Genomic DNA, 72089 nt, shown 5'->3' on the forward strand with positions numbered 1-72089 from the left:
TTTCTATTCATCATTTACAATTCAGTGAGTTTAATCCACAATTCGTCTTCTTTACATAAATCCTTAATAATTTTTTCGTTTTATTACGTAATAAAATCATACGCCCTAGTAACCTGATTACCACTTCTATCATTTATGACAACTTAATTAGTCATAACCCTGCTGCGACATCTACCTTTCAAACAATCTGATTATAAGTAATAAATAACCCATTTATTTAAATTCTAGGTAATATTATTACTTTCATCTGTTTTGCTTGGTATGTATAAGTCGGATTTATGAATAGTTTTAAAATTTTCGATTGTTTCATTGCTTCTTAGTAGACTCCAAGTAATCATATTATAACCTTTTCATATATGCATAATGTGTATCTTCCGAGACCATAACTATATGATTGTATTAAACTGTATGAGTCATGTTAGAATACAAATCATTCGACATTTAAACTACTGTCGTTCGTTATTGAAATTATGATAGATTTTATAAAGATGGTTAATCACTAAATTGGATTTTTTCGATAAGGCTACATTTAACTAATGCATCTGGGAAAGCAAATCTTTTTGATAACTGAACGTTAGTACCAAAGTGATTTAGTTCAAAAAGTGAATTAAATAGGATTCTGTAACACAATTTAGAACTAAGATTGCAATTACTGCAAATGAAGCAATGTGATTACGAAAGTTAGAATCATTCATTGATTTAAATACTTCCGATAATTAAAGTAGCCCATTGTGTCATTAAACAAGAATAAAGAGAATTCATCGAAAATTTCCTCTCCGATAGAATCATTTAATTAAGCTGCACACTCGTATACGTAGTTAGTCGATAAATGTATAAGTCTATAAGAGAATAAAAAGAAGTTACATCGTCAAATGATTCTAGATTTCAAATATGAAAGGTTAGGTAATTGTTGAGAAGTTAAAGAAGAATGGGGGATAAGAATCCTTAACGGGTTAGGAATATAAGAGATAATTGTCCACCTAATAACTGAATAATGACCATAAAGATTGCTAAAGGATAATACTAAAAACAGATTACGGTTTGAAAAATTACAAAATGAAAAACCGAAACACTGAAGAACAGCATTAGGGCCATGGAAGAATGTGAAGTTGCATGTGTTGCTTCTGTGTGTTGAAGTGGTGAATTATCGACAACCCAGCAATACACAAGCTTTTGATTGAACTTGCCTTTGATTTCATTTTCTTTTCATCCTCTTATTCTTCTCTAACCTCTCGACAATTACCTAACCTTTCATATTTGAAATCTAGAATCATTTAATGATGTAATTTCTTTTTATTCTCTTATAGACTTATACATTTATCGAATAACTACAAATACGAATGTACAGCTTGAGTAAATGATTTAGTTGAAAAGAAAATTTTTCTTTGATGAATTTCTTTTATTTTTACTAAATACATCTACTGAAACAACTTTAAAAAGGCATTTAATAAGTTTAAACAGGTATTATAGTGATTAACATAATGACTAATTTAATAAACATAATTGTCTCATGTTTTACTTTATCGAAGTTACCAATTTTGATTTATACCCTGAAGAAATTCAGACATGTCTACTGGGAGAAACTTTGGAATTATTTAAATTTCAATCAGATATTAACTCAAATATAATTTTCATTTGTAACAAATGGATCGATCAACCCAACACATTATTTTCCATTATAAACAGTTTATGATAGATAAAGATTACTTACCTTTTCCATAACACAGTATTTTGACTAATCACTTTCGAAAAGCTCTCGAACTATTATAAAATTTCCTTCCTCATTCCGTCTAACAATTAAACACCAATTTAATTATTACATAATACATGACATCTTTCAAATTTATAAACACCTATCCCTTTTATTGCTTTCGTTTTACGTAACGTGACGTTTGAAATTACTGTGAAATTATTTAGAACAATATTGATGTTACGTTCTCCCGACTTTTTAAATATCAGCAATGGTTACAATAGAAACCATTAATATTTAGCGTTAATGCTTTCCAATAGTATTAACTGTATAAAGCACTTGTTTGTCTATTTAGAATTTAATTAAACATTTAGTATCTGTGAGAATTCGTCACACTATCCAGCTATACTGACTGACTTTAGTGGAGTGGTGTTTGAATATTTGACTTCGTTGATTAAAAGTTGAATATTTAAACGACTAAGCTGACTTTCTATTAAGTGAACGAAGAAAGAAACTAATAAACGTTTACTATCTAAATTATCTAAAAATTCTTGTCATTCGTATCTTGGAGACTTAATTTGATCTTAAACTACATAAACTAATCACCAATATTTTTAGGTATACATTGTCTTACATAGCTTTGAGAAATAACATTAGAATTCGATCAACTTATTTGTAACCAAAAAAGACAAAACTAAATGAAGATTTGATTAATAAGGGCCTTCTCTATAACTGATCTGTATATATTTCTAAATGGATTTAAAATCTAAGATTATCTCCCAAGATTAATTTATTAAATATCAAACAATTATTACTTCGTTATTTCATGATGTTGCACAGATAGTTCAGTTTGAAGTTACAAACCACGGACTGACTGGTTAGACAACCATTGAAGACAAGGAAGCATTGAGTAGCTATTTTGTTTAAATAGAATAAGAATCCCAATGAGTCTCTAACAAGAATTAGTTGGTGATGTAAAACACTAAGTTGGATGCATGTTTGTTGTTAACTCAGTATGTAATGAAGAAATAATTTAATATAAACAAACTGTGTAAAATAAAACCATTGGAAACTCTACAATATTGTTTTTATTTTGTAAGATAAAATACTGTCATGAATAGGTTAGACAACTTAATTTCAAGACAGGAAGTATTACAAAAAATGTACAATCGGTTACTTTTTATATTAAGTCATAATATAGTTAGTGTATGTCTGACTTGTCAGGAAAACTATAATGCACTCAGTCTTGTTTTGTTCTTCCAACTTTATTCCCAAAAAAAAATATACAGCACAACATAATCATAATGCGCATTCAACTGGACAATATCACTAAATAAAAGTTTTATTTTCTTTTTTAATGGAAGCTACGTAACAGAGCAAATTTCATTTTTAAAAAAGACAATAAATAGATAATGCAGATGTTTCACAGAAAAACAAAATAGAACACATAAATAATGTAGAAAAATAAATAATGCACTGAATACTACTACTTCTACTAGATGTTGCTTTAAAAGTACGGCTGGTATAATCAATAAAACGTAGTTGCTTAGATACACAAAAGTTGGTTAACAAGTAATGTTGGTTTTTAGTATAAAAAAATACAGAAGTCAAAATACAAGTTATGAAAGGCATGGTGAAATGAAAAAAATAATAAATGAAGGCATGGCAAATAACATTCTCTTTGATTAACACACACAGGCGCTGACACAAACAAATGAAGTAAATCGTTCAACTTAACACATACAAGCACCGATTATGAAAGAATTGGTTTAAACAGCAAAAACAATAAAGCTGTTGAATATAAAAAGAAAAAATATACTTATTTTTATTCGAATTTGTAAATCTAATTGAAGTGTAGAATTAATGATGGATGACAGTGATAAAGTTGTGTACATAAAAGAGAACAAGATGTGTAAATTGTAAAATTGCAAAAAAATATTATAATTTGATAACAACGTCATCATTATTACATTTCATCGTAATTACATAGTTTGAGAAAAGAATTATTATTCCAAGCTAGTCAAAGAGATATCACTGATATTCAACTGAGATAATTTAAGAACTATTCCAACATCATTATATATCTGTCGAAATTATATCGATTTTAATTAAGGTTAGATTCAAGTGATTTCGACACAGATTCGCCTGATGAGTGACTATCTACACCGGCAGTTAAATCATGACCAACATTAACGGTGTTTGAATCAGGACCATATGCAATTGTATAACCAAATAGCCTGCTAAACCTGTGTATATCACAGAAAAAAAAACACATAGAGAGAGTAAGTAAACAAATGACAAGACAGTATGTTATATCAGTTTACAACTCTGTTAATAATATAATAATATAATATATGCTGTGCTTATGAGGCATGGCAACTTGGACCGATGCATATATGTGCCTGGTCCTCCGTTGTAGCTGACTGACTGTTTTAAAAGAAAAAGAAATTCCAACTATGACCACACTATTAGTTCTTGACTATATTATATATATATATATATATATATATATATATATATATATATTATCAGTATAGGGTCGGGAAGGTTGTTCAGTACCATTGAAATCATAAGCCGATCAATGGTGGTCTAACATTAATACTTTCATGATACACATAATGATGTCAGCATTTACCTTATATATGAGGAAAGTGAACTTCCATGGTTCCCTTTCCGTTACATTCAAAGCGTGTAATCATTATTATCATTAAAGTAATACTAAAGCCCTGATGACAATGAGTAGTCTCGGTACATGAACTTATATTAAGCAATCCAAAGCAAAAAATGAGTATTTACCTTTCTTTTTATATTATCAAGATCCACGGGAACTAATGATCACTGTAAAATGTGAACCCTATGCTAATTACGAGCAGTATGTGAATAATAAAAGTTTTCGATTGAATAAATCGGTCAGTTTTCACAACGACTTCACTCATTATTAATATGTGTCTAAATATGTGCGTATTATTTTAGAGCTTTTATATACAAAAGCTATTTGACAATAGAATGGTCCTAATGTAGAAAATTAGTAGGTGTTAAAGTTATCCCATTCCTTTGAAATATTCTGTTATATAACATACTAAAGATTTACATGTCAAGTAAGCGTTAAAAGTAGTAGAAATCGAATCAATGTTCCAGAAAATTAATAACTGTTGGAAAAATAGTCCAACCTTAAGCGATCAAGTGAATCTTTAGTGGACTTATATCTGACTCCAGGTAGATCGTTTGCTGCTTGTTATCGAAATATTCATATAGCTAATCCTTGTACATGATCATCGACTTAAATCATGTTCGTGAATAGCTGGATTAAATAAACCAAATACGAGAATGGATTCTTGAATGAGTATATTTTGTACACTCACTGATTTGAACAGACAATCAGAAACAGAGCGAAGCGAGATGACGCACAGTGGAGAAGGCGAGTGAGCTAACTTGATCTAATCAAGAGTGAATCGATATTTATAGTCACACAAACATAAGTTACAAGAAATGTGATGAGAAAGAAATGCATACACATACGCTCACATAAAAAAAAATTAAAGGTTGATAAGCGAATAATTAACAAGGTCAAAATGTGACTCAAGAAGAATGAATAAACTGGTCTATCCGAAAGCTAGAATAAGTTATATGGGTTTGCATAGCACTACAAATGTACACTTTGGAAAATCCACTACATAATTCTTATCACAATTCTTATAATAATACATCATATGACCACATGAACATTTATGCGGTATATTATTATGATCAATGAAAACATAAAACCTAATTTCATACTAAGAGTTAACAGTTAAGTAGTTTTTAAACTGCTAAGAAAGCATTTGCAGGTACTTTCAAGTGACGAGTCCCACATAGGACGAAACGCACGTTCTGGATTCCACTGCTAGCCACTATCCATTTCTACTTGAAATACTTTGCAAAACGTCACATACAAAAGTATTAACATGGAAATTCTAGTGGGAAATTTCATCCTTGTAATCTAGCCAACGTATACTATTAATAAAATATAATGATGACTAAGTACATGACAAGTGAGTGAAAATGTTTTAATCAAGAAGTATAGTGATATATTATCTTGAAGGTCTTAAAAGCCGTGCTAAGTTAGTAGGTGACATAATCCCAGTGTCAGACATAAAAATAAATCCAGAATTTCGATAACGTATATAAAAGTAGCCCAGTCTATGTTGGTTGATGTGAAATATGGCTTATCCATGTGAGGGACATTTGTAGGTGATAAGTATTTTTATCACACATTCTTTCAGAACACGTGCTTACGTGTACTGTAACCACTGAAGGAGAAATCCTGGAGTTTAGCGCAAAGTATGTGATAGAGATGACAAATCGGTAGACGAGGCAGCCGACCCCCACTAAACGATGCTTGAGACATCCCCACTTACCACTCACACAGCCTCGCACCCCATGAGGAGAATTAGTTCCCTCAAGATCACAAGTACACCTTGATGATTAGTGCTAATTAGTACAGAACATACCTCAATAGTTTCCTGTTGATTACCTCCAACCATCTAACATAAAAAAATATAGTGCATGACGTCTTGAGTTCTGTGGTGATTATCAGTTGCTATGTATCATCAGATCAAACAAAGCATTTGAAATAAAAACAAAACACCAGAACAAACTCATTTTTAACAAAAGATACAACGATCAACTGTTTTAAACAATCACTAACTGTAATTAATCCCAAATTAATATTTGCCTTCTACATTGTAGAAAGACATCAAAAGAGTGAATAACACATGGAAAGGAATGTCCAGAACAGAGTTCGATGGGCCGTCTATCAGTCAGTCAGTCAGTCAGTCAGTAACAAAGTAGAACTTCGTACGTACGTACATCAGTTCGAGTTGCCACACCACCTCAGCACAGAGATGCAGTTGTCGATTCAAATCCCGTAGTGGTAGAGGTAGCAAGAGTATAAGCAGTAATCGGGAAGATTAGGGTTTGGAGATGTTATTTAAAGATGGATCAGGGCCGTCTATCCTGATCCATCAGGGGTAACAGGCGTAGTTAAGTAAGTAAGTTGTACAATATTTATTTACAAACAAATAACTGAAAATGATGATTGAAATTAAATCAATAAACAACTTCAAAACAGTTATATAGGAATCGATTCTATTGAAAATTCCAAAGTAATTTTCACAATATACATGTGATAGGATTATTGTTTTCATGTTCACTTAAGTAATATTAATGGCATTTTGTCACAAGAATAATAATAATAATAATAATAATAACCAAACAAATCATGAGAATCAATGGGGAATCGTACGCATAAACATTTCTCATATCACGTTTTGGACCATCATTATTTTTTCATGTACATATGACTATGAGTAGTGGTAATAATAGTAATAATAATAATAATAATAATAATAATATCACCATTATTATTATTATTATTATTAATGGTCAACATTTTATCGTTTCCTGAAAATATTTTTAGTTCCAAATACAAAGACAATTATTGAAGTAGTTATTAAAACGAAAAAAATCGGCTTATTCATAAACATGATTTTTTGTGAAAGAAAGAAAATACTATGAGAAACTAATAACCAATCAGTTTGCATGGAATTTACTTCAAATGATCTGGTGTTGAAGCATTTATCAATTCGCTATCAGACTGTAAAACCATAAAAATTATTCAGATAAATAACAGATTTTTAATCTCCGGTAGATTGTACAAAATGAAAATCTTATCTAACATAATATTAATAACTAGTAAGTATTAGGGGATAACTTGTCATTTATTATGTTTACGATAAAATATCATAAGGTTAGTTTCCAGCTACTCGAAAGCTTTCGTGAACAAACTGAATGTAATTAAGAGTGAGTAATGATGAATAGATTTAGTTTATATTCCGATATTTGTGATTAGGTTATTAGAACAACTGACGTAGGTTAACTACAACAAACAACAATAAGCTATTGAATGAATAATCTTTACCACTTGACGAAGAGTGATAAACACTAGCAAATCGAAGTGTATTTTTTAACTGACAATTACATTAATAATGTTACCTACTAAAAATTGTTCAGTCCAAGTTATTAAATCTAACTGTTTAGAAGATCACAGAACTACTGTTCACATCTACCTAAAACTGATTAAATTTGTGAGACCATTATTTATAGACGACCATTGAATGAATCTTAAGTGACCTTGAAAAGATTCAGCCAGTCAGAAAACAGTCTGTATGGAGTAAGAACATATCATAAAAAACCAAACAATTGGAGTGGATACACTTCTTTAGCATGGTTTAAAAACTTTTCAAGATTAGAAAGAGGCTTTGCAGTTTTGAAGTAGTAATGCATACGATACAGGAACTCATCCATGTGACTTCATAATAATCGACCTCTGGAGCCATGATAAGGTCGCGAAAATTCTTCTAGCCTTGATCATATTGCTTCTATATTATTGTTGTGTAGTGCCATGGAGGGGTCTATATAATTTCGCTTGTGAACGACGATACGATGCACGTACCCGATTCCAGATTGGAATTGATATGCTTGCCAATCATCCGTGTATATAGCGGTACCCAGTTGCACATACTTTCGTATAGTCGGTAATATTGTTGTAGCCTGTCGGTTTCTCACGCGCTGGAAGTGTCGCTTTTGAGATGACCTATCATATATTCGAAGGACCTGCTAAGTATACTTAAGGTAAAGCTACTTACCTAGTATTCTTTAACATTTCTTCCTCTAATGAATTTGCGTTTTCTAACGACTGTTTCATCGATTTCTACGATTCTCCCAATTCCTCCAAAAGAATGGTTGAAGCTTGTCATTTTCATCGCACATGTATCTCGACAGTACTCATACCACTGAACTGTCGAAGCTTCAGTAAAATCTACAAAGTTTGCAGCCAGTGTTACTTTACTGGTGCTTTAATTATCCAGTTTATAACAATTATCATAACCTGTATTAGCGCCAATTGGGATCGAGTAAAAAAATTTCCCGTCCTAGTAGACTTTCTCCTTCAACATACATTACATCAAAATACAACATCGTCGCAATAGTCTGTATAATGTCCAGCAGTCATTTGAGCACCGCGATCACAAATGAAAGAACTTTTCGGTAATCCCATCTGTTGTAGCCGCTCAACTTTGACATCCTCTTTGGAATGTACGTTAATTGACCGTACGTGAGCATTGGGTATTGAAATAGGCGTCCTGATCTTGAAATCACTCATGCACTTCTGATTGTCTCGTCCATAAATTATAGTCTTGCCACTGAATTTAAAGTTTTGTAAATTAGTCATTATTAAGATGTCCTACGACACCAATAAACGAGAGACCTTATTGATCTCGAGCATATATAAACGATTTGAAAATCCAGTTATTACACCAATTTCTTACCACACAATGTGTATAGTAACTTACATGTTTCTTAATCCAACAGATTTCCTCCGTCCATTACTTGAGGAATTCATATACTGAACTGATAAATTGTAAGAACCTTGTGACCAAGAGTGGTTAGAATCATTTAACTGATATGGACTAAGACATTGAGCTTCTGACGGCAAAACAGAAGCTAAAGGAACAGCCTGATCAAAAGTTGAGAATAATCCAGTTAAACCCGACTGGACAGTTGAAAAGAATGACCTTGGTACCCAACGCTCAAAACCATCACCCGTCGAAACTTGTAGACGAGATTTCTGATCTACTCGTAATCTATCCATTAAGCGCATTGCATCTTGTAGTTCCAAGAATTTCTCTTTATAACTGTTACGTTCTGCGATAACACGAGCCATTTCTCGTTTAGTGAAGAAAGCTTCACCGAATTTCGGTACCTAATTGTTTGCCCATGAAAAGGTATCAAAAGTATACAAAAACAAGAATAAAAACACTTTAAATAAATTCTAAAAAACACTGACCATAACAACTGACTTTCAGATTGTATTGAAAATTTAAAGCCATTTGGTTGTTGAATATTGAAGTCGTCAATAACTATAATTACTAATGCTTTGGAGCAAGAAGTTTAAACGTTTAGCTCTAAAAGACAAAATAATACTAACGATAGATAATCTGCATTGTTGTAACTACAAGCACTGATATTCATTTAATGCTTACTTTATAGCTCCTAAAGGTGTATGGTAATATGTTGACAAGATATATATATATATATATATATATATATATATATCCAAAATATTTTTTTTAAAGCTTTTGAACTGTACGACATTCAAGTCAATATTGGGCGCAAACTACAACGCAATAATGAATTTCTGCAGTCATATTAGCAACAATCAAATAAATGTGATTCTAGGATGATAAGAATTCTTACTAAATAAGAACATACTTTATTAAGGGTACTCTGTAAATCGTATCCATCTTCAGTTTTATTCATATCATTCAATGGTGAAACATCATTCAAATTATCTACAGATTTATTACGATACTTTGATGATGTGTGACATGTACTTTCTGCATTTAATGTCCAACAGGATTTCGACTGTTGTATTGAAGTAAGAAGTAATCTAGATGAACGTTGATCAGCCTCGTTGACGTCTTCATAAATTTTAAGACGAGCAGTTAAGCTAGATATTTGATCACGACATTCATAAACTAAACGTGATAAACGACTAGCTTCAGATTTAATTTCATCTCTATTGGTACGCATAGCATGTATTTCTTGAATTAACATAGATTTCTCACTAATTTTAATAAACAAACAAAAAAGAAATAGACTATTTTAGCTCGGGATATCAATAAAAAAAATACCGAATAAATGTTTATAAGCATGAACATCTCAGACATATTGCATGAGTTATCTTAATCACTATTAACCAGTGGAAACAAAGATGAAACAGTCGAATTGAAAGTTCAGATATTAGTAAAGGCAACTTAATCGTAGATTGAAAAACGTCTACGCAATGACTGTGAACAGTGATAGGCGACGAAAGCAAGAAACAGAAAGAGTGGCAGTTATAAGTAATAACAGATAACTTTTCCGACTTATCAAAGAAAAAGGTATTCAAATATCTGGTGGTCGTAAGACCATATCTGAAAAAGGATAAGACCATAACCCGCTTTCAGCCCACACAGTTGAAATGATGAGCGTAACACTTAGAGGAATGGTTAACCCGCCTTCAACTATCCATCAGTTGTCTACTGTCATCAAACAAGCTGGATGGGTTACAACCATAAACATGCTAACTCTCAGTGAAGTTAAAAAGGCTACAGGTAATCTAAAGTGAGGGAGAGCAGAGAAACCTGGTAGATTAACCAAGATTATTAAGGATGGTGGCTAAAATTTAAGACTGACTGGGATATTAGCTACAGTTTGGGAATAGTATGTAACCCCATCAGACTGGTCATAATTAGTTTATGAGAAGGAACTAAAATCCTCTAGTTGCAACAGAGAAATCAGTTTGACTAATATAGTTTCTGAAATATTAGCTTCAACAATCTTCCAACGCTTAACTAAGTTTAATGGACAACAAACTTCAGAAAATCAAGCTGGTTTTCAGCCTTAATGTGGAAGTATCGACCAAATATTCGCTCCTAATCAGATAGAGAACCATGAACAGATCTTGACCCTGGGGCACCACTTCATTCCAATAATCGACAGGAATTATGGTAGAATCTGTCACCGAAACGAGCACAAGATAAGTGTGAAGACTCTACACGCAGGCAACCAATGGCCAGGCCGCCCAATTTCCCCATATTCACTTAACTTTGTCACGGATACTTTATTAAAATAACGCTTCATTCGTTTAAACTTTAGAACTGATCTCACGTCAGGAGATTCAACTATCGACTTAGAATACAGAGATTACATAGCCCTGCTCCTTGAAGGCGCTGAAAACATGCTGTCTTCTGAACGCCTTGAGCAATAATTAAAACACCTCCAAATAAAAGAGGTTGCTTCATGACTGGTTCACAAAATCGCCAAGATTTATCACAGGGAGTGTAGTTGGGCGTGCCAATTGTTTCACTTATCTTGGAATTCTCATTAAATCTGATGTGTTGTTATCTGAAGAAATCTCTACACAGGTTCAGAAGCCTTGCCTGACTTTAACGAGTTACGTCACTTGTGGAGTAGGTGAGATGTCCATCTCCCAACCAAAGAACGAGTATCTTATGCAACAGTTCATTGTTTTACTTTATAGCTGTAAAAGTAATATTTAAAAGCAAATTACACTTGAGGGTTACTAGTATTTGATCACAGGCGTCTTTGGGTCATCATTAGAATATGATGAAAACCGCCAAGTGAGCAATGTTGAGGTAGAACATATGGTAGTATGGAAGGATGGTTGATCAGTTGTTAAGATTGTAAATCTTCAGCCACCAGTGTGATCGGGACATACACTACGTCCCACCATTGCCTATCTCGACGCTTGATGTTGACTGGTGTTAAAATAAGTTGGAAGAAAGCCAAGGATGGCCAAATTGAAGACGTGGCATTAGTTCATGTAGTCATTGACTGTTAGATTTAGCCATGCTGGTGGGTCCAGACTACTTGGTTGAGGTGTACGGGATTATCGTGGTATGGCTCAGAATCAATCGCAACGGTGTAGATGCATTAACTCTCTGTTTTCATTTAGATTCACAGCTTTGAAATTATGTTTTTATTCCATAAATTCATTACTCATTCTCGAATTACATTGCTTAAATTTATCTTTGTTCCTAATACTGATAATACTGTTACTATCTTTACTACTCTGATATTTGTTTTGATTATTCCGACTCCCTATGGTAATGCGGTGTAACACAAATTGGACCGTTGCTAACAAGAGCCAAGTTCTATGTCGTTTATGACTGACTGGCTGAGATACTTTATTTATCCCACCAACCTTCTAAACATCTATAAAATAAGAAATTATCAGTATTTCTCATATCTGACTAGAAAAAAGTGTTTACAACTAATAACAACAATATTTCTGTAATCTCATAGAAATCTAACTCCCTCCGATTACTGAAAACAAAAAAATCAAAAGTTGAACAACTTAGTAGCAAGTGGATTTTATCAGGAGAGGAACCAATAACTTTAGTTCGAAGCAAAGCCTTAAATGGTCACCTTACATCCCTACAACACTTACTGCTACATAAAATTCACAGCACACATACTTTATATAACGCCTATTCACTTACCCGGTCACTTCATCTAGTTTTTTAATTAGATCATCTTTTAAAATATTTAAAGCATTTCTGAAACAAAGAGAAATACTATGTTAGAAATAACGAGAAGATACGTAAGTAATCACGTAATAAAACTGAGTCATAGAGTATTATTTTTAACTAACGAACAGGCATAAACTAAATTGATGTAATTTGAATAACTTAGAAAGCAACTAGATTATTCAGAAGAACGAAGGTTGAATAAACTGACGGTTTTAAAAATTACTAAGGAAAGAACGACGATCAAAACAAATTTGGCCATCTTGTTTTATCCTTGAAAAGTTAACATTAATTATAGTAAGGTCACATACATATATACATACATATACAGAAAGATAAGTTATTTTATTTAAGGCATATAAATATCGTGGTTTATTAGGGTACCAAAAAGAGGCATCACACAAATAAACTGTGAAGGAAAGAAGAGAGAGTTGCAATATGTATGACTAAAAAAGGATGGTGTTTGCTAAAAACAATCCAGTTAAAAATACAACTAATAGATATTCTCCACAGTTAAGAAAGTTCATTTCACTTTAATGAAGGATTAGATAGAAAACTGAAGAAGGATTACCACTGGCTTCGATTCTGAACAATATCTGATAATATCTCAATCCACTGAGTTGAATCATCTTTACAAATCCAACTGAGTAATGACTGATAGACGGGTTCCAATCACAAACAGCTTCATTTCTTATTATGATACTATGTCATAAACTAACCATCTCTCTTACAGTACCCAAGTAATAGGCAATATAAGTCTTTGGAATGACATTCGTAGAACATGTCCACACTAATGAAGTCGGTGTTTAAAGACGGTGACAACAAATGAGTTATCAACACTATAACCCAACGCTGAAAAAACTTACATGCTCTTCTAAAATGTTTACAGCACATCATCGACCACGATTTCACGGAGCAACCAAACCTTTTTTCAAAACTTTCAAGCATAATATCACTGCTCACGACTAAATAGTCTGGATAGCTTCAGTATCATTGGATAGTAAAACAATATCATCTGCATACTTAACACTGAACAATCCTCCAGCTAACAGGTTCACACCATAAGATACTTCCTTTAGAGCTACCGATAACAAAGTTGGGGAGGAATGGTGAGATAAGTCAACCCTAAGAAACCACATCGTTGGGTTGAAACAATAAAGCGAGGTGATCCTATGCCTTTTTCTGAAGTGATTGCGTAAAGATACTGCAAAGAATTGATAGAAATTTCTGTTACACCGTTTCTCACCAGGCTAATCCAGAGCATAGTCCTGTTTACAGTATACAAGGCAGTCCTGAAGTAATACAAGGATTGACAGCCTGAAATAAGCTTAGCGGAGAATGAACCCAAGACATATACATTCACAACATGAACAAAAATAGGTCTATTCCTCAAGAGTTATTTTTAACGAGTTCTTTACAACCCCCAGAATATAACGAAGGATAATAACTTAGAAAAAAAAACAGAAAGCAGACATATGCCTCGATAATTGTTGTATGCATCATATAATCCCTTTTTCAAGGCGAAAACAACGAATGCTTCATTCCCAGCAAACCAGTCCATTTCCTGACTAGAAGTTCGCTAACATTCTTGAAAATAATGGTGGGAATAGGTCATCTGAGCATAACGACTCGTGATGTCTCCGAGGTTGGAATTGCTCACGAAACGCTGGCTCGTTAGATAGATCGGGAGTCAATTGTCAAGGAGCACGTAAGTATTGAGGCAATAAACCAGATCATCAGTCCGGGGAAATGCTCCGTCCAACGTTTGACACTCACTTGAAAACTACCAGATGGAATGCCATCAACTTCCCAAACTATTTTACCGATATTAAACGTCTTTCTGCAAGTAACTCGAAGGAGTTGAAACAACTTCCGTTAATTGCAAACAACATGCAGTCGCTGCTTTCAAGTCGTTACCACACTGCGATCATCAAATGTTTCTACTCTTACGCGAGGTTTGTGAAATTTTCCGCAACGATGACCTACATATACACTTGAACTTGTGATTTGCTGGAGATCATGTAGTGTAAATAAGTAGAAGGTAGCCTGGAAAAGCCCGACGCTTGTAAAGCCACAAACGACTTTGCTCGTATTTTTATTAAGTCATGCAAATGCAGTCAGTGGTTACTCAAAATTTTTAGTCAGTTTATCTTGGGAGCCTAGTTCAATTTGATATTTGCCTGAAACGGGTGTATCTAATCTGCCTATATTAATCTGTTTGAGACGATGAATTGTCTCACAAGCAAGAGACAAAGTTTAGAGGATACCAGGGCATGATTAGAATTCAGATAGGTACTTCAAAACGAACGATATTCTTAGACACAGCCACAATATTACTGGATAAACCAATTGTGACTGACTGAATTTTAGGCTTGAAATGCAAAGAGCAGATTTCAAATAGATGACTGTGTCGGGAGTTAATACTAGCTAGAAACAGTTTGCGATCACAAAGGCGCAAAAGATGTTCAACGTTATCTTACTCGTGATCGCTAAGTCCCTATTGACCACCCAAAAGACTATCCTCTGTTCCTAGACATCAGATAGCACCACAATATTTGCTGAAGGCCCATTTATCCGACAACAGAACTCGTTTTTTTACTACATAAGCGTCTGATTGTACAAAAGAAAAAACTTGACAACTGAACAGACACATATTATTATTGAATTGATTAAACGAACCACTTGTATTGTAATGAGAGGTATCGATAATGAATTGTTGACATCTCTTAAATAAAACAACTGCCACGACTTCTCACAAAACATCAAAACCTCATTTTCCTACTTATTAAGACGACTTAAGAATGTATTGTTTGTGTTATAACTAAACTACCATCCAATGCTTAATGTAATTAAAATAATCAAGCCACAATTTTGTATTGATAAAAACGAACTTGTACATTTTATATCGCCTTATGGATTACTGAATGACAAAGTAAACAGAAGTTAGTTATTTCGATAGATACAATATTATTGGTCACTAAATTTTATTTCATATAAGTTTATACTGAACACAAAAAACGATAATCAAATTCAATGATAACTAACTTACTTTGTTTCATACAAATCAGTATTCTCTTTAATTAATTTTTCAACTTCTTTGATCATACCTTAATATTTTTTTTGAAGAAAACAAAACAAATAAACAAAGAAGTAAAACTTCAAAAATTGAACTTTTCAAAATCAATAAGGCTAACAAAATTCCGACAACCAAATAAATAAGAAAACCCAGCAAAAATACAATTCCCAAGGGGGTGTGAGCTAAATAAAATAGGAATGTAACAGAAAAATTAGGAAACAGCTTAGTTATCATTTTGGCCACTTACACCAATAAAATGTATAGACTAGTGAGTAAACAACAGTAAAACACACATAGTTACTTAAATGATTATTCAACATGACTGAAAAATCTAGAAATGAAAAATTGACATAACTAAAAATGTCTGAATATTTCTTTATCCCTAAACTTTAGGTGAATTTGTAAACAACGCGTTCATAGACAATTATTTGGTTCAGTGGCTGAGAATTAGTCGGTAGGAAACCCTAAACCTAGGTTCCCTGCCAGTTGAAATTCATCAACAAGACGTACCTGGAATCTTGAGAGACCCTATGCTACTTGTGGGATTAGAACCTGCGCCAACCAGCTTCATAGTCTAAGACGTTACTGTTAAGATAATCAGGTCTTAACTGACCTCCTGTAGGATTGCGACCAGAATACGAACCAGATTGTGAAACTGAATGACTCCAATTAGAATCCCATAGGTGCGCCTCCTTAATGGGTGAAGACAAACATCATAGACATAAGGCCTGGAAGAGATACGCGTTGACCGACGTCCCCATACCTGATTAGCGCGAAGAAATGGAAATAAAAGAGCGATCAAAGTAATGCTGTAGCTAGCGAGTGCCAACGGATATGAGGTCCAAGGTCTCCTGTTGACTACCTCCACTTCACATCAAAACATAGTGTGCGTGATGCCAAATTACTTAGATCAGTGACCACATTGCAAATTGGTCAATGGAATTCGATCAAGACCAAAGAATAGATAAACATGACATAGGTCATTATTCAGTAATCGATTGACTGTAAATGATTCGTTTTACCTACTATAAGGGTAATAAAAAAACTACAATCAGCTTGTCTAAATACAATTATCATTGGTGTATATGAAGGGAAGTTAAATGCTCTACGACGTTTTCCTCATTTAACCATTAATTTGACAAATTATTATTATTTCCATGAGCAAATTATTAGCTCATCCTTCTTAACTATTATAGTAATCGTACCAGTGAATTAAGCCATCCCGATGAATATATACTCATATAATGACAATATGGATACCAAATAAGACAAATCAATCTTATTTACTAGAGAAAGAGAATGACACATTGTGACTTATCAAAGACACTCTTTTCAAACACCATTTTTAGTTTGTGATAATCAAGCTACTTACGACAAAAATGGAAGCTCAAACAGATCAATCACACAAAACTTCAAAAAAACCAAAGATACAAAAAACAAAAACAAAAAGTTGATTATGTAAAGAATAAATATATAAATGTAAGTGTAAAAGTTCACCCTGAAAATTATTAATAATGTATGAAGAATATTATTAACTCTGTATTGACTTGGAGCATTGTGTTCATTCGGGACTCGACAATATGTAAGAGTATATACAGAAATACTACTGAAGAATTTTAAACAACCATGAAACAGTTGGTTAGTGCTTTCTGACTTTTTAATAGTTCTCCAAGTGATGTTAAATTGTGATTAAAATTACCTTTTAATGTAACTGAATTACTTAGCAGATGAAATAAATTGTGGTTATCAGTAAATATATGACAACATGAAGAAGTTGAGTAATCAATCAGCAATGAATTTAATACAAGTGCGTTTTACCTCAAGATAATACACTTCACAAACAAAAAATCAAAGTAAAACTAACAAAATAAAAAGTACATTTTCAAAAGTGATACTAACAATAAGAAGGAACATAAAGGAAACCAATCATAATAAGAAATGAATAAGGAAATAAACACAACACTAGAAAGCAGATTACACTTTTAGTGTGAAACCTGACGGTATTGTTCCGATAACCGATATTCAATAGATTGGACAAGTATGAACACTATGAATAAACTAACAAGTCACAATAAAAAGTCTACTATCGTCTGATTCAACTCCGCCTGTAGCTCTTCTAGAGTTACTGCCGGTCCCAAGCCCGGCTAAAGGAGGAGGGTTGGGCATGGGGTTAGCGTCCCCATCCCGTAGAAAACTAACACGCTAAAAAAACGCTTACCAGAAAAAATAATTCAAACCATTTTAACTCTGCACTGGGAGTTAGAAGGTCTTCATTTAGAAGAATTATGACGCTTCATGGTGAAAGCCGAGTTCCTTCAGAAGCCACGAGGCCGATGCCCCTTCTAACAACCAGAGCAAAACTTTTTATAGGTACATGGAACGTTCGAACAATGTGGGAAACCGGGAAGACCAGTCAAATAGCAACGGAAATGAGGAGATACAATTTGGCAGTACTGGGAATCAGCGAAAACCACTGGACCCAAGCTGGACAGAAAAGGCTAGCTACGGGAGAGATGCTGCTATACTCCGGTCACCAAGAGGAAAATGCTCCACACACTCAAGGAGTTGTTCTAATGCTGTCCAAAGTAGCACGAAATGCACTTGTAGGATGGGAATCTCACGGATCCAGAATCATCAAAGCATCATTTAAAACAAGGAAGGAGGGGATCTTAATGAATATTATCCAATGTTATGCACCCACCAATGATAGCAACGAAGACATTAAAGATCAATTCTACGAGCAGCTGCAGTCAATCATAGAGAAATGCCCAAGAAAGGACCTCACCATTCTAATGGGAGATCTAAATGCCAAAGTCGGAATAGACAAGACCGGATATGAAGATATCATGGGACGACATGGACTGAGAGAAAGAAACGAAAATGGAGAAAGATTTGCAAATCTATGTGCATTCAACAAATTGGTCATAGGAGGCACAATATTTTCACACAAGCGTATACACAAGGCTACATGGATCTCACCGGACCACACTACAGAGAACCAGATAGATCATATTTGCATCAACAAAAAAATTCCGAAGGACAATGGAAGATGTGAGAACCAGGAGAGGTGCTGACGTAGCTTCAGATCACCACCTAATTGTAGCCAACTTAAAACTGAAGCTAAAAAAGAACTGGACAAGTGGACAAACAGCACTACAAAGGTGCAATACAGCCTTCCTTCGAGATACTGACAAACTCAGTGAATTCAAGATAGTTCTCAACAACAGGTTCCAAGCACTTCAAGATCTACTGAAGGAAGAAGAAACTACCATGGAGGACAACTGGAAAGGCATCAAAGAAACATTGACTTCAACGTGTTAATAGGTTCTGGCCCTAAAGAAACACCATCATAAGGAATGGATCTCTACAGAAACACTGGACAAGATCAAAGAAAGGAAGGACAAGAAGGCAGCAATTAACAACAGCCGAACACGAGCAGAGAAAGTCCAAGCACAAGCTGAATACATAAAAAGCAAAAACAAGCAAGTGAAGAGGAGCATTAGAGCCGACAAGAAGAAATACGCCCAACTTCGAGATCAACAAGCTGGATTCCGTAAGGATCGGTCGTGCACAGACCAAATTGCAACACTACGGATCATCGTCGAACAATCAGTTGAGTGGAACTCGTCACTATACATCAACTTCATTGATTATCAAAAGGCATTCGACAGTGTAGATAGGAGGACATTATGGAGACTTCTTCGACACTACGGAGTTCCTGAGAAGACTGTCAATATTATCCGGAACTCATACGACGGACTACAGCGCAAGGTCGTGCATGGAGGACAGCTGACGGATGCATTCCAAGTAAGGACCGGAGTCAGACAAGGCTGTTTACTCTCTCCCTACCTCTTTCTTCTGGTGGTCGACTGGATTATGAAGACCTCGACATCTGAAGGAAAACACGGAATACAATGGACAGCTCAGAACCAATTAGACTATTTGGACTTCGCAGATGACCTAGCCCTCCTATCGCGTACACACGAACAGATGCAGATGAAGACAGCCAGTGTAGCAGCAGTCTCTGCATCAGTAGGCCTTAGTATACACAAGGGGAAAACCAAGGTCCTCAAATTCAAAGCGGAGAACAGCCATCCAATCACTCTTGATGGCGAAACTCTGGAAGATGTAGAATCCTTCACATACCAAGGAAGCATCGTCGATGGAAAAGGAGGTTCAGATGCAGACGTAAAGGCAAGGATTGGCAAATCAAGGGCCGCATTCGTACAATTGAAGAACATATGGAACTCAAAACAACTGTCAACCAATATCAAAGTGAGAATCTTCAATACGAACGTCAAGGCAGTTCTACTGTATGGAGCTGAAACTTGGAGAACTACAACAACCATAATTGAGAAGCTGCAAGTATTTATAAATAGCTGTCTACAAGATACTCAACATCCATTGGCCGGATACCATCAGCAATAGCCTTCTATGGGAGAGAACAAACCAACTTCCAGCTGAAGAAGAAATTAGGAAAAGACGATGGAAATGGATAGGACATATATTACGCAAAGCATCAAACTACATCACGAGGCGAGCCCTAACTTGGAATCCTGAAGGGAAGCGGAAAAGTGGATGGCCAAAGAACACATTACGTTGGGAAATAGAAGCAGATATGAAAAGGATGAATTACAACTGGAAGGAGCTAGAAAGGATTGCCCAGGACAGGGTTGGATGGCGAATGCTGGTGAGCGGCCTATGTTCGTTCACGAGGAGTAACAGGCGTAAGTAAGTAAGTATCGTCTGATTCATAAAAACTATCAAGACCAACATAATTTTTTTTTACCTGTCTCGGCAAATAATGAAAATAATAACAATAATATTATTACTACCATCGTCAATAATTGTAATTGTTATCTTAAAAAGAAACTGTATGACTACGTAGTATATAGAAATGGGTTCACCTATTGAACTAGTTAGCCCTCTAAATACAGGCTGAAACATGTATCCTTAAGCTGAGCTTGGTCAAGTTTTTAGCATTTAAATTTAGTCTCCATTCAAAACTCTGCATTTAGTCCTTCGAATCAACATGAAGCTGGAACTTCAGCACAAGTTCGATCAAGTATTCAATGATCCCCTCTTTTAATAGTTAGTGGGGATAATTAATTCCGATAACTTTTCTTCATATATACCCAGAGCACAGCTGTTAGAAGGGATGACGAATATTTGGTTTGTAAAACCTAGTTCTCTTTTTATCTACCAGCACATTCCCACAACAAAGTATTTTGCTATGATAACTATATTTATGTTTGATGTTTCGGTCAAACTTGTTCAAACTATAGTTAGATACAAGTAAAAATTTGTTTCGGATTTACGTTGAGCTCTTAGTCTGAACACCACAGCAATATCCTAGTTGAGAAGTCCACTCACGATCTATCCTACGATTCAATTGTATACTAATACATGGATATGAACAAAGTTAACTATACAACTGAAAACTTTGTATTTTTTAACAGATCCACACCACCATTACTTACATTCATCAGAGCTGTTTCCAGAATGTCATCGATGGCAAAGTTGAAGAGGAATGGTGAGATTGGGCAACTCTGCCTAACCCCACTGTTCGAATGGAACAATGGAGAAAGGTGGTTGTATGCCCTCACTCTGCCTGAGGTGTTTTTATATAGGGATTTTAGGATGTTAATAAACTTCTCAGGCACACCCTTCTTCAATAGACAATCCCAGAGAACAGCCCTGTCAAACGAATCGAAGGCAGCCCTGATGTCGAGAAATACTACGATTGTTGGCCTTTGAAAAGTATGGCGGTGTTCTAACATTTGGCGGAGGGTGAAGATATGATCAATACATCCTCGACCAGGACGAAACCCAGCCTGATCCTCGCGAGTCAATCTTTCTCGGGTTTTAAACAACCTACGAAGTATGACGGAAGCCAATAGCTTGGACGCAATCGGAAGTAGACTTATCCCCCGATAGTTGATACAGGAACGACGTGAACCCTTTTCAAAGATAGGGACAACTATCGACTCATTCCATGACGTTGGTACACTCTCTAGCTCTCAGACCTTTGTAAACAACGTCGTCAGTTCCTTAGTCAGAAATTCACCACCATCTTTAAAAAGAGCTGGAGGTAAGTCATCTGGGCCAGGTGATTTGTAGCGCTTCAAGAGTTGGAGTTCCTTGCGGACTTCAGCCTCATCTGGTGGATCAGTCGTCACCGGCGATGGAGGACAGGACAGTCTGACCGGTGTTGCCAGAGCAGCAGGCCAGTTGAACTGCCATTCGAAGAACTCTACCCATCGTCCAAGACGTCGATGGATGTTAGTGATTGGCATCCCATCATCCTCGTAGATTGTTTCGCTCACACCAGACTTCTTGCTGTCAGTGGTTCGGATGAGTTGGAAGAGCTTCCGGTAGTTACCAGATGCAGCTACTGCTTCCAACTAATTAGCACGCTCCAGCCACCAGGCAGAGTCTGTATACGCGGGAAGCCCTACTCATTGCCTTCTCGTGGCGGGGGTGTTGTTTACGAAAATGAGAGGACGAAAAGAGAATGTCCGGCGCTTTAACCGGATCACAAACCAATAGTGCACATGGGCTCCAGTATCCTGCGAGAACAAATGGCGTATGAACCAATCGTTGGTCACCAGCTACCATGGGACTGCATCTCCTTACGATGCTCCACTGCCTTGTGGGTTAGACCTTTAGGTCAATGCTCGGGGTGTCGCCCCCCAAGATAACCACCTGCTTCGGTCTGGGCACCCGGGCAGTATCATAGCCCACACACAAATGATGAACTGTCTATATTTATGGAAACTACTTTTCTTGCTTCAACTAACAATCAAATGATTCAAATTATTATTATTATTTACTACGTCATGATACACCCAATTTTATTCCTACTCTGTCTATACTTATTTTTTCGACTTATACAGCAGCTCGTCTATGATGGAAATTCGACTCTATCTAAACGGTCTCGAGTCACTGTCCGGTTGAAAATTGTATATTACCACCGAATATGAGTACTGAAGCAGTTTCTCTGAAACCACGTGCACCATTCAAACTGGCTGCCTTCAACGTTCGCACACTTATGCAGGTTAGACAACAGATAGGGCTGGCTATGTCTTTGGAAAGTCCTAATATCGACGTTTGTTGTCTATCCGAGACCCGTATTCAAGACTCTGGTGAAGTACTACAAATTCGCTCTCCATCTGTCGCTTCGAAAAGCTTGTTTTACGTGCGCTTATCCGGGGACCCCGTGGCATCTTCGTCTGGTCTTGTTGGCGTTGGTGTCGCACTAAGCGCTAGAGCTGAGGTAGCACTAATCGATTGGATCTCCATTAACAGTCGGTTATGTGCTGTTAGATTAGAAAGTTCCATCAAAGTGAGAAGAAATCGGCGTGAGAAACGATGTCTTTTCGTCATCTCCGCCTATGCCCCGACAGATTGCAGCCCGGATGCAATCAAGGATGAGTTTTACCACCAGTTATCTGTTAGTCTCCAGAAAGTGCGTTCGACAGATATTGTAGTACTAGCCGGAGACTTGAATGCTCAGGTCGAGCGTCTAGGCACAGAAGAGAGTCGTTTAGGTGGCCGATGGGAACTTGTTGGTCGCAGGACAGATAACGGGGACCGTCTACTGCAACTGTGCACAGACCACAACCTGTTTCTGGCTAGCACTAACTTTCGACACAGTCATCGCCGATGTGCCACCTGGCGTCCTCCCTCTGAATCTCAAGCCTGGACTCAGATGGTGGAATGCTCTTAAAATATGTATTCACATGAAAAAAAATCGGAAAAACAGAAACTAGGTACAAAATAACCATACTGACGATTCTCTGCTCTATATCTGTGGTTTTGTGACCCATTATTTGACTTCAATTTGATCGTATGTTGATTACTAATGAAACAAACGTGTCGCCAATCCTCGTATATAATTATCGACGTAACTCGCGTTAGTGAATAATGGAATTAAAAATAGGTCAAATATGAGGATGAAGTTTTGAATATAAATATTTTTTACAGTGGTTGATCAGAACAGACAATCAGAGAGATGGAACGAAGGAAGTGAAGAGAAGAAAGAGAAGTGAAACAGATCGGAAAAGGCATGTTAGCTAACTCAATTTAACTAACCGTTACTCAATATTTCTAGTCACACAAAAATAAGTTACAAAAAATGTGATGAGTAAGATAAGAAATGCACACACATACGATCATATAAAAACAGTCAAGATTGATAAGCAAATAATTAACAAGATCAAAACATGACTCAAGAAGAATGAATAAATTGGCCTGTCCAGAAGCTAGAATAAGTTATGTGGGCGTGATATGGTGTTATAATGCGATAAATGTATGACTAGCTTTAAGGATGTAAAGAAAGCACTTTACCTTCAGTAGACCTCTTTTCACTTTGGAAACGAACTAGAAAGATAAGTCTATTGTAAACAAATGATCACCTACCACACCTGGAAGAAACCAACCAAAGGAACAGAAGTTAAGAGTATTGATCTTCAAACTAGTATTATTTACTAAATTGAATGTGTCAATTTTCTAACACATATTCACTCATTTTTAATATTAACTAGCAATCGAATTACGCACACACATCTTTGTGTAACAATATGTTGAAAAGGCAAACTAAACAAAAAAAGATTGATGTGAAAAATTGTGAATTAGTTGTATTTTTTACAACGAAAACATAAAAAAGTAGCGTTTTTTTCTAAAACACGAGTTAATTGAGAAAATAATTAGTTACTAAACAAGGAGTGACAGATAAACCACTGAATAATGTGTAGTTACGTAAATGGAAACGGAATATTTTAAGTCCCAATAACAAATGAACTAGTTAAAAATATGTATAATGTGAATGTTAAGCTTAGATTATGAGTGCACCGATAATATTGGTGATTAACAGACACAGGTGCGTGGTAATAAATAACGTCAATATTTACCCACCTACAGAAGGTTCACAAACATCAAGAGATTCTGAAACCGGAGGAAATCAACATACAATATGGATACTGTTATTGATTGAAAATATTTATCTTGAATAATTGAATAACAAAAAACTATTTACATATATTTTTTTAAGTGAAATTCGATAAATACACAAGTTCGTATACTCAGCCTTGATCGATCTCCTGATTGTTTGTAAATTCTAGTATTGAATAGTATGTTGTAAGATATACATATATAATGATCTGTATTACTTGGGGATTCGAATTTTGATTTAAACATTCTTTGAAATCTAAATTTTGTTGGCTAGAAATTGGAAACTACAATAAAACATTATTTTGTTGTAACTTATCATTAGATTCTTCATTTTGCTCAGATAATAAATTTTTAAACCAATTACGTCTACTTTTACTCAAGAGGTGCTTGAACAATCACCTATGTCAAGTGGATAATGTTCTCATTTCCAAATAGTCCAATACGTCATTGTTACTAGTCCATTTGTTTTAAACATTCAATATAGTAGTTAAACGCTAAGAGAATACATAAATGAAACAAAGTACATTTTACATCCAACTTTTTTTCATAAATAAAGACAAAAATAGAAGAAAAATAAATTAATTAATATATTTGTAATATTCCAATGGGTAGGAAAATTAGATTTTCCGTGACTTAGTGTAAGCCACTTCTTCAGAGAATAACAAAATCAAAATTATTCCAAGTTTAAACTTGGTTATTTATCCTCTGAAGTGGCTTACACTGAGTCACGAAACATTGGAAAATCTAATTTCTCTACTCATTGGGATATTACAAATATATTATTTTATTCATAAAAATCTACCCAATTCTCAACTTATTCGAAATTATCAAGTCAAACCTTGGTAATGATACCTATAGAAGAAAAATATTTATTAAAATATAATTCCCTGTATTTGAACTTTCTATTAAACCAGAAATGCATATATCGACATAATTAAGAGAAAATAGCATTTACACATCGATTAAAAAGTTTGACAATCAACTGATTAGACAGTTAGTATTGATGAAACCTACAGAACTGGATATGATAAGACACTAAGAAAAATAAAACTGGTAGTAATAATAGAAATACAACATACCAATTTCTTCAACATCATCACCAGTGCCCATAGCAGGAGTTGATTCTAAAGCCGTTTCATAATCTACGCTACAATAGAAAAAAGGATATGTTAATTTGAATGATTATAATCAAATATTTATTCTAAACAAATATTTAAGTTAGAACAGTTTTGTCTTAATTTATTGGGTCCAAGTTATTATGTGCTGATAGACGTTAAGTGATTTACTTCCAAAAGAGATTTTAACTGAAATGGCTAAAAGCAGGTTTAGAAAATGTAATAATATCAAACAGTAGAAACGATTCGTTTAGTAAAACTTGAAAATACATGGTTATAATAAATGTGTACGATTTCAATAAAATTGATAATCACTGAAAAGGCTCTAAAACCCTCCGTTTTCTAGTTCTATAGCTTGAACTCTTGCGTTTGTACGCCAAAAGTCTGTAATAGTTGAACAATTCAGATTCTTTCAAATGATGTTTATTTACTAAGAATAAAAGCATAAGTTCGCAAAATGAAAAGTCCTTGGGACCTATTCGACGCTAAAATGTCATATGCTTTTCGGTAGTGATCAATAAGAATCCCTCTAAAACCAGGTTAAATGAATGGTTATAAACCACGGGTAGCATAAATCTCCAATCTAACAGAGACTCACGTTCCCAAAAAAACAGTCAGGAATGTTTCCGATAGACTAATCAATCCAGAAATATCCGACTTCTGCGACTATGTATAAATAAATTAGTTATGCGATAACAATCAATACCATATTTTAAAAAAGCGGTGATTTAGTAGTTAAATCAGTCAGCTTTCAACCAGTAGCTCGTAATATCAAACTCCATTCCACCTACTGTTCGGATAGCCGATTTGTATTACTGACCTTCGCAAAAACAGTGCAGCTTAAAGCTGGTTATATAAACATGTGCTTTGTAGATAAATACTCTAGTTCTTACCAATCACTGAAGCCAATAAACCACGTAATATACAACAACTATTCTCACAAATGTAGTACATTTCTAGTGGCTGAACTTCATCAGCACGTAATCGTGTTTTAAGTAAATCTATAGAAAGAAAAGTTACAATCAATGAACAACTCCGAAGTAAAACACTTACATATCATCATAAATGTCAATAAAAGAAGCGGTACCATTATTTGACTTCAAAGAACTATCAAGAGAGTGCAAAGCGTTCACACCAGGTTCAGATTCTAGAGGATCTGAATAAAATAAGAATACATAAGCGAATAAAGCTGATTAACCCTTGAACTACACTATGTAAATGAATTTCTAATTGTATAGATTAATTTGATATCGTCCACTTTACATTTGAACTTATATTCTTAATCGAAGACTTAACCTAGTTATCTCTTTTAAATGACCTTACACAATAATAACTATTTATTCATATTGAAATGAAATGAAGTTAGATCTGTGGTTAAAATGTCATGAATCAACAGTAATAAAAAAAATTTATTTGAGATTATGAATCGACCAATGTTAGATCACAATTGAAAACCTGGAAGCACTGAACGGCCGTTTCGTTCTAGTATGGGACTCCTCAGCAGTGAACATCCACGATTCCGCACGCAGGAGTTGATAGCTACAAAGAAATTTCTCCAGTGATACATACTAAGTTTCAAGAGATTTGTTTTGTTTAAAGGTCAACAAAGCTAGAAAAACGTTTGTTCTCTGAACTTTTAGGTAATTTATGATTAAAATCAACAAGTTACCAACCGATTATGCTGATTAGTACGGATCGTAAGGGCTACCCACCTGACAGATGAAAATTAGAGGATGTAATTACGCAATAAAGGTATTAAGAACATCGAAACTATAAGTATCGTATTCATCTTGGTAAATTTTCCACACAAATCATTTGAAAGGCGATAATGAATGTAACATTACATACATTTGCAACACAAGAAACATGAGCATTCACAATATGTGTTTACCAATATCTGAACAAAAACTACTACTTGATAAAATCACTATTAAGTTATAAAACCAGTTATGAAAGATAAGTAGCACATATATTTTGTTTAAAAACCAATAGGATATTATCTAGCCGATAAAGCAATTAATTAATCTGATAAAAATTAACTTTGCCGCAGTAATCACTGAAAAAATCACACCATAAACGAATTATAATTTAAAACAACTTGAAAAGTAGGATAAAACAAAACTATTGGAAGTTGATAACTTCCTATTTACTTACGTGTTAAATTAATTCCAATGGTTGAAATGTCATTATTTCTAGAATTCGTGTTTAAAATGTAACCCGATTCTACTGAAATTTGATTGGGATTTTCATTTGTGGGGTTTGAATTCTATGAATATAAAACGGGAAATGAAAATTTTTGAAATGTATTTTAGGATGAAACAAATATTACAGCCCCATAGATGAATCTTCTTAAGTATAAAAGTATACACTTTACTGATAGGTCCTAACATTGTTCATTTCTATCGATATTCAATTAAATATTAATGCTACAGTTAGTTTTCAAAAGGTTACACATGTCCCGTAATCAATAAAATATGTAAATCATCCCAACTTTATACCTAATTATAAGATTGTAACAAATTAGCCGACTATTTAGTGTAATGACAAAGAAAAAATAGTGAACCAAAAACTATCTGTTATTAAAAAGAATTAATTAAACAAAATGTTGTACTTTCTCGTTCTCGATGTAAATAGCTACAAGTGATAAATCTTTTTTAGTATGTATATATCCTAAGCGGATTACCACGATATTACTATTTAGTCACAAGTTTTTAGTAAAGATCAATAATTGCTAGTAGAGGAATTCGGGATGCATGTGTTTTCTTGGTCGAGACTTGTTAGCTGGAAGTAGATGAACTGAATAACATGTTGGCGTTTGAAGACAAAGATCTTGAGACCGGGTTTTAATATGAACATAAAAACTAGAAAGCAGGTACATTCAACTGATGAGTCACAAATAGGAGGATACAAGTGTTCTGGATTCGATAAAAATGTGTTTACAGTGTTCAAAAAACACTTTATCATATAGTAGTAGGACTTGAGTATTGTAACAAACTGCGATTTCACATAATATTTCTTTCGTTGCATATAATACGCAGTGAACCAGTTTTATAAATCGGATGGCACTTCGCACATTAATTGGGCAGTAGACAATAACTAAGGCACGAAACATCATTTATATACATGTTTAAAGCAAAGAGAATTCACAGCATGAAATATAAAAGTATATACTAAAAATACATACAACGGTCGATTTCATAACTAGCTCATTTGATTCAGTATCTTTTTCACAACCAATGCATACAGTTCCCGATTCAATATCGTTGTTTGACACAGATAAATTGTTTGTTTCTATATAATCCACATAAATTTTAAGTAATTTAGTGTATCTTTCATTTTGTGCAGATAATTCTGATCTAAGATCTTGTTCCCTTTCTTCTAATCTAAAAACTGAATAAGAAAGTAATAAGTAGTTATAAATCATATAAATAATTTACCTAAGAAGTAAGAAATTAGCATTCACTGAGACTATAAAAGAATAAATTCTTCCATTAAAAGCAATCCACTTTTCAAATTATTCATCACCAATAACAAATGAATATAAATCATGCTTTTTCAGGTTAACATCAATTAAGAAATGTTGAACAACAAATTAAATAACTATTATATAAATGTATGAGCTTTTTACTGTACAGTATTCATCGATTTATATTTCTTTAAAAATAACAAGTACTTAAATGAAAGTAGCAAATGAATAGAACCGACTTCTAGTTATTATGATTTTATCTTTGAACATGAAGAAATTCGTTACAACAACTGACAGAATATAAACAGGTTAACCATTTGACCAATATCAAACAGCAAGAAAAACAGTCAATCTACTAAACCTCTTCATAAATACACACTAAAAATAGGAACATTAAAATCATTTCTTTATGTAGCCAAAATTACTTATTAGCATAATAATGTAACGTGTAACACATAAACTAGAACAAAAATACTTATATAAAACGAAGAAAACCTAATTCCCATTAGTGTACGATCCGACTATATAAGAATTTACGTCAAACAGACAATTTCCTCATCGCTTTATAATACTGTTAAAGGAGACAGGGAATATTGAATTTTAAAAAAGTTCACATTATCTGAAGATGAAACCTAATAAACTGTAGGAGTGCGAAATTCGTAGCAGTAGCATAGTTACATTCATTCCCTATCTCATTCGACATTTTAAATCAAGTGTTATTTATAATTCTGCACATACTTACATCTTACCGCTTCCTTGTGAAATATATTTCTCATATTCGGATTCCTTTGGAGGTTGAAATGAAGTCCCATTTTTAGCTTTTCATCTTGTCAGTTTCCTTTTTGTTAGACTGATGTGATATGTGACAACTTGGATCAGTCCACATGAGTACTAAACCCTACATTGATAACCGCCAGACGAGTAAAATGGGACAGTGATCCTAATATATGTAAAGAATATCAAAAGCCAGAAACGCCACTAAGAAAAAATTAGCTAACTTTAAAATAGTAAATAGCCTCAACTTAAATGGATGTGAGAATATCCTACAAAAATGATGAGTTAATGAGTAAATTATATCTTTTCGAAAAAATTCCACATTTGATTACCATTGACAAAAATAAACATAAGGACCTGACATAAATATTTACCGACTTGAATCGCCACGCTACGAAATGCCACTGAAAATCTACCGCATACTAAATTTACACTACTACGACACCCTCAGCGCACTATCAAGTAGGAGAAATGTCAACAGAGGCTAATATAAACAACTTTACAGCTAATAATGTAAATCGGGAGGCTAAACAGCATTCCAGCGCTCACATATATCGAATGATTTGTGTGGTGCATATCCATTTGGTGCCTTCTTGTACCAACGTTTATATGTTTAAATACACAAAATAAATCGGAATTCACTTTTGAATACCGAACTAATTGTGTGAAGGTTAGTGGTCGGTTCCCGAGCGAGTTAAAATGCGAATATGTGACCCACAGGTTGAAAGTCAAGTATATCAACTAATGCGTTATATCACATAAAAATATAACAACAAAGTACATCAAATTACTTGAAAGAGCTAATTGATGAAACGGAAAAAATGCATCAATAGTACTTGAATAATTTATACCATATCAATGTACTACTTAGGTTGACAAGCGGTACCATCAAGAGACTGTTAATATACATTTAATTGTTACAGATAGATCGACATTACCAGGAGAAATAACCTTAAACTACCACACCCTACAGTCCAATGAGTACATTAATTAGGGGTTGTAATAATAGATGAGATCTTAAAAGCGTTATTACTACATAATTTTTACCAGACACTTCCAGCAAATTTTGGTTGTGTAAGATTTATAATGTAGTGCTATGCAAGCCCACATAGCTTATTCTAGCTTCCAGACAAGCCACTTTATTCAATCTTCTTAAATCACCTTTGACCTTGTTAATTATTTGGCCATCAGCCTTGACTGTTCTCTATGTAAGCGTATGTATGTGCCTTTCCTACCACATGTCTGTAATCAATATTGATTCACGCTTGGGTAAATTGAGCTGGTTCACATGCCTTCCCCACTGTGAGTCATTTCGCTTTGCTTCCTTCGCTCCGTCTCCTGATTACCTGTTTTGTGTTGTTGCGTGATCTCAGTCTGAAACTGATATATACGCTTTCTATATCCGTACCCAAACCATGTACTTATGTGGGAAAACCAACAGTGAGCAGGATGCTTTTAGTGGTCAACTGAATCGAAAATACACGTACAAATCATTTATAAATATAGATAAGTATCTATGGGGAAATAAGATAACGTTATCAAGCAATATAGTACGCCCATCAGTATTGTTCACTTATTTGGTCGATGTTTGACTGGGGCAGTTTCAGGAAGCTCTCCGAGTATTATAACAACTGAGTGAAAAACTAAATATAAAGCCGAGTTTAAATTCATTAAAACTGTTAACAAGCATTGGTTGAACTTTAAAAGTGACACAGAAATAAGGAAGAAACAGATAATTTACAAATATACGTTCACATATCAATTTATCTGCTTCAATCAAGATATATGATGGACCTTTTGGTAACTATGGCTTACTAGCCTTCTAGTCATCAGTCAGATACAACGTACGACCAGGCATATATGTGCATCCGTCCAAGTTGCCATACCTCATTAGCACAAGATGAACGCTAAATTCATAGAAGTAGTTACTTCAATGATAGTAATATATTAAAGAATACATATAAGGATATAATACAGGAAGAAAGAATTAGTTCGTAGAAAGAAAGATATAAAGCAATTTTAATCTCACAGATTAAGGGGAGACAGAGAGTGTTTACACCGACGCCATTGTGATCGATTCTGAGCCATGTCACCCAGAGTCTCCAACCATTGATTACGACAGTCACACGGACCCCAACCAAGTAGCCTGCATCTACCAACATGGATCAGATCAGAAGTTAGTGACTTCAAGCACTGATGCCACATTTTCGCTGCCCCTAACTTTCTTCCAACCATCCCCAACACCAGTTAGCATTGCGCGTCGTGGTTATCGGTGTTCAGGCATACGTAACACGTGGCCCAACCATCTCAGTCGATGAAGATTCACAACTTCATCAACTGATTTACCATCATTCCCTAGTATCCCACGTTTAACCTCATTATTACTTACCCGGTGATCCCAGCAGATGCCAGCAATATTTCTAAGGCATCTGTGGTCAAGTACCAGTAGCTTACGAATATCTTCAACTCTTAATGGCCATGTTTTGCAGCCGTTAAGTAAAACAGAACGAACTGCCGCGCAGTATACTTGTCCTTATAGTCATCAACATCATATGGTCAACTGCTCCATTTATATACTAGTCAGTAGTCTTTTAAGAGATGATAATATGACTACTACAAATCATTGTAGCTAGTCGTGGCATGTGAGAAATTTACTTAAATAATCATCAAGGCGTGGTCCTCAGAAAAAAAACAACTGGAGAAATTTAGGAATTATCTGCAGTCTAAATTATTGCCGTCCACCAAGTGTTCAAGTACTTTTACTCTTTAGATTTCAATAGTCTATTTTACTGGGTCCTGTGATAGTTTAGGTGTCGTTTTACGAAACTTCTAATGATCATATGTATTATGTATTTTCTATCAAATTAGCTTTTCCATTTCAAAAAGCGTACATTCTGTACTTTATAAGAAAACAACCCATCATTCACGATTTTGAGAAGTATTTTAAGCATATGTTAACAATTTATTGTAACATTAAATTCAGCTGAGCAAACTTTACTTACTATGATCATTAGCATTCTTGACAAGAAGTTGATAGTGTCTCGAATTCTCCTCAAGTTCTTCGAATTTCTTGTCCGTTTCTTTTTTCATACCAAGCAGCTCATCTTCCAGACAGTGAATATGCTGAATATACAACCATAATGACAATATGTTAGATTAAAACATACTCTTTTTGCAGCTATGTAAAGCTCCTTTTGACGACACAACTGTACAGAAATATCATTCTTCTCGGCAGTCAAAAGATTTAAGTCAAGGTCCAATTTCTGCTTATCCACAGTCAAGAGGTCCATTTCTTCTAGAATACCGACAACAATAGGTACCAATCCACCGTATGCGGATTCGCCATAGACCTTCTTTATGACTTCAAACTCCCGATAAATTATTTGGGCTAATTGATAGACCCTGGGTGAAATCCGTTGTTCCTTTCCAAAATCCATGAGCTTCGTATGTTTTTGATACTAAAGTACACTTTTCTCACTGAAAAAATAAAATGTTATAAAATTCGAATCAATCCCAATAACCAATTACTAACAGGAAATGTTTCTTTAAGAGTCGGAAAATGTATCGTTTGTGTCTAAATTTTGTCAATAAATTCTCGTTTTGACACTAGGTAAATTACCATTTATATACCGGGAAAAGTCCTCAACAGGGTATTGTTAAACAGGATGAAGGACTGCGTAGACGCCCAACTTCGTGACCAACGGGCAGGATTCCGTAAGGATAGATCGTGTACAGACCAAATCACAACTCTACGGTTCATTGTGGAACAATCAATTGAATGGAATTCATCACTCTACATCAACTTCATTGACCACGAAAAGGCATTTGATAGCGTGGACAGGACAACACTATGGAAACTTCTTCGACACTACGGCGTGCCTCAGAAGATAGTCAATATCATACAGAGTTCATATGATGGATTACACTGCAAAATTGTGCATGGAGGACAGTTGACAAAGTCGTTCGAAGTGAAGACCGGTGTTAGGCAAAGTTGCTTATTCTCACCCTTTCTCTTTCTCCTGGTGATCGACTGGATCATGAAGACGTCAACATCTGAAGGGCAGCACGGGATACAATGGACATCTAGGATGCAGTTGGACGATCTGGACTTCGCAGATGATCTGGCCCTTCTATCCCAAACGCAACAACAAATGCAGGAGAAGACAAACAGTGTGGCAGCAGCCTCAGCAGCAGTAGGTCTCAATATACACAAAGGGAAAAGCAAGATTCTCCGATACAACACAGAATGCACCAATCCAATCACAATTGACGGAGAAGATTTGGAAGATCTAAAATCATTTACATATTTGGACAGCATCATTGATGAACAGGGTGGGTCTGATGCAGATGTGAAGGCGCGGATCGGCAAAGCAAGAGCAGCATATTTACAACTGAGGAACATCTGGAACTCAAAGCAATTGTCAACCAACACCAAGGTCAGGATTTTCAATACACATGTCAACACAGTTCTACTGTCTACTGGGGCAGAAACCTGGAGAACTACGAAAGCCATCATCCAGAAAATACAGGTGTTTATTAACAGTTGTCTAGGAAAAATACTTCAGATCCGTTGGCCGGACACTATTAGCAACAACCTACTGTGGGAGAGAACAAACCAGATCCCAGCGGAGGGAGAAATCAGGAAGAAGCGCTGGAAGTGGATAGGACACACATTGAGGAAAGCACCCAACTGCGTCACAAGACAAGCCCTCACATGGAATCCTCAAGGTCAAAGGAAAAGAGGAAGACCAAAGAGCACATTACGCCGAGAAATGGAAATAGACATGAAAAAAATGAACAAGAATTGGATGAAGTTAGAAAAGAAGGCCCAGGACAGAGTGGGTTGGAGAATGCTGGTCGGCGGCCTATGCTCCATTGGGAGTAACAGGAGTAAGTAGGTAAGTAAGTAAGCTTTATGATATGTTATAGAGAAATATGGCAAATGGAACTAATAGTGTCTGAATAAGTCGTAATACGCGTTGCGTAATCGATGCTCCAAGGTTGATGAGATCGAATCCTATTACCACCTAGCTTCTTGGAAAAATGTGATAGTTTGAAAGAGAACCATTATAGTGTCAAACCTATTGATGTCATAGGCTTGTAAACATGACTGGATTTTCCCGTGTTTGAATGAAGACCCCATTGACATTCAGTTTGCACACGATAATTCAATAGCCCAAACAAGCAAAGGTAGAACACCAAATAACCTCATGCCACAAGATGTGGATTAGCTCCGAAGATCTCGCAAAAACTGCTATAAGATTTTAAGTGAAAGAATCATGGTTTTTCCATGTCCAAAATTGCTTATTATCACACAATACTAATGCTGGGGATTTTGTGACCACTAAGAGTAATTAGCAAATGAAGGATTTAACCTCACGATAAAATCAATGACAAACAATCTTAACAACCGTCAATATAACCTCAAAAAATGTCTTGTTTTATGGCTTCATGCTACACACATCCTGATACCAAAAAGATGAACTATACAAATAAAGTGATAACATTATGAAGAAAAGCTTTAAAATGTGTGGCCAAAAAAAGATAACGTCTATTAAAAACGATCAATTAAAAATACGAATGACAAATATTTCTCACAGGGAAGCTGACCTCACTTTTATGAAGGATTACATAGAGAACTGAAGGATTACTACTAGCTTCCATTACGAATCATATCTGATAGCATCTCAATCCACTGAGTTCAATTATATTTACAACCCCGATTGAGGAAACTTGACCGACAGACAAATTAATCATATGTAGGTTTATTTCTTACCACAATACTTTATTACAAACTGACCACGTATGTATTCTCACCTAAATAGAGTTCTCAAATAATACACGGTTTAAAGTTTCGGGACTAAAATTTGTAGAACAGTTTTAACCCAATTAAGCCGATGTCTTAAAATGGTGACACTAATCGGATTATCCTCAGTCCCCAAAAGTATTTTCGGACACCGGTAGTACCTATGTGACGTCACTAAAAATGAGAAAGCCTCCGGGAACAATGATGACCAAACAAAATCCTAGAACATATGGTGCTTATCGTCGCACAGTAAAATGTTACTATCATCATACTTAAGTTTGAAAAATTTTATCTTGAGGCAAAAGATTTACACGACGACCATCTAATCTGATAAGAACAGTTTCTAAAGTACCGTCAGTGGCAAATTCGACGAGGAACGGAACCATGAGACTGAATACTGAGTGAGCGAAAAGATGTCTCAACAACTGCCTAGTCACTAAAGCACTATACTGATGTGTGTATCATAATGCACACTATGAACAATAAAATCAATGCCAGCCCAGCAGTCAGTTATCAGTACTAAAAAATTAGTTGCTTGTGGAAATGAAGCTTGAGACTTCCTCAAGAATTAATATGAAGACAGTAACTTCGATACGCAATTATCGTTTATTACACTGCCTGAACAATTTTGACATAATTATGAATAACAGTTGGAATATTAAAAAAAACAGAACAATTGTACTATAACCTAAACCTCCAGTTCAATTAAAACTTTATAAATATACGTCTGGGACAACATTTTGATGCACATTCCGCTTACCGTCTACTACCGTCACCCAATTGACTTGAGATATGACGTAGTTCTCTAAGTATGGAATTTATTTACTCTTATGGATCCAACAGTATCCGGTTTGAAACAGTTGTTTTAGTACCGAATGCAGCTAACTATCCTGAAATGTCTTGAAGGTAATTATGCTTCAATTCGATCTCCAAAAGAAAGCTATCAGAAGTTTGAACTTTAACAAAATAGAACCAAGGTCATGAGAGAGCATTCTCGGTTTAAAAAAATGTGCATATTTTTCGTCCCTCAGACGATAGAAACATCAGTTGACAACAAATGTCCTTATTGCACCATTCTTGCTTATTTGGGGGGAAAATAACGCTTTAAGTAGTTCCTTTTAGTACCGCAAAAATCAAATTGGATTTCAAGTCCTGCTTCAAAAAATCTGTAAAATATCTCCCCACTATAACTTCCTATAATTGACGCCAAAAGATATGAATTCTAACCGCGAAAAATTTTTAAGCATTTTATATGTGTTCTTTCACGTTCTACCCTTCTGACAAGGTGTCACCTAATAGACTGCTATTGAAGTTGAAAAACCTTGGTATTGTTGGACCTCTTTTGAAATGGATTAAGGATTTCCTAGTAGGTCGTAGACAGAAAGTAAGAATAAATTCCAAGTGCTCCATCTGGAGGCCAGTACTTAGTGGGATACCTCAAGGTTCCGTCCTAGGTCCTTTACTTTTTATAATGTATGTTAATGATCTATGTATGTTACAGTCTCCAATGTTACTATACGCTGACGGTGTGAAAATCCGGCCAGTAATAACAAAGACGCATGTGCTCTTCAGGCAGACTTAAATAAGATGATAAACTGGTCTAAAAAGTGGCTGATGCCTATCAACGCGGAAAAGTGTGTCTACGTGCACTTTGGGGATTTAAAGGTTAATAGTAACAACATAGGGGATGTGCCATTACCCGTAGTCCAATTTCATAAGGATCTAGGGATGACAGTGAGTCATGATCTTAAGACGACGGCCCATTGCCGGGAGGTCGCCGCTAAGGGGTTTCGAACCCTCTGGGCTTTAGAACGGACATCCACTAAGTTAGACACTACCATGTTCTCCACACTATATACATCCTTAGTGAGGACTAAGCTTGAGAACTGCGTTCAGGCTGCAAGCCCCCGTTTAAAAAGTGACCCGGATATCCTAGAAAAAGTACAGAGGGCAGCGACCCGTGCATTTCTAGAACGCCGGGGTTTATCATAAAAAGAGCGGCCTGAAAAGCTAAACCTCTTTACTTTGTCCTATCGCAGACTAAGGGGGATCTAATTTTGATGTACGGGATACTGAGAAATGGTTTTGAACCTAACCTTTTCTCTCTTTTTCTTCCAACTAGATCGGGGCATCTCAGACGACGCTGGCTACCTCACCTATTTATGTTCGTCGTTCCCAAAAACATTCTGCATTGTCCCAGGAAGAACTCAAGCACTACGTTTCTTTTTTATATTACCCAAATATTTTAGGGAATAATACAGAAGATTAGTGTTTATACCCCCTTGTGTGTTTTCTCTGAGTCAGATGATCGAAGGTTACAACATGACCTCGTTTAGTAATAGTGTTGTGAACAAGAACACCAATGGGGACAATCGAATTTATTTTAATACAACGTTATGGAATAACTTGATAAAACCTGAGAACCTTACAGTAAATACTTTATTTGCAAAATACTCATCAATTGTCGCAGACTTAATCTTCCCTTCGTTTCCATACCAATCACTTTCTGCTCTCGTCCTCTTCTTTCTGATTTTCTCTACCTTTTGTCTCCAGACATTTCACTTTTGATTTATGATGCACACTATTTCCATCAGTCGACATCAGTAGCACACACAAAAATATGGCTGAACTAGTCGTTTATTTCACAGTTATTTTATGGACAGTATTTACATCTGATAATTCTAATGTTCGATCATTTCCTTCTATAAACTTGGACTATACTGGTCACCTGAAACGTTGAAATTATTTGGGTTCAAAATGCTGAGTTCTTAGGAAATACCATTTATTTCTAGTACTATCGATTACCTTGGCGCTCATTTGTTTTGGAACTAATCATTCAAATGGGAGTGAAGTTCTCATAAAGTTACAAACAAAACCTTTTAAAATCCGGGTCTTGTTCGTCTTTAATAAAAGCATTAAACTCAAAAAATGAGCCGACTATCAACTGAATTTTACTGTCAAAATTTTTTTCAGCACACCAATGTGAAAATGCTCCACTCCTAACTGATTAGTATTCAAATATTCTTGATCTTTTATCATTATCCAGTAAGAATGTTACCATTCATTCTCATTAATTGACTAATATTTGATTTCACTACCTTATTACCTTATATATCCCTCAGGTAGAGTTCTCACGGTCCTATCAACCTCTTTCAAAGTCTGGTATTTGTACATTTTTATTTGAACCCATCAAAATGAGATAGACTTTCTTCAAGGATATTACACTCACAAAATTGTAACATTGTTCTATTTAAAAGTCTGTAATGAATCGGTGAATCGAGTTCAACGCAAGACAATAGAGCGCTACTGTGTTGGGAACGAACTACGTGTGAAAATTTTCGTATTTATCAATAGTTTCATATTTCAAGTATCATGCGCCATTTAAAACACCGAATTATAAATCTGTATGTACCTGGTCTTTCCTGTCTCCCATTTTGACTAAAAAATACTGCTACGTAGTTCTCCATGAATCATTATCCAACTGATATAGACCATATAGTACAACATCACTATTAGTAGACGAAACTGAATAAAGTTTTCAAACTAGCATACCCGATGAAAACAACAAAGTTAAATCTCAAATAATCATAAGAAACCAACAGATTTCACAGATTTGAAGATGCCACATGTATTGAGAGTTTGACAACGCTTTAACCAGTAACATCTAATATGAATCGTATCCACCAAGTGAAATCAAAAGACAGAAGCGAGGAGGTTCGGAGATATATTTGATAGGCTATCAATATACCGTGGATCGACTGATCTAATCTGGCTAGCGATTGCAGGGGATGCTGAGCACGGCGTTCCCACTCGTGATCTAGTGCGGATGCATGATCGAGCACCTTCAGCTCGATGAGTCTGTGGTGGCATTGGGCCCTAACACGAGACAATTGAGGAAATAGATATTCCATATTTAACGCGGAGAAAAACCCAACGATGGATAAGGCGGGGACAATGAATTGGATTGACTGGAGTTGAGTGAATGGCATGGCTCGGCCTTGCAGGCGTCGTCCTTGTTGAACGTTATCTTATACCCTTTATTCATATTAAATATATTATTCCGTCTCTAGCCTAAGCTTGTTCTACATCATGTATTGGTGATTGTTGCGTTACGACGAGTCAGTGTAGACGATGGTATGACTTCTACGTAAGATCTTATAGATAAGGCAGGTACATCATGACAAGTCTACAATTTTAGGAAAAGGTCTATTATTAGCGCAGTACTAATATAATAGTAGACAATAATTCAATATTGGTAAGCGCGGCTGAAGAAACGCAACCTATTACTAATAATCCTTATTTTCCCCTTAACTTTCTCGATCGATTTTTACTTATGTTAACCAGAATTCTATTGAATAAGAACTTTCGTCTATATTTGAACGAAAAGTTTCACAATATTTGGGCGCCGAGTTAATTTGAGACATTAAAAAGAAGAATATATTTGTAAAATCTCAGCGAATGAATTTTAAGTAAATCCAACGTTTCGCCTGGCAATCTGGTCCAAGCTTTTTCAAGGAAAATATAATCAAACAACAAAATTATCGAATATAAATAGGTACATGGTTCTTCGGTTTACTGTATACTGAATAAGTCATCCAATCAACGTGAAGGATTTTTTATAAATAGGTATTTGCATTAATGTGTAAGAGACATGTTTATATGAAAATAATATGAAAAATAATAAAGGTCAACCAAATAAAAGTTCATTTGAAAATAATCAAGGGGAGAGAAAGAATAAGAAATTGTCGTGTTATCCTGGGCCATAGATTCAAGGTTATGACAAATTGTTTTTGTACACATAAGGACAAGGTATGTGTTATGGAACCAAAAACGTGTTAAGACAACAGAATGTGTTTATACGCAAGTGATGTGAGAAGAAATTTCATTCAACTAAAAAGTGACTTCGGTCTGTGTATATTAAGAAAACAGATCATTTTTATATATGAGATGAATCAAAAATGCCACAGCCTGCATTCGATGAAGATAAGTAAGATAAGTAAACAAAATAAAAGAGGAATGTATATGTAATTGAAGGTGTGTGTTATTTTTAATGTTCCAGTCAACTGTTTAACATATTCAGATAAGATAACGGATTTGAATCATTGAACGTATTATCTCCCAATTAGTTACTATGGCATAGATATATCAAATTGCAAAAAGGAGATCATGTTTACTTATTAATTATTAGTTGCCATGGGACAGCTAGTTGTATTCCATCTCTCCTATTATTATTGTTTGAATTAGCCTATATATGTAGGGCTTCGGCTGTTAGTCGTTCTTTGTAAGTATTGAATCCTTTTTGAATGATTCTCGTGCCATTGAAATCAACTGTATGACCCGATACAATCGAGTGTAATGCTATCGCTGATCTGTTCTCAAGCTTTTTTCTTACATTAATTGAGGGTTTAGGAATGTGCTTTAAGCACAGTTTGTGTTCCTTCACCCTCACATTCAGTTGCCTAGATGTTTCACCTACATACTTTGCATTACAGTCATTACATTTGATTTCATGAACACAATTTGGTTGATCATCCTTGTGTATTGGATCTTTGATTCTTACTAGTTTTGATCTTAGAGTATTATTTGTTCGAAAGAATACTCTTATATTTTGACGAGTTAAAATCCTTCTGATGTCTTCTGAGATACCTTTACGATATGGGATCACTATTGTGTTCATCCAGTCTTGCTTAACTCCTTTTTTAAAAATATCATTCCGTTCTTCATTCTTAATTATTCTTTTAATAAAACCTTTCGGATAATTATTCAATAATAGAGTGGATACAACTAAATTCATTTCCGTTTTTATATCATTCGGTTCAGTGACAAGTTTTTGACTCCGGTGATCAAATTTTTGGCCACTGTGACTTTGGTCGAGTGTGGATGCGCAGACTTAAAATCTAAAAATTTCCCTGAATATGTAGGCTTTAGGAATATATTAATTTTTAAACAATCATTATCCTTCCTTTCAACCGGGCAGTCTAAAAAAGGTAATCTGCGTTCAGGCGATTCCAGCTCTTTAGTAAACTTGATTTTGTCATCTAAGCTGTCGGACCGTTGGAATAATTCGTCTAAACCATCTCGTTTTATAATGACAAAGGTATCATTTACGTATTTTACTCAAATTTTTGGTGGAATGGAACACATTGACATCGCAATTGTTTCCAGTGAATGCATGAATAAAATAGCCACAATTGGAGAGACAGGTGATCCCATAGCCACACCTGTTTGTCTGTACAGAACTCCTCGAAAAAAGAAAACCGTCGAATGTAAACAAAGCTCCAACGCTCTAATAATGTCTGAGGGGTCTAGAAGGCAACGCAGTTTAGGATCAGTGTTAGAATCTAACAGGTTATACACAATATTTAAAGCTTTTTAACAGTAACATTAGTGAACAAAGAGCAAACATCAAAACCTGCCATTATATCATCCTCTTCTATCCGAATATTACTGAAAATGTTTTTGAAATCATTAGAATTTTTTATTCCATATTTTATTATCTGATTATATTAGAAAATTGACTAGAACATTAAAAATAACACACACCTTCAATTACATATACATTCCTCTTTTATTTTGTTTACTTATCTTACTTATCTTCATCGAATGCAGGCTGCGGCATTTTTGATTCATCTCATATATAAAAATGATCTGTTTTCTTAATATACACAGACCGAAGTCACTTTTTAGTTGAATGAAATTTCTTCTCACATCACTTGCGTATAAACACATTCTGTTGTCTTAACACGTTTTTGGTTCCATAACACATACCTTGTCCTTATGTGTACAAAAACAATTTGTCATAACCTTGAATCTATGGCCCAGGATAACACGACAATTTCTTATTCTTTCTCTCCCCTTGATTATTTTCAAATGAACTTTTATTTGGTTGACCTTTATTATTTTTCATATTATTTTCATATAAACATGTCTCTTACACATTAATGCAAATACCTATTTATAAAAAATCCTTCACGTTGATTGGATGACTTATTCAGTATACAGTAAACCGAAGAACCATGTACCTATTTATATTCGATAATTTTGTTGTTTGATTATATTTTCCTTGAAAAAGCTTGGACCAGATTGCCAGGCGAAACGTTGGATTTACTTAAAATTCATTCGCTGAGATTTTACAAATATATTCTTCTTTTTAATGTCTCAGAATTTTATTGGTCCTCTGATTAATGCTCACATGTATTATCGTAATTTTATGCTGATTTGTATTCATAACATACTAACTCAATTGATAACAATAACTGGTCATTTATATTAATTAGCTTTGATGGTTCGTTAACAAGCTTTAATAGCATTTACATGCTTCAGTTGAATAAACTTGTTCAGATATCAAGCTCAAGCAAATATGACATGTAAATAACCTAAATATACATGGACTAGCAACGTAAGCAAGGAATAATTGGTTATGTATGTTGAAAAATAATGATTTTTTAATTTTAGACTTCATTAGGTCCCACATCTTTCTTTAAAACAAGAGTTACGGTCACATTATGAAGTAACTCGCCCTCCGATACCGGACTACACGATCTAACTGGTTTGTTAACAGAGACATACCGATTAAAGGTTGACAAAGTTTAAAAATACCATAGTTACGATACTTCAACTAACAAAGGATCACATACCCCTAAGTTTATCACGCTGAATATTTTCCCACACGTGCTGATCACGTCAACAGTAGCAAAACCTAAGGGTAACCGGGAGTCTAAACATCTGATTGATGCAGTCGATTATCCGCAGTAACATTAAACTCCCAATCCTGTTCATGAGAACACATACTTGGTAACATAAACTTACCGAGCTCTTATCTGAGAAAGACTCAAAGTATAGTGTGGATGGGAACTACTGAAGATTTTGAGGTCCAGGGCTTGGATCGTCTAGTCTTTTTTCGCGAACTGTAGGTCAAAAGCAAGTGGTTTTGGCCTTGGTTTGCAAATTGTTTTATTTCAGCCCGGTTAAAACTATTCACATCATTAACTCTATCGTGGCTCCCTGTGAATATCCAAAATATTATGTCCCCTTTCCTTAGATTCCGAAACTTCGGGAGATGATTTTTCGACAGTAAATGATTTCAAAGCCACTTTGGGTGTAACACGGGCCCGTTAAGTGGTCTTCGGATCTTCTATACAGATGATTGGAGAATACTCAGTGGGTTATTGAAGATAGGTCTGAACATAGACACTGACAAGCCGGATGCAACTGCTGTCACAGAAACTGGGTTTTTAACAGCTTGAGTTGATTGGTTAAGAGTCGACCTCAAACAACTAAGCACATGTCAAAATGATAGAGATCAAGTATTCACTCTACTGTGAGGCGGGTGAGGCCTTGCTACACAGTTTTAACAGTTAGTCATCAGTTGGTCGATGTTTAAACTTAGGAGACTTGAGTTCACCTACAGTAGGTTGGAAAAACCCGAGGACCAAGTTTTCTGTAAATTTCTCCGAAAAGAAAGTAGTTGGTGCGGTTATCTATAGTACTCTGGTGCAAGATATGTATCCCCTTGTCAGAACTCATATTGACCCAGGCTTTCATTATATGACAACCACTGTCAGAACTAACACAAGCTCAGCCTCCTGTCCTTTCCAAACTGAATTCCATAGAGTGACAAGTCGAAATTCTGTAGAAGGACGTGAATTTGTCATTAGAGATCTCACCAGCCATTTATACAGTCATCAAGCCCCATTATTTCGTTCCACCCATCTCCAAATTTTGACATAATCTATCCCCTTATAAAGGAAAGGGACTCACTAACATTTTGTCATACAGATGTGTGCTAAAAACTTTTTATGTACACTATGGAAACTGTGTGAAATTTTCAGCATAATCAGTTTTAAGCATCACTTTGAAAAATGCTTTTTTTTAGTAGGGTGAACACTAATCTATTCATCTATAATTATTTCGAAGTACCGTCGATTGAAAATTGAAGTTCCCATTTTGTTTAATTCTCACTCTTTATTAGTGCGCACTTTGTGGTATCACTCGTGTAGGCATGAGTTTCCAAAAGAAGGTAATGGGGGACTGAATTTAAATTATCCATAATATTAGCCCATAATTATAGATGCACAAGGCCATCTTCTTGGTCGTTTGGCCTCTGTTGTGGCCAAAACACTGCTCAATGGTCAGAAAGTAGTCGTAGTACGGTGTGAAGGCATCAATATATCAGGATCGTTTTATCGAAACAAATGTAGGTCACCGCTGTTAAGTTTACTTCGTAGTAAAATATCTCGACTTCCTTAGGAAGCGGATGAACACCAACCCATCGAGAGGTCCATATCACTTCAGAGCACCCGCAAAAATATTCTGGCGTACTGTCCGTGGTATGCTTCCTCACAAGTTATACCGTGGAAAACAGGCTCTTGACGGACTCAAAGTTTTCGAAGGCATACCTCCTCCATACGACAAGAAGAAGCGCATGGTTGTTCCTTCAGCTTTACGAGCAATCCGGTTGAAGCCAGGACGAAAGGTTGTTTGTCTAATTGCATTTAACTTTTCCATAGTTTTCTGTATTATCTCGTTTGTCTAACGATGTCGGGTGGAAGTATAAGAATGTGATCGAAAAGATGGAGAATCGTCGGAAAGCCAAGGCAGCTGTCTGGTATAAAAGGAAAAAGCTTCTGAAGAAACCGAGCGAGGTTGTCAGAGGACGAGCTAAAGAAGCGATTGCACCATATCAAGCAATTCTTAAACAGTATGGTTACTCTTAGACTTGTATATTATGAGGCTTTACAAACACATCTTTTACGGATAATCACCGGCTTTTATTTTGTTAATGAAGCTTAGTGCTGTTGTTTGTAGCTTAAAATTTAAGCGGGTCCAAGACTAATCAGGATTATTTGGTTGTCACAAGAATAAGTTGTAATGAGCTGTTTTTGTTATCGACTAGGGAATAGTTAACCAAAAGAATAGTTATCTTTTCATTTAGGTGGGTGACTAATTTTTCGTATGCTTTCATTATGGGTTTACTTCGTGGAATCTGTCGCAATGCATGGTTTGTTTAAAAATCCCAGTCTTTTGGAATGAATAGGAGAACATTAGTCATGGCGACTCCTCTTGGATTGGCGAGACTTATTGAAACGCGTCTACTCAGAATCTGATGTTTATTGACTGCATGTCGGATACTTTAATTGAACTCACTCGTTTGCAAACCGAGGGTGGATATCGATTTTCACATGCTATACATTTTCTGTAGCTTTAATCTATCCTTCATCAGGAGTTACCCCCCTTGTACTTTGTGGTTTATTATTCAAAATCGGGGTATTTCTTGTGCTTATAGTACCATGAGGTTGGAAACGTTCATTTAAGTTCGACAACATTGTATAGAAACTATTATTCCCGGTCTATTCCTGGCGTAGCAACTGTAAAAAGGTTTTGGTGGCCGTTACTTTATTCGACCATGAGGTCATTCAATTATGGAGTTACCTGTGATGTTTAATTCGCCTGAGTTTACTTAAGGCGTTCGTATCAGGTACGTCAGTTTTTCTGTCTAAGCATCGTATTAGTCTGCTTCGTTTATATGTTATCGTCCTACAAGTTTTGTGCCGATACATTGTTATTAAAACCACCAATAATGCTGTTCTCACTCTTCACCCGTTGTGCATGCAATGCAAGTTCCAAATGTATGCTTTATTAGCAGCTAAATAACGTAAAAAAGCATTAGCTTAATGGGAATTTTAGCAGCGAAGTGCATAAATCATTCCACCTAACTTATACTATTTTTTCAGGATGGTCAGATGGTTGTAGAATCACAAAATTCCTTAATACGCGAAATTCCGAAATACAAATAATTTTTAAATGTTCTTTAACAAAAATACAGCTGAACTGTGGCCGCCTTGAATACAAAGCTGCCGTTGTGCGGTTGTAAATGTTCTTTGGTGATTAGTACGGGACAGAACCAGCATGTGTGAAATTTTCAAGCCTTGTTACTGATATACAACCGGTAGATGCTTGTTCACTAACGTCTGAGAGACAGGGCTTGGTGTATATATAATACACAGGGTCAAGTTGCCACACCCCATTAACAGCGAGATAAAATTGTCAGAGTAATATGTCGTCGAAGAAGTATGGATTCGTGTAACAGGAAAAATTCACGAGGCAATTTATAGACTGAGGAACTAAAGAAAGGTAAGGAGCTAATTTACGTGTACCAATGTGGGCGATTTTAAGCCATATCATCCGAAGTCTAATCATAGGTCACAATAATCACGCGCTCTCCACCCTCTCAGTGCTTCTTCTTGGTTTGACTTCAAAGCTTTCTTCCAACCTACCACCTCAGCCATCATTGAGCTTCATGATGGTCGGTGGACCGGGACACGTAATTCTCATCATAGCTTCTCCAGTCAACAAAGTTCCACTGCATCAATCGATTAATCACCCTTACCTAGTACTCTGCGTATAACTCCATAATTACCAACTCTATGCTCTCAAATGCGCGAACAATTCGAAATCAACTATGTTGGATTACTGAAAATCTATTAATATTCTCTATTCTCAAAGGGCATGTTTCACCAGCATCAAGTATAATGGAGCGAACCACTGGGTAGTATAATATTCCTTTGGCACACTTATCTCGCCTGTGCCGCAAGTGACAGAAGCTAGCTGGGGTTTGTGACTCTGCTGATATTTCTTCAGACACCAACCCACTAGGGTTGATGAAACTTCCAACTAAAGTGGAGTAATCAACACATTTGTCTGCTCTGCACCGTGTGGAGTTAAATTAACATATCTCAAACATGCTATTGTATTGCATTTTTTAGTGTCCTCACCGATAAGAACTGTATCATCTATATGTCATCAGGAAAACCTCATGTTAGAAAGTTGACTTCCTCTGAAAGAATGTCTATGACAAAGTTAAATAAAAGTCGGGAAAGCAGACAATACTGATCGGAACTTAAAGTTGTCAATTCCGATGACAGTTCGCTGCAAGCTCTGACTTGACAAATAGTGTTCGAGCAGAACTTGTACAAGAGAAATGTACTTTTTTGTAGGTTTTTAAATAAAAAGCTTTCATAAGACCTTTCGATCTACAAAGAGGATCCACAAATACAGCTGTTGTTGGGAGTCATTGGGTGTGTATATGTTCAGGAATTTTACAAGACCTGATTAACTGGTCTATACATTGGTCCCTGTGTTTAAAACCAGCCAGTTTTCCTAAGTTCGCTCTTCATGAGCTCTAATAAAGTGTTGGATAATGATTGTGACTAATATTTTAGACACTGTAAGTCAAACTAATCCCTCTGTGGTCATCACGGTAGTACTTTTGTCAACTTGAACGATTAGCTATCGAGACCAACCGGATCAGATTACGTCCAATTACCAGATACTAGCTAGTATCTCAGTGAATCCAACAGCTGAAACCAAACTACTATCCTTACATATCCTCCGGGTTAATCCATTAGGACTTGCTGTTCTCCTTCACAGTGAATAGTCTATGACATTCCATTTCATTAAAAGTCGAAGGGCTCATCTGGACATTCCGTTTAAGTTGTCTTGTAAAAGTAGGGAACTGAACATTAGCTGAAGGAAAGTTAGATTGTTCTTCAAAGTGCTATCCTAATTGTTTCAGTCTACTAGAGCGGATCATTGCGTCATCTGTCCCAGAAGGTCTCACTAACACTGGTTTTTAACGCCTATTTCCTTGATAAGTTCAAGGAGTTGTTTGTAGTTACATATCACCCACGCCTTTCCTGCATCTTTTTCTTTCGCTGTCAATCACTACTCACGATCATTGTATAGACTTTTGTCAGTCTACTTCCAAGTTGCCTTCACTCCTCGTTCTCCGAGCTTCATGTGATGAGTTTTCTAGCATCCATTAGTTCGGTAGACACTTAAGATCTGATTCTTCTTTACCTTTTGGCCATATTTACTCATACATACCACTAATATTTTCAAAATCGTCTGGATATCATACCAACCCATCTCAGGATAAACGTCAATATGACGATTGATTAATGTTTCCTTTATTTGTTCCTGAAGGATATTCTTGCAGGTTTCGTTGTTGGGTTGAACTCTAAGAAGTTTTCTTGCTGTACAAATGTGTGCTCGTAATAGAGGATGACCAGAGTCTGAACATATGCCCTCTCCAACGATGGCTGATAACGATATGGTCTACGTGTTTCCATGGTCGACTAGGTTGTGGTCACCATGTTAGATGTCTCTTTATGCTTAAAGTTGATACTTGATCAGCATAAGCGGTTCGCTGGTCGTAGCTGCAATAGATGGTCGCCGTTGTATGTTCGTTGGGCTGGGACACTAAGACCTACTTATGGTGTAAATTGCGGATTAGGTCGTGAAATTCTCGTACTATGATTGCTAAGTCTAAGCGTTTGGCCTTTTGTAGGAGTGCAGGAAGCTTTCCGTAAAACTCGTCCTCTACTTGTTGAGTGGTAGTCTAATGGTGCGGGTGTTCAACACTCCGTTAGATCTCGTATTCGATTTCCGCCCCACCTACTTTGGTTCCGCAAATCGTGTATTAGTGTGGCTCATACCCAAGTAGCTGAGAAACGAGTTAAAAGTGAACATTCTTTACTTCATCCGAACTGCAGTCAGTGGAAACGCAGGCAGAGAAAACGAAGTGGCACCAGTGAGTGTTCCCACCTTTCCATATTGTTCTTAATCCGCCCTACTCAGTTGGACAGTTCAAAAGCGACTGTTGGTTGAGATCCAGTATACCGCTGATGAACTTTGTTCTATATCTACCCCAGTCACTCTGCGAAAAGTGGCATCAAAGTTTCTAGATACACAGAGAGTAAGTCGTACCGGTTCTCTGTATCTACTAGGTGAGCGGTGGTAAGTTACCCCACTTAGGTACATACTCGTCGACGGTGCGTAATTCTAGAGACCTAGCTCATGAAGTCTTGGCCTATTTGTCATAAAGTTTGAACATTAGCAGCCTCAACATGTTGTTTAGGGTGCGGTTTCAAGAGATAATAAATAAAATTTGGTGAACTCGAGTCGTTAAGATTTTCGGCACGTGGTGATAAAGTAAGGGAAGAGTTAGTCATGGGTACAGGAGAAATATTAAGAGATGGCGAAGGGACGTGATCCCGATCTAAGTGATCTCTGGCGTTGCCAGAAGTATCATGGCGGCTCTCGTTCCCCGACTGCTCATATTGTGGAAGGACCTGAGAAGGAAACTAGATAAGCAATGGTCGTACCGATCTGGCAGCTCCCACGGAGTCCAGGAAACGACTACTTGTGATTGATCAAACAGCATTTCTGTGGGAAGTTTTTAATATGTTAACTCCGTGCTTCAAAATACCCTATCACCGCAGACCAACATCCGTAGGGTAAAGTGAGGTGTTACATTTTGAGAACCAACGTTTTCTAACCTCTTCCTTTCATTGTATGAGAGCGACATCGCAGCAGATACTGGTTGTTTAATGGAGATACCTTACTACCATTAAACTCCAGTACAGACAAAAGCATAACTTCCGTCCTTTCACCTCAAGTTGCTGCTTCTCAACTGACCTGTGTGAAGTGATAGGAATTGAAAGAACAGTTGTTTCAGCCAATATAGCTCGATTGCCAAGACAAACTACTTCGTAAAAGTAGCAACTACAAGCGGAAAGATAGATAAAATCATTACTGTTTAGTTTTTTTCAATTTCATTAAACTTTCTTCCTAGCTAAATCAGAAAACATATGTAGTTCATACTTTAGATGAACTGCATATTTGTTATCTTGATTCTTGCCATCAAATTGAACAAAAGGGCAAATATTTAAAACTTTAATTATATAGTGTTCATTGTCAATTTTCATTAGTGAAGTGGTGTTAAGAATTTTGTGGCGTTGTATAAAACAGTGGCTCACTCGTTGGATATGTACATAATTAGTTTATTTACAAATCAAGTCACAAATTCTCTTTAAATTAACTCATCGATTTCTTACAACATGGTCAAATGTTTCCATCAGCATATCCTACAGTGAATCCTCTCTGAAGAAAGTACATACTGAATAAGTAGATTAGTGTTGTGCACTCTCAATAGCCACACATAATGTCAAAGACATTAATAAGAAATTCTGAACAACTATTCTCACAGGTCGAACTGACAGGTCTGTAAAAACGAATTTTCATGCCCATTCCGCATATTTTTGGTCCATCAAATGGTCACTCATATAAAATTAAAGTGGCTTACGTCTCGTAATTCACGTTATTTTGTGGCGATAAATATGTTGACATTACCGTTGGAGGACCAAACTAATTCACTTATCAGTGTACAAACTTAGTATGAATCCAATGATTAAGAAATGTTTAAGTGATACCTATAATAGTGATGTTTGTATTTCAATTCAGAGAGTATAGTAAATAATTGTAACATAAGGTAGAAACAAAGTAACACCTTGCTAGTGGATTAACTCCTTTTCATTGTGAAGAAGCAATTACTCAATTATATATTTTATTGTGGATTATGCTCATTTGATTAACGTAAAGCTTAGTTTAAAAATTACCTATTGTACAGCTTGATAATAAATTCTTTGAAGAGAAATCCTTTCACTAAACTTCGTGTTTTTAATAATAATCTGTTTTATTCCAAATTGAGCATTGAGTAAATAGTTATTAATAACAATATATTTGTAATATCCCAGTGGGTAGAAAAATTAAATTTTTGAGTTTCCTGATGCTTCTTGATTCAATGTGTGCCACTTCTTCAGAGAATAAACGTCAAAAAATTTTGAAAATTTGGTTTTTCTACTCATTGGGATATTACAAATATATAAGCAATCTGTCTTATGTTTACTTTAGACACAAAATTTACTGATCTTGTAGCTGGACATTTTTATGTTTTTAACTCTTAACGATTAATGTCATTTTGCGGTGTTGTTTTACATGGACAATGATCCAGTTTTCTGACAATTCTTATATCAAAGAATTCTATGTCTTACACTATTTTACCTTATTGTTATAAGTAAATTTTACTTTAAAGATTATTGTTCATTAGTTTTTAATACATTCATTTTCATTAAATTACTATGTAACTAACTAGATAGTAACAAAAACAGTTATATCATTTATGAAGATTTGACTAGTCAAATAAATGATGTATATATTCTGGCAATTAGTTTAAGGAGTGTGTAAATTGAGAATCTACTCAAATTTTTCTAAGTAAACATTCATTTCGTTTTAAATACTCTCAAAAGTTTCACTTTGGGATCCAATGGCTTGTAACACTTCAAATAAGCACAACTAAACATTGTTACTGACAGGCGAGTAAAAATATTTCTATTATTTGATTATTTACAGTAAGCTTCCTCAACAGTTCCCATCAATGAAGACCGTAATTAATGTAGGCTTTTAATCCATTGAAGTCGTTCAGTTGCACTAATTCTTTGTTTTCCTTCAAAAAGATTTTGAGTTTAAATGTCAATTCGTTTCTCGTTTTGATTTCTTATCTTTGAATTATTCATCCTATTTTTATTTATTTTCTGCTATCGTTAAAACCATTATTTCAGTTTCTCTCCTTTTTACTATCCGTACTATGATACGTTGTGGTGTGGTAACTTGGATGAATTCATATTTTACTGTTTTACGTCTTTTATAGCCTACAGACTAACTGATACTCTGTTATTAATGATTTCAAATTATAGGTAATAGTAAACAATAGCTACAACTCATAAGTGATGAAACTCGAACAACTTCATGTCCAGAAATTTGTTTCTGAAGTGTTGTAATCTACCATTTCGTTTTTAGCTCGTAAAAGTCCTATTCACATCAAATGCTCATGGTACGTTATGCGTAAAAAACCTAAATCGTACTAAGAAACTGTCTCAAGATATAAATAATTGGAACGATCAATTATTTTATATTAAATGAACGAACAAAGTGGATTCATTATTGAGACACCGAGACGTCATATATGTAAGTTCCGCAGTATGTCAAGGACAAGTACAAACAAGTAACTAAACTGCTCATAGATATGAACCGAAAACGTCAGTTTAACAAGAGGTGAAATGGTTTATAGAAACGCTCTTTTTAAAGTAGGCTCTACATAAAAATGTTTTCTGGCTATGACAAGATAAACATTCGCTCACATCACTAATCCTAATGTGTTTCGATATTTATCACAATAACTTCGATATATTCTTCATCTTTTTCTTCTCAGTCTTAAGTATTTGTGGTAAACATACCCTTCATTTATTTCTTTTAACCCCGGCACTTGAACTATTGCCTTTCATTGCAGGGTCTCGTAATATACTGATAATTGTCCTATTGACTGATGGAATATTTTGATATTTAAATACTTCGTATACTTATAATTCCATATAAAATTTTTATTCGGATCAGGGATTCTAGTTTATTTACTTTACATCAAACTTTTAGAAATTATTGTGTAAATATAAATAACTTTAGATGAAATATGTTAGTAATCTGATACAGATAATGTGATTACAATGTAAAGCTGACTAGCCTAGATCACTGTGTAATCGATCGAAATCTCCCCAAGTTACGAAAGCACTGGAATAAAATCGCACAGTCTATGGTGTCAGCCAGTCTGCGTCCATTCAGTAGTCTATTCAAAGTTTTTTGAATTGGATTCATCTGAAAATATATATGGTTTTCACACTCAATCATAGTTAAATTGATACAACAGATATCAGGAGACCAAAGGAGGATGAAATAGACTAAAAACTTCATAACTTTCTAACACCACGTTCAATAACTTAGAGGGTATATACCTTGTGGTTTCATGATGCTAATTGTCTGTCTCATGCTTTTGTAAACTCCAGAAAGCTTGGCCTGATGATCTACTGACTGACATTAGTGAGCATAACAAAAAATCACAAGTTCGCAAAATACGTTCTATTTTCGATATTATTGATAAATAACTTGCAAATGGCTCATTGGAATTGTCCTTTAATATTTGATATTATAATTATCTGCCAACATGAAAACTTTTAAATATCAATAATCGGTCTACTTAAACATATGAACAGTAGTGATGCTTTAGTGAACAAGAACACCAGTGGGGACACTCGAATGTATTTAACACAACATTACAGGACTTGTTAATAAAATCCAACAATCATAAGGTAAATGCCTCATTTGCAGAATGTCCACCAGTTGTCTCAAAATGACCCAGACTTCATTGTTCTTGCATTTTCATACAAATTGCATTCTGTTTCCATTCTTTACTGTTCGATCCTCTTGTCTCTCTGCTGCCGGACCTGTTCACGACTAACATCATATACTACTTATGTCAACATAAGTAGCACACACCACAATGCTGTAACATGTATTGTACATGAGTGAACGAATTGAGAATTTTTTCATGATCTCACTGCACATTTTTGTACCAAAGTCAACATATTACTTTGACCTAAAGTTTTTTCTAGAATCTTGTAAACAAGTGTTAGGAGGTCCAGTTGAGTAAAATAAGTCTCAGAAGATGGACGAAACTGAGTGTTTTTCAGTTTGTGGCTCCATATGATCCTCTGGTTTTTACATGTCTCAGAATTACTGATGTAAAAACACGAGATAATAGTGTAGATAAAAGACCAGTTGTTGTTATTCACTATTTGAATATTTCTAACTATTACATTCTACTAGATTTGTTACATTCTATCTTTTGTATCTATTAATATCTGCGTTTAGTTGAACGTCATGCTGTACATTGTTATGAGTACCTCGATTTTAGTCTATTTAAGATTTATTTTATGCAAGTTATTTTACAACGCGTCGGATACTCAAAACATTTTTGGTACTCGAATCACATTAGCATAAAGATGCCTTATTTATTTTAGGTTGGTAATACTTAGCTTTCATCCACTAGGTATCTGATCATAACCCTGTTCCTGGAACTTCGTCTTGAACAAGCGGATCAGTCAGTCAGTCAGCTACAACGTAGGACCAGGCACATATGTGCAACGGTCCAGGTTGCCATACCGCATCAGCACAACATGATGAACACCGGATTCACAGTAGTGGTTAGGTCAAAGGTGGTAATATATAAGAGAAAGATTGCATATAGAGATATAGTACAAGAAGAAAGAATTGGTTCGTAGAAAGAAAGATATGAAGTGATTTTAATCTCTTAGTTTAAGGGAAGACAGGGAGTGTATACACCGACGCCATTGTGATCGATTCTGAGCCATGTCACCAAGAGTCTCCAACCATTGGTTACGAAAGTCACGCGGACCCCATCCAAGTAGTCTGCATCTACCAACATGGCTCAGACTAGAAGTTAGTGTCTTCAAGCACTGATGCCACGTTTTGGTTTGGCCGCCCCTAACTTTCTTCCAACCATCTCCAATACCGGATAGCATTGCACGTCGTGGTAATCGGTGTTCAGGCATACGTAACACGTGGCCCAACCATCTCATTCGATGAAGATTCATAACCTCATCAACAGATTTACCATCATTCCCTAATACCCTGCGTTTAACCTCACTATTACTAACCCGGTGATCCCAGCAGATGCCAGCAATATTTCTAAGGCATCTGTGGTCAAATACTAATAGCTTACGAGTAAAACAGAACGGACTGCCGCGCAGTATACCCATCCTTTTATTGATAGACGGATATCTCGCCTTCGCCAAAGGTGACTCAAGTTGGCAAAAGCCAAACGAGCTTTTCGAATCCGTGCTGAGATTTCGTCAGACACCAACCCATTAGGGCTGATCAGACTTCCAAGATAAGTGAAGTTGTCAACGCGTTCGACTACTTCACTCCCTATCCTTAGTTCAGGTGTTGACGCAGACCAGTCCTGAAGCAACAACTTGCATTTAGAGTGAGAGAAGCGCATTCCAAACATTCTGGCATTGTTGCTCAGTGCTACCAGAAGACTCTGCATTTTGTCAGCGTCTTCACCAAACAGGACTATGTCATCTGCGTATTCTAAGTCGATAAGTGGACCTCCTGGATGGAGATCAATACCCGAGAACTCAGTCGACGAGAAAGTTATTTCCATCAATAGGTCTATGATGAAGTTAAACAAAAATGGGGAAAGTGGACAGCCTTGACGAACACCACTTGAGGTTGCAAAAGTAGATGACAGTTCGCCATAAGCTCTGACTCGACTGGTAGTGTTCGAGTAAAGAGCCTTTACAAGGTTTATGTACTTCTGTGGTACGCCTTTCAATGACAGACACTACCACAGAATCTCGCGGTCTACCGAGTCAAATGCTGCTTTTAAGTCGAGAAAGACCACCATTGTCGGACGCCGATAAGTATGCCTGTGTTCTAGAACCTGACGAATGATGAATATGTGGTCGATGCAGCCACGACCAGGTCTGAAGCCAGCTTGAGTCTCTCGTGTTTGCAGTTCACGAGTCTTAGTTAGGCGTCTGATAATTACCGAGGCTAGTATTTTAGATATTATATTAGTTAAACTAATCCCTCTGTGGTTGTCACAGGATGATTTTGACCCTTTCTTATATATTGGGACGATAAGTGATTGTGACCAGTTAGATGGGATAACGTCTAACTCCCAGATCCTAGCTAAAATATTAGTCAACCTAATCGCTAAAATTGGACCACCATCCTTAAAGACCTCTGGAGCCAATCAATCTGGACCAGCTGCCCTTCCTCGTTTCAGATTAACTATAGTTTTTTGAACTTCTGCTAGAGTTGGGGGACCTACTTCAATGTTCCATTCACACTGTCTGGGAATGGAGGGTAGTTGTAGAGTAGCTGAAGGCCAGTTGAACTGTTCTCTGAAATGTTCCGCCCATCGTTCTAAACGTCTGGACTGGGAGCAGATGAGAGTATCGTCTTTTTCCGATATAATCTCACTTACACTTGACTTATTAATTCCAGTTTCTTTTATTAGTCTGTAAAGCTGTCTTGTGTTCCCTATAGTCGCCGCCTTTTCCATCTCTTTTGCTTTCATTGCCCACCACTGCTCACGGTCGTTTCTTAGACTTTTTCTTAACCTAGATCTGATTTGTTGTCGCTCTTCATCATGTTCGGAACCTGATGGGACGAGTTTGCGAGAATCCATCAGTGTGATAGACTTTGAAGAAATCCATTGGTTCTTTGTAACCCTTTGGCTTAAATCACTGATAGATGTTACTGCTGTTTCCACAGCTGTTTGTATGGCTTTCCAAGCAACAACTGGGTCAACCTCGTTTTCAGAACTACCTAATCGTGACCTCAGTTGTTCCTGGAACCTACTTTTGGTTTCCTCGCTACTCAGTACGGTTCTAATGGGTCTTTTACTGTGGCTTTTTTGCGTCCAGTGAGGCGCAAGCAGATGCGTGCCCGTATTAGGGCGTGGTCGGAGTCCAAGCAGGTACTCCAGAATGAGCGACAATCTTCTACCGACCCTCTCCAACGGTGACTGATGGCAATATGGTCTATTTGAGTCCATCGTTGGTTTAGTGTAGGGGTCGCCATGTTAGACGATGTCTCTTATGCTTAAAATTTGTGTTTGCTAAAAATAAGCGATTGTCTGAGCACAGTTGCAGCAGACGGTCACCATTATCTGTTCGCTGTGCTGGAATGCTAAAATATCCACCTAAATGCCTTTCTGTTTGGTTTAAGCTACCTATCTGAGCATTAAAGTCACCCCCTATGAGTACTATGTCTGAGCGTTTAGCTTTCTGAAGAAGTTCATATAGCTTTCTGTAAAATTCATCTTTCACATCATCTGAGCTGCAGTCAGTGGGAGTGTAGGCAGAAACGACGAAAAAGCAACGACGTGTATCCCTATCTTTCCGAGTTCTTACGGAGCCGTTTAACCGAACAGCACATAGACGACTGTTGACGGGGATCCACTCTAGCAGTGCTTGTTCCGCCCTCATACTTAGTGCTATGCCTACACCTGCCAGTCCACGAGAACTGGCCATCGGGTCACCAGATACACGGAGGGTGTATCTCGTTGGCTCTGCGTTTTGCCGAGGTGAGGTCAAGTGAATGACCACACTGGAATCCTGTATGCGTGTTTCGGGGACACAGCATACATCAATGGAAAGATACTCTAGGGTTTTAGCCAAGGAAGCCTGCTGATCGATTTGACATAGGGTTCGTACGTTGAAGGCTCCAATGTGTAGTTTGGAGCGAGGTTTCAGTAGACCTGAGACAGGGTTTTGAGCACTAGAATCGTTGGCTATGGTGACACTTGAGGAGGAAGCCGAAAGAGGAAGTTTAGAGTGGAAAGTCGATGTAGGAGGAATAATAGGAATTGAAGAGGAAGGTTGATTATGAATACAGTGGTCTAGAGTGTTGTTAGAGGTATGAGGGCGGTTATCACTTCCCGGTTGCCCACACCGTGGAAGGGTTCTTCTGGAGGTACCTGAAAAGGAAATCGGATTAGAGGCGGTCTCAGTGACCTGAGAGCGTGACCACAGTGCCCAAGGGACAACTGCTTGAGGCCGGTCGCGCACGGCCTTTTCGTGGGAGGTTTTTGACGTGTTAGCTCCGTTCTTCAAAGGGCATTGCCGCCGGAGACGGAAATCCGTGAGGTAAGGTGAGGTGTGCATTTTTAGGGTCGACCTTTTCTAACCCTGCCCCTCCTTGTGGGAAGGCAGCATCGCTGTCATGCTGGTTGTCTGAAGGAAACACCTTACTGCTGTCACACCTCTGTACAGTCAGCAGTACGACTTCGCCTTCGGACCTTGGGTTTGTTGCTTTTAGTCTTACCGCTCTTCAACCGACCTGTCTGACATGGTAGGACCTTGAGGAACGGTTGTTCCAGCCAGTATAGCTCGGTTGCTTCATCACGATAGGCAAGCCCGACCACCACGTCAAGGTAGCAACAACGGTCGGATAATACAACTCAACTTTCACTTACAGTATATCTTCAAGCCTTGTCCTTTACATTTGTTTAAAGCAATTAGTCCTTTTTGTAAACTACATCGTACGATGTAAAATTGTTTCTCTCCCCTTTGTTACTTACTTGAACTTTCATTTGATTGACCTTTATCAATTTTCATATAAAATGCCCTGACAGGTATGTGTGACCAGATTGTTCGAAATGTATAGCGCAAATACATCACATTTTTCAGATCAACTCCGTCTTCTCATTGTTCTACCGAATCTTACATTTGTACTTGGTAAACCAGTTATTCTATGTGGTGATGATGATTGTTATAAAGATATCCATCTCGACTTGACTATATACTTGAAAAGAAATTCAAGTGAACTAACCATTTTCTTGACTTCAAATTCGACCAAACGATTTTCTGCTACTTGTAAGTTCACCCATTCAAACAATGCTATTACAAAATCTTTTAAATAAAGCTATATGAAGTTGGTGATTCCCAATAAAAAACAACTAAAGGTAATGGAAATAAGATTACCACAAACCTATAGAAAAATAGTAGAAAGTGACCATAGCCTAGCTTAAGTTTAGATTATGTGGAATAAAACGTGAAAAATATTACGTATAAATAAAGTCTGATGTTCTACCTGATTTACCCATCGACTTAGTAATGCCACATAACTTAAAACCAATGTACAATTAGACGTATTTTTTATATTATGTTCTCTGAGTTACGTGGTTTAATTGCAAAGATTTCATTGCTGTTCTTGATAAAATCAGCGTTCACTTTACGTACAATTAATATCAATGAAGGACATAATTAAATGAAAATCAAAATATTCCTTTCTTACAAAACCATTTCTACGTATTTGTGGATAGCTACATATATATCATGTACTAAGAATGTTGTTAGTCGTTTGGAGCACTTCCTCATTGCAACATATATTATGGGGGTGTTCACATCTTCCATGTGGTTCGTTGTGTAAACACTTCGGGTTCATAAATTAGAAATTCAGAAACGGTTCTTTGTGAGGTTTTCCTAACACACGGTTAATCAGTTCACAACCAGAGACAATAATTCGTCAGTTGTGGGTGCTAATGTTTGTTACTTTCTAAGCAGTTCTGTTTTTCCACATTCAATTGTTTTTCAGCCTAGATCTTTGTTTTAAAAATCATGTCATTGGGCTACCATAGTTAACTGAAATAACTGTTGATTATAAACATGTAACATGTTTGGAATGCAGAGAGATCACACGTCCTAAAGCTACCATCATGCAAAAAGTTAAAATGAAGTGCGTTGTTGGAGTAAGTAAATTATTAATCTAGATAAGGTCGCTATTTATATAAGTTTTTTTCTGGATCAATAACATATATACCCATACGATGTGCACAGATTGTGTATTTTTGCCAGTTGACAGTTTTTATTCATTGTCTTTTCACTTAGATAGCCATTAGGGCAAATATCCAGGAAACTTATGAATATTGTGCATGAATCGAATATAAACAACCAATTAGTTAGCATCCGTATAGTAAACCCATCATACAAGGTAGTAGAATTATGCTTTTGCCTATAAATCAAAAGGTTAATGTTGATCAACTGTTTTTAACTAGTCCCAGATCAATTACATAGTTCTTTTTTGGTAGGAATTTGTATACCTTGATTATTTTTAATATTCCTAGACGAAGTAAAAGAAAAAGATATAAAGCGAGTAACAGCGCGAATCACAAGGTAACAAAGTTTTGTTTAAAAAAAGTAGACAGGTTCAAACTCTATAATTACATTATTTTCCGTTAATAATGTAAACTACTTTCAACTTACATAATTTAGATTAATAGACAAATATTTCGGAAGTTCATGATGTTATCTACTTGACTAATATGATTTTCTTGTTTGTGATTCCCATTTAATACACGAAATGTCAGAAAATTTAAATTTTCTACTCCTTGGGACATTACAAATATATTAACTTATTTACATTTAATACACCGTTTACATACTAATGCTTCACATTGTAGTTTATACTTCTATTATTATATTAGACATAAAAATTATTAATTTTTTTGGTTCACCGAGTTTCACTTATATTAGTGGAACGAAATGAGCACAGTATATTCAAATAACACTTAATATCTTCTTTGGAACGCTAATTTCTGCGTTACTAAATTTTGCTAGAGATTGTAATTACGTCACGCCCTGCTTTATGTAACATGTTGAAGCTATCCGGGATGAATAAAACAGATTTTAGTCAATGGAATGTTTGCATCCCGGTTTGTTTACCTAACTTTCATGGAATCCATTTTTATAATTCGTTACTTTCATCTTGAGCAAACAACAATATAGGCGATTAAGTCCCAGCCTTTAACTTACTACTAATAAAAATACTTTTTAAATCTATATTTAGGAGATAATAGACTACTTTGCTTAGCAGCTGCTGGTCAAATTATAAACCTGTATCTTATGTAATGCTATACATTTCTCAAATCTCCAAAACGAAACCCATCCTAAAGTATGTAACTTTACACTACATCAGTGTTTGAACTGCTGAAATAAATAAGGATACATATATAATGAAATGGTCAAATGAATACACTTTTGGAGTAATATGACGATATTATGTAGTAGTTTCGGTCTTGCGATTCAGAACTAACGACTATGAAAATTTTCATTTAGGCAGTTCAAAAGCCTTTATTTTTTCAACTTTTGAAAATTTATGTTCTTGACCAAAACAAATACATTCGTATGCATAGAAATATCTTTCTGACCAAACTAAACTAAAGTCTAATATATGATTCCTAATTTACAGATTCCAGATTGGAGCACATTTTTTATTCTACGCATTTTCAGTCAGTCAGTCAGCTATAACGTAGGACCAGACACATATATACATCTGTCCAAGTTGCCACACATCATTAGCACAACAAGATGATCACCAAATTCATTGAAGTAGTTACTTCAATGATAGTAATATATTAAAGAAAGATTGTTTATGAGGATATAATACAGGAAGAAAGAATTAGTTCGTAGAAAAGAAGATATAAGGCAATTTTAATCTCACGGTTTAAGGGAAGACAGAGAGTGTATACACCGACGCCATTGTGATCGATTCTGAGCCATGTCACCCAGAGTCTCCAACCATTGATTACGACAGTTATGTGGACCCCAACAAAGTAGCCTGCATCTACCAACATGTATCAAATCAGAAGTTAGTGACTTCAAGCACTGATGCCACATTTTGGCTGCCCCTAACATTCCTTCAGCCATCTCCAACACTAGTCAGCATTACGCGTTGTGGTAATCGGTGTTCATGTATATGTAACATGTGGCCCAACCATCTCATTCGATGAAGATTCACAACTTCATCAACTGATTTACTATCATTCCCTAATGCCCTACATCTGTGATCAAATACTAGTAACTCATGAGTATCTTCTCTTAATGGCCACGTTTCTCATTTATAAAGTGGAACAGAACGAACTGCCGCGCAGTATACTCATCCCTTAATTGATAGACGGATATCTCGCCTTCGCCATAAGTGACGTAACTTGGCAATGATCATCATACATAATTATGTTACAAAAACAAATAGATGATATATAGTGGATCAAGAATTGTAAAATTGATATAAATATAATAGTAGGTTTTCGTCACTGTTTTTCTTGATTTTTTTCAGTAAAAATTTAAATATCAATCAGTGCAATATACATAGATTCTATATTCTCTATATATGTCACATGAATAAAGATTTTACAAATGATCAAAACTAGTAGCACTATTGAATTATTTCTAAAAAAAATCCTAATTTATAAAACAATTTACTCAGTTAAATTATTTTGACTATTGAACCATCTTTGGTTGTTGAAATGTTGGATTGAATAAAGGAATTTAGAAAGTTCATAGTTTGTTTTTTATGAATCTAAGATACACCGATATAAGATTATAATGACCTTATCCACAAAATTCACAAAATTTCAGAATGTATACTGACCCAGACCTATATTATCAAACTAATACATGTTTTCATACCATGTAATGTTTTTTTTAATATACTAGTCAAAAATTATTTTTATTGACTTTAACAGAAGTTATGAATAGAATCAAATGGAATTTATTATCCCACAAATTTCCTCATTTATTATTTCCTCTTTGTGTCTACGATTGCGAATACTTAAAAAGGAGTAAAAAATTTAAATTTCTTTAAAGAATGCACTGCATTTCAATGTCTTAGGAATATTGCTCGCATTTGTTGGGATCACCGGGTAACTATTAGTGAGGTTAGACAGATAAAGGGCATTAGGAAATGATAGTAAATCAGTTGATGAAGTTGTGAATGTTCATCGAATGAGATGGTTGGGCCACATGTTACATATACATGAACACCGATTACCACAACGCGTAATTCTGACTAGTGTTGGAGATGGCTGAAGGAATGTTAGGGGCAGCCAAAATGTGGCATCAGTGCTTGAAGTCACTAACTTCTGATCTGATACATGTTGGTAGATGCAGGCTACTTTGTTGGGGTCCACATAACTGTCGTAATCAATGGTTGGAGACTCTGGGTGACATGGCTCAGAATCGATCACAATGGCGTCGGTGTATACACTCTCTGTCTTCCCTTAAACCGTGAGATTAAAATTGCTTTATATCTTCCTTTCTACGAACTAATTCTTTCTTCCTGTATTATATCCTCATAAACAATCTTTCTTTAATATATTACTATCATTGAAGTAACTACTTCAATGAATTTGGTGATCATCTTGTTGTGCTAATGATGTGTGGCAACTTGGACAGATGTATATATGTGTCTGGTCCTACGTTATAGCTGACTGACTGACTGATCAATAACAAATTCACTAATTCTTTATGATCTTGAGTTATATTTCTCCTATTTTTGAAATGTATCTTACATTTTCTACTGCTTTATTTTAATAAACCTTCACAATTCATAACAACTTATGTATTCCATCTATCATTTCTTTAATAATGTAAAATCAAGCTTTAAAATAATGTATGGAAGCGTGTATTATTGACAATGTACTATTCATGAACTAAATGAAATGATTAGTTAAGTGAATTTTAAAATGAACAAGTAAACATATTGTTTTGATATGTGATGCCCGAAATTTGATACTGATACTCGATCTACTAAACGCTAACCCCCCACCTGACTACATGAGCAAGAACACAATAGTGGATGAGATAGTATATTGGGCTACCGATCATAATGCCCAAATACTTGTTTTGTATATATAAAACTCTACCCTTTTAGAAAATCAATCCATTTCCTAATCAATGATATGCTATTGTCTTTCAAGTCATTTCAGATTGTCATCAAGTGACCTCATTCAGCTACTTCTCATCGGTTCACCATATCACTTAAGTTTACGGAGTTAATATCGAATCACAAAGTCGTTATAAATTAAATCGTTTATAATTTCAATTACAACTTGCAAACTAGTGATTAGGTAATTTTGTTCTCGCTGTTGTTAGGTAATTTAGTCATTTATATGATTTTAATTTTATGAAACTGGATATTAAAGCCCACCTTCCAAGGTCAATATCTCTCTTAACTTTTTCAATAAAGTTAGGTGATTTTTTTACTTCCTTAACATTAATTAGTACTACCTAGAGATAATGATGGGAGTCATAGTGAGCAGTCTGTTATTTATATAATCAAAGGTATCAGGTGCATTGACGCTTGATCTTTACTCTAGGGTAAACTATAATTTATGATTCTAGTCTTTGTACTGTGTAACTGGATGTTGTGTTTCCAATACTTTGATTTAATCGCATTTCATTATCCAATACTTACTCTAGTAAATTGTCTGTAGTTTTATTTATAAAAACCTTACAGAATGCCAACTTAAATATAATTTGTACTCATTAAATGGAATATATATGATTATTATTAATTCAATCAAAGTAGCTTTTAAATCAGTGATAACTTCAATGTAGATTATATAACCGAATTTTTTTGTAATTCATATTATGTTATTACTGTAAGATGTTATTCGTATAAAAAACTAATGTCGAATTTTATGCTCCCGAGAAGTTTTAAAAACTTGACTTCCAGATGAAAACATTAGTCATCGTTGTGTAGAATGACTATGTTAAACCTTGATTTACTATCCTGTAGATTTCAAAACCTTTTAGATCGTAACTGGTTCAATTTGGAACTAAGACGGCTATAAAAGGTAAATCACACTCATTTTATGAACCTACTTTTATAACTAATGTAAAGCTGTTGAAACAACCTAGAACCAGTTTAAAAACATAACACTCTAGAATTAAGCATACTTAAGGACATTAGTTTACGAAAAGATATTAAGATCAAATTAATGGATGCTTATAATACTCTATATTTCACATAATGATTCATTTAGTTCTCTAATAATTTTGACAGGGATAGGAAAATGTTTTTGAATGATTGAACTCAGCAAAATATTTGACCATTTATCACAGCTTCTTAAAAAAATATGGATATTACACAACACATGAGATTTAACATGATTTGGTCTTTTTTCATTTAAAAAAGTATTGCAGGTATACTATAAGGGATACCTAAAATGAGAAAGTTAAGATAGTGATAGCAAGAGACATTGAAATTAAGAAATGCAAAAGATAAAACCACAGCAATAAGTACAATTCAGGAATACATAATGAATACATCATAGGAATAAAACAACATTACTAAACAGAAACTTCTTAGTATAGAAACTCAACGTATAATGAAGGTATTTTCAGTCTTAGTAAGTTGTAGTTATGTGTGTGTGACTATTCATTTGGATTTCTGGTGTTTCGATCGGAAGTTTGTGAACATGCTGATCAACTATGAGACGAACAAATTAACAGTATCGATGAATTTATCGTTAATGACGTTAGGAATAATGCAATATATTATTCTAATAGATTTCACAGGTATTCTGATACATCGACTCCATCATAGGATTTTAAAGAAAACGGAGTTATAAGAAAATGAATTTTTCAACCAAAGTTAGTTTGATGATAGCGCAATCTGATTGAAAGTAACTTATTCGAAGAACTCCCTTCTTCATACAAACAAAAATGAATGTTGACATTGCAAAATTGGCTGAAATGTAAATCATAAAAGGGTAGTTACTTAGAGTGTCTATATCGCTATCCGAACAATTGAGATATTAACTGAACAGTATATATTATTTTGTTGAAGTTTGACATTAAAAGACTAGATAAAAAGGCTTCCGTTTGTTTATTGAATACATCAAAGTAGAAATATATATTAACTAAGTTTTGGCCGAGAGGTTTGTCATTTGTAAATTGTAAGGCAACAGCCTAATTTTCTAATCAGTCTGTACTATTATGTTTATAGTCTTCTGTAAATATAGACAATGTACATGAAATCAAATTACTTGTCTTAGGTTAGGGAAAATAATATCTTATTTTTTTCGGCTAGTTCTGTGGTGGTTCTCAAACAAAAAGAGCTTACACAAAATATATTGATACACTAGGTTAATAGTGATATACCAAAAAATTTAATTGTAAAGAAACCTAGATGTCTGTCCGTTAGTAAAACCAAAGGTAACAAAATACCGTTAGCAATACAAAAGGTATATTAAACAAAGAGACACTAACAGTTACTATAGAATGAATGTTACTTGTGAACTGCCTCGTGAGAACAACGACCACAAATTGAGTTCACTTGATTGACAGGTGTTCCTCTGCAAGTGACTGCACCAATGACGTAATGAGGAAGACGGAATCCAATAGTATTATACAGTAGTAATCCGCGCCAAAAGTCCAACGTTGAGTCGGAAGGCCTATAATGACGTTATAATACTATTATAGTCTTCAATCAAAACGGTGGCCAATAAAACAGAAGAACAAACGACGTAGATAGTGTTCTATATTTTAAACAACGCGGTAGTAGAATCGTATATCACTCATCGAAACAATTATCATCGTCTTTTTATCAAGTGATACAGTAAAACAACAGATATTGAATAAAAATGTGGTTACAAATAAAGTGTGACAAATTAGAGAAAAAATGTGGTTTTTATTTTTGTTGTTACAAAAATCACTGAATATATGTCACCATAGTTCCAATTAAGTTATTGTAATATATTTTGAACTGAATGGTTTGATCGCACAGTTTGGATTATCTTTCCAATCACCATTTTCGACAAAAACACCACTTAGAAATGTGCTATTATAATTTCTGCATAAGTAGATAGCAGTACGTTTTTCTGAAATAAGATATTTGTGAGAAATTTCAGTTGTCTGCTTTTCAAAATTATTGTACTTGGTTTTTTTCCTGATACTCCGTTTATCTTCTTTTGTCTTGGTGTTCCTCAAAACTATCTTGTATTAACTGTGATTCTTTTGGCTTGATAAGTTGCGTACTAGACATACTGAAAGTGAATCTGTCGGTAGTGTATAAATATTCTGTTTATATTAATTCGGCCATCAATAAGAAGTTGACTTAAAATAGGTTCGTCTAATTTTACTCTGTAAATTTTAAGTGACTATTATGTAGATTGTTTGATAAATATTTTCTGTTTTTACGTACAACTTTTTTTTAGAGATTTTTTTTCTATCCATTTGTATTGTGCTACGCTGTCTTAGGATTTGTTCTATTCTCTTAGTTTCTGTAAAACTTCGTTTTGCTCTTCTCAGCTGAGTATGGAAATGTCTTCGTCATTTGTAGGGTAATATTATTTTGTTGAGATCTATCTTTTTTAAGTGATGACTCCAATCAAACAATTTTCAGAGATATTAATATGAAATATGTCAAGGAAAATATCTGTCTTATAGTTCATGAACTATTGTCTATAACCTACCACGAAGCCTTAAAATGACTTATGATAGATGCAAGTGTGGTATTTAAATTTCAACTTTCGAAAAATCAAGATGAGAAAAATACTTCATATTAGTATGAAGTAAGTTAAAATGAAACCGCCAATTTCTCCACATTCAGTAATGTTTTTTTAAGTACTTGATATAAATAACTAATACATACTACCAAATTATATTAAACGTCTAATTTGGGAAATCCGTTCCTGACATTCATTAAAGCATAAAACACAATTTAAAAAGCAGTATTATCAACTACTGTGTAATATTCTCTAAAAAAACTACAATTTATGCAAATTGACGTGTCATAACTTTGTATTAATATTCCCCAATACGAATTTGTATGAATTTGGTACCACTAGTGACATTTGATGAATAAACTTTTCTGATTATCACTTTTCCTTATCACATGACCACTTTTATTTTTGTTGCATTCATTGTTTTGTTTTGTTTAACACCAATCTGAATAATCATTGATGAGGCAATTCAGCAAAGGAAAATTTCTTTTCGTCGATATCATTTACTCAAGCTGTAAAATCGTAATTATAGTTAATTTACAAATAAAATGATCTTTTAAAAGATAAGAGGAAGATTACATCATATCATGTGTCAAAAAAAGTTGCTTAATAATCGAAAAGTGAAGCGAGATAGTAGGATGAGATCGAATGTAAGAAGGATAATTGTCCATTTGACGAATATGAAAAGGGTAAAGAATAAATTAAAAACGTGGAGATGATATTTAAAATTAAAAAGATTGGAAACATTAGAAGGATGCAATAAAATCAAATAACCACTTACGAAAACTAAGTGTAAGGGCTACCAAAGAATGATGACTTGCACGTTTCTCTATTACACACAGAGTTCAGATATAAAATAATGAATTACTAACGTCTTTTCAGTGCATAAGTTAACAATATGTGCTCTTTTCAAAGCAAATCGTCTGAGTGTTTAGATCATTTTAAAGGAATTCTCGGATGAGGCCATGTGACCAGAGTTCGAAAGATGTTCTAATATTGAACTGTTGATTGGTTTACATCCACCTTTTGAAGGACAAGCGAGATAACGTTCAGAGAATCGTTTGGAAAGCGTTCTCTTTTGTAAGGTTTATGTAACTTGCTTCACAAGAGCAAGTGAACCTAGAAATGCACATCAGTATGACCGAATAAGATAGTTTGTCCTTAACACATCTATGAATGATGGCGCGGTGGGAAAGGACGATGCGGAACTTAGAGGCACAAGTGCTTGTATTTTTATATACCGATTAAAGAAAGAATAGAAACGTGGTCTAGGTAGGCTATATGATAGTAATATTCTGATTTTAATTCTTATGCTTTCTGAGGTCTAACAATTTATCACTGAAGAATATATTAGGAAGTTCTTTTTATTTCCTACTATAATAGCAATTTAAAATGATCAACGAATAGGAGTCTCATACTTCTAAATTAGTATTAAATCAAAATAAGTTGGATAAACCAGTTCGATAAAAAAATCTCATTACATTTATATTTCAAATGTCATGCCGCCTACATAAATGAAAAAGTAAATGATATTTCTTTATTTTGATTGATAAATTATCAGCGCACTGCTTGCTACGAAGATTTTGTAATATTCAGTTTACACATATTGCATAAGTTTGATTAGTTTAAAAATTTCTTACCTTTACCTGTACCCTAAATGGTCTTGTGATTCCAGATTATAATGAAACATTTTTTCGTATTTATATTGATAATCAGGTGATATCGCTCGATAGAAGGTATTCATCATATTTCTTACAATTTGGGATATTTTTATTTAACTAAGAAAACTACGAAATAGAAATACTATTAGATCATTGTTAAGATTTTCTTCAGTGAACTATCTCAACCATATATTGGTCTAGGTCAGTTACAACAATACAGAAGCCATCTAGCAATAACTGGATTCTAGTCATCGGTAAATCAGAGAAAAAGGACTTATAATAATTTTTTACAATAAAGTTTGTTTTACGATAAACTCAAGAAATAACCAATCATATTCGAGTTGGATCTGTTGCATATTTAAACACGACCTTAATAATGAACCGCTAACGACGAAATCTTAGCGAAGGAGGAACTACTTTACATCATCTTGTTTTTAAATCTTTGAATACAAAATCAAGGTGATTCAACTCTTGGTAAAAAAAGGTCATTTTTGAGAAATAGTAATAATTCCTAGTAGTCACACTGTATGTTATTAGGTTTTCTGCTGTAACTAAATATCATGCTGACTTCAATTAGAGAAAGCATTCGTCTTCACACTACTATTATTTTACAGTATGATCAAACACCAAGCACAATACATATTTTGTAACTATGGCTATGAATTCACTTATTCGTAATTATTATTGCAGAGAACACATAAATGTTGCTAGGAAAATACATACACATATTATCATATGTATACTACAAAATACTGAGAAAACTGACATTGAAAGTAACCTGTATGTACAAACAAGCACGTCTCGAGAGAGAATGTATTAGAAAACAGGTTAATGTTTAGAAATGTTTTATTCGATTTAATGATGCACTGAGGCTGACATTCAATTCTTGGAAATAATCGTTTGGAAGCCATGAATTTAGTCAGTCTGAAATAAAGGAAGGCTTTTACTGATGATAGGTGACCAATCAACAAGAATTGATTTAATAAGAGTCAAAAATATAATTTAACTAGTACAAAAGAGCTTAATGAGAAAATTGTTGAAAAATGAAATGATCAACATATATTCGCTCTGCATGTATTCATACTTCTATACTTGGTAAGTGAATTTAACCTGTTACAATAAAATGATTTGGAAATGTGTGCAAATCGTTTATTTATGTAATCATGTGAGAAGATTCGTACTACTCCTCCTGCAAAGCACTAACTATCAACATAGTTCAAAATGAATTAGAGTTTATGGTGTGATTTTTTCACAACTAGGTAAATAAAGATCTTATTAAAATGGGTAATGCAGTAATAAAATTAGGATGAATCAAATTCCAGAATTTTAGTGAAGTAGATGTCTGGGCGTAATGAAATAAAAATGATAAGTTTACATGTAACCTAAACAAAAAAAGGGACAGAACGGTAAATTGGCATGTAAAAGAAATACAAAGGTGGGATCATGATAAGAATATGAATTGTACAAATTGTTTCTGCATATATAAATTTGTCCCTATGCTATATTGCTAATGTTTCAGCACTGCTTTAGAGATGTGTGTTTAGAATTTTCTGTAAATGAAAAATGATCTTTTAAATAATTTCGAGTGATGAATCAGATGCTACATACATGCAGAATAGATTTTTTATTTTTCCAAGTCATGTAGAGAGTCCATGTTTCTGATAATCTTTACAAATGAGATTTTATAAATAAATGATAGTTTTAATAGTGAGAATATTGAACAGACAACAATATTCAGTAGGTAACCTCTCTCTGAAAATTGATATTTAGAACCTATCAATGACATGAATCTGCCTCACAAAACGTATAACTTAGTTAAACAAAGTCCAACCACTAAAAATAATAGATCTTAATAAGAAGTTAATCAGAAAATTGGATAGCAATTAAAATTACATAATAGGAATGTTTGCGTCAAGTTTTATTACTTTTGGTTCTCATGAAAACTTCAGAAAATTCCTTTAATTAATTCTGTTTATATTAATTTTACCTATTCAGCTTAAAATACATCTGCATGTACTAAATAAAACAATTTAGAAGCGTTGTAATTCAAATACAGATTATAGGTACAAAGCATTTCTAGGGTTTAGTTTAGAACCATTATATAAAGGTGTTGAATTCCTTGTAAATTAACAAAAGTGCTTCAAAGGAACTCTTATCGAGATTTAGGAGAATGGCTCCAGGAAAATCGGTATCTGGTTCAGAAGACATTCTATAGCTATTGTTAAGATTTTCACGACTGAAAGTTAATGGTTAAAATATTTGTCCCGACAGTCTGTTCCGACAAACCAAGGTAATTCCAGTTATTAAAATTTATATATATCTTTGTTATAAATTTTCTCATGGAATTAAACCGTAATAGTTGTATATTTATACGGATTATAGTCCAAAGTGAATTAAATACCGAAACATTGCTTGATCCTTTTATCGGCATTTAATATACACTTTAATAAATATCATGATAAACAATCTATTAATTCATTGATTAATAAGATAGGCAAAAGTAATAAAATGCATCCATACCAATCCTATTTCAATATTTCATATTCTGTTCAATTGTAATTTCCGCGAGATGACTCCGTCTAACGTTTGAACCTGAACCCACATACTGTGCGTTGATTTGGTTTAACATGAGTCAATAACCGGGAAACGTGTTCATGTGCTCGACTAATAGCTGCACATCTTAGATATGTGGGAGAAGGGGGGGACTGATAAAATGACCAGATTTCTCTGAATTCATTTATCTTAAGTTTATGCTTTATTTAACATTTATGTCTTTATTTCTTGAGATAACAGTCCAGTCCGCAAAGATAGGTGTAAAAGCCAGATAGCTTATTGTAGTATATCCATCGCAGTAAAATGCTTCAC

The 72089-nt window shown here is 35.1% G+C and overlaps 2 protein-coding genes across 5 annotated transcripts; one reads left to right on the plus strand and one right to left on the minus strand.

Moving 5' to 3' along the window:
* Nucleotides 1–2428: 2428 nt before the first annotated feature.
* SPAG9_1 (mitogen-activated protein kinase 8 interacting protein 3) lies at nt 2429–37151 on the minus strand. 3 transcript variants are annotated; one of them, XM_051211988.1, is made up of 13 exons: nt 36772–37151; nt 33373–33682; nt 33208–33328; nt 29150–29355; nt 28120–28231; nt 27019–27121; nt 25930–25997; nt 24815–24844; nt 15872–15929; nt 12796–12852; nt 10001–10355; nt 9082–9491; nt 2429–3936 (listed from the first exon to the last, which is right to left on the minus strand). In XM_051211988.1, exons 2-13 carry the CDS (start codon nt 33640–33642, stop codon nt 3795–3797), a joined length of 1932 nt encoding a protein of 643 aa, XP_051072120.1. In that variant the 5' UTR covers nt 33643–33682; nt 36772–37151; the 3' UTR covers nt 2429–3794. The 3 variants fall into 3 exon arrangements, with proteins under 3 accessions (XP_051072120.1, XP_051072119.1, XP_051072121.1); XM_051211989.1 differs by lacking the exon at nt 24815–24844 and having other exon boundaries at nt 2680–3936; XM_051211987.1 differs by lacking the exon at nt 24815–24844 and having other exon boundaries at nt 10001–12852; nt 26859–27121.
* A 7819-nt stretch (nt 37152–44970) lies between these two features.
* On the plus strand, nt 44971–45771 carry RPL13A_1 (60S ribosomal protein L13A; the record flags this gene model as incomplete). Of its 2 annotated transcripts, XM_012938269.3 has the most annotated exons (4): nt 45013–45030; nt 45069–45207; nt 45239–45486; nt 45521–45771. In XM_012938269.3, the coding sequence occupies 4 exons, from the start codon at nt 45013–45015 to the stop codon at nt 45725–45727; spliced, it is 612 nt and encodes a 203-aa protein (XP_012793723.2). In that variant the 3' UTR covers nt 45728–45771. The 2 variants fall into 2 exon arrangements, with proteins under 2 accessions (XP_051072122.1, XP_012793723.2); XM_051211990.1 differs by having other exon boundaries at nt 44971–45030; nt 45069–45486.
* Between the last annotated feature and the right edge of the window lie 26318 nt (nt 45772–72089).

This window comes from Schistosoma haematobium, chromosome ZW, assembly GCF_000699445.3.
Source record: "Schistosoma haematobium chromosome ZW, whole genome shotgun sequence".
Classification (NCBI taxonomy): domain Eukaryota; kingdom Metazoa; phylum Platyhelminthes; class Trematoda; order Strigeidida; family Schistosomatidae; genus Schistosoma; species Schistosoma haematobium.

Coding starts and splice junctions, on each gene's coding strand:
- SPAG9_1 (XM_051211988.1), bottom strand. CDS start 33,642: ATGGATTTTGGAAAGGAACAACGGATTTCACCCAGGGTCTATCAATTA. Junction 9,492..10,000: donor TACAGAGTACCCTTAATAAA/GTATGTTCTTAT, acceptor GCAAACAATTAG/GTACCGAAATTCGGTGAAGC. Junction 3,937..9,081: donor TCTGTTGGATTAAGAAACAT/GTAAGTTACTAT, acceptor TGATATACACAG/GTTTAGCAGGCTATTTGGTT.